This window comes from Salvelinus fontinalis, chromosome 33 (genome assembly GCF_029448725.1).
Source record: "Salvelinus fontinalis isolate EN_2023a chromosome 33, ASM2944872v1, whole genome shotgun sequence".
Lineage (NCBI taxonomy): Eukaryota > Metazoa > Chordata > Actinopteri > Salmoniformes > Salmonidae > Salvelinus > Salvelinus fontinalis.
Window position 1 is genome coordinate 46,127,148 of NC_074697.1, and position 72,089 is coordinate 46,199,236.

At 42.7% G+C, this 72,089-nt stretch overlaps 1 protein-coding gene across 1 annotated transcript; it reads right to left on the reverse strand.

Annotated features, from left to right (window-relative positions):
* Positions 1-12,579: 12,579 nt before the first annotated feature.
* On the reverse strand, positions 12,580-29,185 carry LOC129832387 (calmodulin-1). Its single transcript, XM_055896410.1, has 6 exons — positions 28,979-29,185; positions 18,452-18,482; positions 17,870-18,013; positions 16,450-16,556; positions 15,319-15,454; positions 12,580-14,759 (listed from the first exon to the last, which is right to left on the reverse strand). Exons 1-6 carry the CDS (start codon positions 28,979-28,981, stop codon positions 14,731-14,733), a joined length of 450 nt encoding a protein of 149 aa, XP_055752385.1. The 5' UTR covers positions 28,982-29,185; the 3' UTR covers positions 12,580-14,730.
* Positions 29,186-72,089: the final 42,904 nt, after the last annotated feature.

The window sequence follows — 72,089 nt, forward strand, 5'->3', positions numbered from 1 at the left end:
ATGTATCACAAAACTTTTGTTCATGACTAAATAAGTCAATGATTAATAATGTACAGTGCATTCGGAAAAAGTATTCAGACCCCTTTACTTTTTCCAGATTTTGTTACGTTACAGCCATATTCTAAAATGAAATAAATTGTTTTTTTCCCCTCATCAATCTACACATAATACCCCATAATGACAAAGCAAAAACAGGTAAACATTTTTTTTAAATAACTGAAATTTCACATTTACATAAGTATTCAGTATTCTTCTTGGGTATGACGCTACAAGCATGGCACACCTGTATTTGGGGAGTTTCTCTCAAGCTCTGTCTGGTTAGATGGGGAGCATCGCTGCACAGCTATTTTCAGGTCTCTCCAGAGATGTTCAATCCGGTTCAAGTCCGGGCTCTGGCTGGGCCACTCAAGGATATTCAGAGACTTGTCCCGAAGCCACTCCTCCATTGCCTTGGCTGTGTGCTTCGGGTTGTTGTCCTGTTGGAAGGTGAACCTTTGCCCCAGTCTGAGGTCCTGAGCGCTCTGGAGCAGGTTTCCATCAAGGATCTCTCTGTACTTTGCTCCGTTCATCTTTCCCTCGATCCTGACTAGTCGACCAGTCCCTGCCGCTAAAAAACATCCCCACAGCATGATGCTGCCACCACCGTGGCTCACTGTAAGGATGGTACCAGGTTTCCTCCAGATGTGACGCTTGGCATTCAGGCCAAAGAGTTCAATCTCAGTTTCATCAGACCAGAGAATCGTGTTTCTCTCCTTTAGGTTTCTATCGGAAAACTCCAAGCAGGCTGTCGTGTGCCTTTTACTGAGGAGTGGCTTCTGTCTGTCCACTCTACCATAAAGGCCTGATTGGTGGAGTGCTGCAGAGATGGTTGTCCTTCTGGAAGGTTCTCCAATCTCCACAGAGGTACTCTGGAGTTCTGTCAGTGACCATCAGATTCTTTGTCATCTCCCTGACCAAGGCCTTTTTAAATGTATTTGTATTTTTTATTTAACCTTTATTTAACTAGGCAAGTCAGTTAAGAACAAATTCTTATTTACAATGACGGCCTACCCTTCTCCCCTGATTGCTCAGTTTAGCCGGGCGTCCAGCTCTAGGAAGAATCTTGTTGGTTCCAAACTTCTTCCATTTAAGAATGATGGAGGCCACTGTGTTCTTGGGGACCTTCAATGCTGCACACATTTTTTTGTACCCTTCCTCAAATCGGTGCCTCGACACAATCCTGTCTCGGAGCTCTACGGACAAATACTTCGACCTCGTGGCTTGGTTTTTGCTCTGACATGCACTTTCAACTGTGGGACCTTATATAGACAGCTGTGTGCCTTTCCAAATCATGTCCAAACAATTTAATTTAACACCGGTGGACTCCAATCAAGTTGTAGAAACATCTCAAGGATGATCAATAGAAACAAGTCTTATGGGAAAGGTTCTGAATACTTACGTGAAAAAGGTATTTCTGTTTTTTATTTTTAATAAATTTGGAAAATGTTCTAAAAACCTGTTTTCCCTTTGTTTATATGGGGTATTGTGTGTGGATTGATGAGTTTTTTTTTATCAATACATTTTAGAATAAGGCTATAACTTAACAAAATGTGGAAAAACCACTGTATGCCATTTAGCAGACACGTTTATCCAAATCAACTTACATTATAGGTGGTCCCAGGAATTAAACCCACTGTCTTGGCATTGCAAGCACCATGCTTTACCAACTGGGCTACAGAGGATCAGAAGGACGGAATGATGGTTTGCTCTAGTTTTGGAACAGTAGCCTGGTCTGTTGTACAGACAGGAAGCCCATCACTCTGGTTATCTGTGATTCACCAGAGGTTTGACAGTGATGAATCTTTATCTGAAGCAGATCACTAATGAACAGCAGTCCTGGCCCTCACTGAGGTTGTAATTAAAAGTGGTCATTGATTAACCAGATGGAAATAGAATGGATGAACAGAACAGGGAATGATGAACTGAGATGAACCAGACTGATACGTACAGTTGAAGTCGGAAGTTTCCATACATCTTAGCCAAATACATTTATACTCAGTTTTTCACAATTCCTGATATTTAATCCCAGTAAAAATTCCCTGTCTTAGGTCAGTTAGGATCACCAGTTTATTTTAAGAATGTGAAATGTCAGAAAGAATGATTTATTTCAGCTTTTATTTCTTTCATCACATTCCCAGTGGGTCTGTCATGGCCTATGCTGGAAGAAGACCAAAGTGCAGCTTGGTGAGCGTACATTTTCCTTTTTTTAAATGACGCCAACAAAAACAACAAACGATGAAAACAACCGTGAAGCTTACAGGGCCAAGTGCCACTAACAAAAGTCAACTACCCACAGCTAAAGGAGGGAAAAGGGATACCTAAGTATGGTTCCCAATCAGAGACAACGATAGACAGCTGTCCCTGATTGAGAACCATACCTGGCCAAAACATAGAACCACAAAATCATAGAAAACAAAACATAGAATGCCCACCTCAAATCACACCCTGACCAAACCAAATAGAGACATAAAAAGGCTCTCTCCCCAAAGGTGCGGACTCCGGCCGCAAAACCTGAACCTATAGGGGAGGGTCTGGGTGGGCATCTATCCGCGGTGGCGGCTCAGGTGCGGGACGCAGACCCCGCTCCACCTCTGGCCCACCCCACTTTGGTGGCACCTCTGGTGCGGGGACCCTTGTAGCTGGCCCCGGACTGGGTTCCCTCGTTGCGGGCCCCGGACTGGGCACCCTCGCTGACATCATTTTCTGGATTTTTCCAAGCTGTTTAAAGGCACAGTCAACTTAGTGTATGTAAACTTCTGACCCACTGGAATTGTGATACAGTCAATTATAAGTTAAATAATCTGTCTGTAAACAATTGTTGGAAAAAATGACTTGTGTCATGCACAAAGTAGATGTCCTAACCAACTTGCCAAAACTATAGTTTGTTAACAAGAAATTTGTGGAGTGGTTGAAAAACGAGTTTTAATGACTTCAACCTAAGTGTATGTAAACTTCCGACTTCAACTGTAGCAGTATACATACACTTTGACATTAGTATCTTCTTGTTCTTTCATTGTCTTTCGGTCTTTCTTCATGAGAACTCACAGTATTTTTCACATTCTAATTATAGTGGCCAAGCTAATCTGTCTGTAACCCTGACCCTCACCTGACCCCCTCAGTCTACATCTTTCCCTTTCCTCCTGATAAATTATACTGATAAATTATATCAGCTTGGGGGTGTGTTGAGAGATACAAAGACTAAGGGCTTGATTCAATCCGTAGCACTGAAATTTAAAGACAATGTTTCCGCGTTCGCGGAGACTGCATTCATTGTGAACACCGCATATGTCGGGTCAATGGGAAATGACCTTTAAATTTCAAGCATGCTATAGCGCTGAACTTAAGCAATATGGATTGAATCGCGCCCTATTGCGTCATTGTGTGACATCGCAAAGTCTTTGAGAAGGGTCAATGTTAGATTCTATGGAGAATTCTCATCTGAAATCACTCCATTGACTTAATGACTAACAGGGAATTTATGTTGAAAGAACATTAACCAAAGTGTGATTTTCAAACAGCAGTTTTCTAAGTGTTGTTACATGGGGAGCCCCTTGTCTTTTATTGATCTAAAGGCCGTGATCCTCCGAGTATGAATCACTTTTCATCTGATTTCAAAACGATCCTCATTTTCAGAGTGATTGTTATACTTTATCACGGTGCCTATTTCCAGATTTATTTTCAAAACGACTGGCCATTTTTTTTACAGGAATGAGAATCACACTAGTTTTCTACTTTTACACATACAGTGGCAAGAAAAAGTATGTGAACCCTTTGGAATTTCCTGGATTTCTGTTTTGACATAAAACGGTATCTGATCTTCATCTAAGTCACAACAATAAACAAAGATGGTGTGCCTAAACTAATAACACACAAATTATTAGGTTTTTCTTGTCTATATTGAATACGTCATTAAACATTCACAGTGTAGGTTGGAAAAAGTATGTGAACCCCTAGGCTAATGACTTCTCCAAAAGCTAATTGGAGTCAGGAGTCAACTAACCTGGAGTCCAATCAATGAGACGAGATTGGTGATTTTGGTTAGAGCTGCCCTGCCTCGTAAAAAACACTCACAACATTTGAGTTTGCTATTCACAAGAAGCATTGCCTGATGTGAACCATGCCTCGAACAAAAGAGATCTCAGAAGACCTCAGATTAACAATTGTTGCCTTTCAAAAAGCTGGAAATGGTTACAAAAAGTATCTCTAAAAGTCAGTCCAAGGTAAGACAAATTGTCTATAAATTGAGAAATTTCAGCACTGTTGCTACTCTCCCTAGGAGTGGCCGTCCTGCAAAGATGACTTCAAGAGCACAGCGCAGAATGCTCAATGAGGTTAAGAAGAATTCTAAAATGTCAGCAAAATACTTACAGAAATCTCTGGAAGATGCTAACATCTCTGTTGACGAGTCAACAATACATAAAACACTAAACAAGAATGGTGTTCATGGGAGGAAACCATGGAAGAAGCCACTGCTGTCCCCCCAAAAAATTGCTGCACGTCTGAAGTTCACAAAAGAGCACCTGGATGTTCCACAGCGCTACTGGCAAAATATTCTGTGGACAGATGACTAAAGTTGTGTTGTTTGGAAGGAACACACAACACTATGTGTGGAGAAAAAAGGGCACAGCACACCAACATCAAAACCTCATCCCAACTGTAAACTATGGTGGAGGGAACATCATGGTTTGGGGCTGCTTTGCTGCCTCAGGGCCTGGACAGCTTGCTATCATCGATGGAAAAATGAATTCCCAAGTTTATCAAGACATTTTGCAGGAGAATCTGTCCGCCAATTGAAGCTCAACAGAAGTTAGGTGATGCAACAGGACAACAACCCAAAAGACACAAGTAAATTGACAACAGAATGGCTTGAACAGGGCTTGAACAGAAGAAAATATGCCTTCTGGAGTGGCCCAGTCAGTCCTGACCTCAACCCGATTGAGATGCTGTGGCATGACCTCAAGAGAGCGGTTCACACCAGACATCCCAAGAATATTGTCGAACTGAAACAGTTTTATAAAGAGGAATAGTCCAAAATTCCTCCTGACCGTTGTGCAGGTCTGATCCGCAACTACAGAAAACGTTTGGTTGATGTTATTGCTGCCAAAGGAGGGTTAACCTGTTATTAAATCCAAGGGTTCACAAACTTTTCCCAACCTGCACTGTGAATGTTTACACGGTGTGTTCAATAAATACATGACAAATCATAATTGTTGGTGTGTTATTAGTTTAAGCAGACTGTGTTTGTCTATTGTTGTGATTTAGATGAGGATCAGATAGAATTACATGACCAATTTATGCAGAAATCCAGGTCATTCTAAAAGGTTCACATACCTTTTCTTCCCACTGTAGATATCATACCTCATTGCTGAATGGACACTTTCGATCGAGAACACATAAAGACAAATCAAAGACTGATAACCTGACTTGAGGACAATACAGTCTTGCTCTCTGTGCAGCATACAACTTGTTACCTAGTTTACCAAAGGTGATGTGTTTAACAGAGATGGTGTTCCATTTCAGGACATTGCAGTTCCGGCAATGACTCCCCATGGAGTAATTATAATGACCATCAGCGATAATAAGTCAACCTCCAGTGAAAGGTAGGAATCTGTTTTCTGTGTGGTACAGCAGTAGGAGAGAGCATTGTGATACAGACATCACTCCTTTCGGTGCGTAGAGGCTAGACACATAGCTTTTTGCTTAAAGGGCAAGTGACTGTGCAGATGGATTGTGCCTTCATCTGACTACAGCTATCCCACTTTTCCAGAAGTGCATGTCTGTCCTGTTGGGGCTGTTCTTTACTGCAGGACAGAATCAAACGCCTTATTATAAAAGGTCATGACTTTTATGCCTTCTTTTAACCTTTAGATTTGTAATGGCAAACTCAGTGAGGGAGACAAAGTCACTGTTACAGCCCAAAGGGTCAATGGCCAATGACCCAAGAAGCTCTCTGGAATAGCTGGGGGAAATCATATCAGAATTGAGTCTCTTTGGCTGCCATTATGAAAGGAATTCCCCTGACAGGCTGCCAGAATGGCGTTTTGGGATGAACGCCGAAAATAAGATGCGAGATTAACACAGGCTTAGAAGATACATTTTGTTCTATGTGAGGTAATATCAGTCAGTTAACATGACCTTTATGAATTATGAAGCCTTTATGTGCTTTAGGTGTTTGTTTTGAGTACATAAATTCCTCAAAATTCACAAAAAAGTGATGTTAGCTGATGAACAAAATGTATAAGATCTCCTAAGCCTGTGTTTACCACAGACCTTATTTTCTGCCTTTATCCAATAACCCTAAAAAAAAAAACATTCATTTCCCTATAGGCTTTGACCAATGAGTTCAATGTAATGTCATTGAAATGATGTAGAAACAACGTTGATTCAACCTGTTTTTGCCCAGTGGGTCTCTATACTTTCCAGATTATAATAATAATAATAATAATAACATAAGTACACTGCTCAAAAAAATAAAGGGAACACTTAAACAACACAATGTAACTCCAAGTCAATCACACTTCTGTGAAATCAAACTGTCCACTTAGGAAGCAACACTGATTGAAAATAAATTTCACATGCTGTTGTGCAAATGGAATAGACAAAAGGTGGAAATTATAGGCAATTAGCAAGATACCCCCCAAAACAGGAGTGATTCTGCAGGTGGTGACCACAGACCACTTCTCAGTTCCTATGCTTCCTGGCTGATGTTTTGGTCACTTTTGAATGCTGGCGGTGCTCTCACTCTAGTGGTAGCATGAGACGGAGTCTACAACCCACACAAGTGGCTCAGGTAGTGCAGTTCATCCAGGATGGCACATCAATGCGAACTGTGGCAAAAAGGTTTGCTGTGTCTGTCAGCGTAGTGTCCAGAGCATGCAGGCGCTACCAGGAGACAGGCCAGTACATCAGGAGACGTGGAGGAGGCCGTAGGAGGGCAATAACCCAGCAGCAGGACCGCTACCTCCGCCTTTGTGCAAGGAGGTGCACTGCCAGAGCCCTGAAAAATGACCTCCAGCAGGCCACAAATGTGCATGTGTCAGCATATGGTCTCACAAGGGGTCTGAGGATCTCATCTCGGTACCTAATGGCAGTCAGGCTACCTCTGGCGAGCACATGGAGGGCTGTGCGGCCCCACAAAGAAATGCCACCCCACACCATGACTAACCCATCGCCAAACCGGTCATGCTGGAGGATGTTGCAGGCAGCAGAACGTTCTCCACGGCGTCTCCAGACTCTGTCACGTCTGTCACGTGCTCATGTGCTCAGTGTGAACCTGCTTTCATCTGTGAAGAGCACAGGGCGCCAGTGGCGAATTTGCCAATCTTGGTGTTCTCTTGCAAATGCCAAACGTCCTGCACGGTGTTGGGCTGTAAGCACAACCCCCACCTGTGGACGTCGGGCCCTCATACCACCCTCATGGAGTCTGTTTCTGACCGTTTGAGCAGACACATGCACATTTGTGGCCTGCTGGAGGTCATTTTGCAGGTACACCAAAGGCCCGCACTTACAGAACTCTCAACTTTGAGTTTTTTTTCTCCCAGTGGTGACCAGGTGTCTGTAAAAACAATGATGTTGGGTGGCAAACAATAACTGAGTTATGAAATGCGAGATAATTAGACAGGGTACATTGGTTGTTTTAGATTTCCCCACTAAGATGAATATCAGGGGATAATTATATTATCTTACCATTGAGACAGAGACAGACCAACAAAGCACCTAAATCAACAATAAGGCTTATGCTGGACCAATACCTTTAAGTCCTTGAAGGACTGGTCTGCTGAAACGATCACAAGCATAAGAACAGTTTCAGAATGATTTTCACCATAAAATGACTAAAGTGAATATTGTTCCTGTGTTGTGGCATATTATCCTTTATACAAACAATGAGTTTATAAAAACACCAGTCTCAACTTATTGAAATGTTAAAAGTTCAATCAAAAAACGTTTCACACTATGAGGTCGAAATAACACTGTGAAATTGTGAAAATTATGATAATTCCATTTTAGTGTAAGAGCGTGTTCAGCATGACATCACAATCTGATCTGATTATTCTGACCAATGACGAGTCATCATTTATTTGCATATTTATTTGTTTATTTATTTGCATAGGCTCTAGACTCTAGTAAATCCTGTCCACTAATCAGTGCTGTGTATGTAAATATATTTACATATGTATCAACACGGCCACACAATCAGTCTGAGCATTTCAATCGTGAAATAAATTATAACAAATATACAGTACCAGTCAAAAGTTTGGACACACCTACTCATTCAAGGGTTTTTCATTATTTCCACTATTTTTCTACATTGTAGAATAATAGTGAAGACATAAAAACTATGAAATAACACATATGGAATCATGTAGTAACCAAAAAAGTGTTAAGCAAATAAAAATATATTTTAGATTCTTCAAAGTAGCCACCCTTTGGCTTGATGACAGCTTTGCACACTCTTGGCATTCTCTCAACCAGCTTCACCTGGAATGCTTTTCCAACAGCCTTGAAGGAGTTCCCACATATGCTGAGCACATGTTGGCTGCTTTTCTTTCACTCCACGGTCCAACTCATCCCAAACCATCTCAATTGGGTTGATGTCGGGTGATTGTGGAGGCCAGGTCATCTGATGCAGCACTCCACCACTCTCCTTTCTGGTCAAATAGCATTTACACAGCCTAGAGGTGTGTTGGGTCAATGTCCTGTTGAAAAACAAATGATAGTCCCACTAAGCTTTAACCAGATGGGATGGTGTATCGTTGCAGATGCTGTGGTAGCCATGCTGGTTATGTGGGACTTAAATTCTAAATAAATCACTGACAGCGTCCCCAGCAAAGCACCCCCACACCATCACACCTCCTCCTCCATGCCTCACAGTGGGAACCATACATGCAGAATTAATCCGTTCACCTACTCCACGTCTCACAGACATTTGGAACCAAAAATCTCAAATTTGGACTCATCAGACCAAAAAACATATTACCACCAGTCTAATGTCCATTGGTCATGTTTCTTGGCTCAAGCAAGTCTCTTCTTATTATTGGTATCCTTTCATAGGGATTTCTTTGCAGCAATTCGACCATGAAGGCCTGATTCACGGTCTCATCTGAACAGTTGATTTTGAGACGTGTTTGTTACTTGAACTCTGTCAAGCATTCATTTGGGCTGCAATCTGAGGTGCAGTTAACTCTAATTAACTTATCTTCTGCAGCAGAGGTAACTCTGGGTCTTCCTTTACTCTGGCGGTCCTCATGAGAGCCAGTTTCATCACAGTGCTTGATGGTTTTTGCGACTGCACTTGAAGAAACTTTAAAATGTCTTGAAATTTTCCAGATTGACTGACCTTCATGTCTTAAAATAATGATGGACTGTCATTTCTCTTTGCTTATTTGAGCTGTTCTTGCCATAATATGGACTTGGTCTTTTACCAAATAGGACTATCTTCTGTATACCACTTCTACCTTGTCACAACACAACTGATTGGCTTAAACACATTAAGAAGGAACGAAATTCCACAAATGAACATTTAACAAGGCACACCTGTTAATTGAAATGCATTCCAGGTGACTACCTCATGAAGCTGGTTGAGAGATTTTTTTGGTTACTACATGATTCCAGATGTGTTATTTAATAGTTTTGATGTTTTCACTATTATTCGACAATGTAGAAGATAGTAAAAAATAAAGAAAAATCCTTGAATGAGTAGGTGTGTCCAGATTTTTAATTGGTACTTATTTTCATGCAATAAACATACAGTGATGATTACAAATATATTTTTTAAATTGCATGGGGGTCTTTAAATGTCTAAACATTCTATAACTAAACTCAGCAAAAAAAGAAACGTCCTCCCACTGTCAACTGCATTTATTTTCAGCAAACTTAACACGTGTAAATATTTGTATGAACATAAGATTCAACAACTGAGACATAAACTGAACAAGTTCCACAGACATGTGACTAACAGAAATGGAATAATGTGTCCCTGAACAAAGGTGGGGGTCAAAATCAAAAGTAACAGTCAGTCTCTGGTGTGGCCACTAGCTGCATTAAGTACTGCAGTGCATCTCCTCCTCATGGACTGCACCAGATTTGCCAGTTCTTGCTGTGACATGTTACCCCACTCTCCCACCAAGGCACCTGCAAGTTCCGGGACATTTCTGGGGGGATTGGCCCTAGCCCTCACCCTCTGATCCAACAGGTTCCAGACGCGCTTCATCGGATTGAGATCCGAGCTCTTCGCTGGCCATGGCAGAACACTGACATTCCTGTCTTGCAGGAAATCACGCACAGAACGAGCATTATGGCTGGTGGCATTGTATGCTGGAGGGTCATGTCAGGATGAGCCTGCAGGAAGGATACCACACGAGGGAGGGGGATGTCTTCCCTGTAACGCACAGCGTTGAGATTGCCTGTCATGACAACAAGCTCAGACCGATGATGCTGTGACACACTACCCCAGACCATGAAGGACCCTCCACCTCCAAATCGATCCCGCTCCAGAGTACAGGCCTTGGTGTAACACTCATTCCTTTGACAATAAACGCGAATCCGACCATCACCTCTGGTGAGAACAAAAACCGTGACTCATTAATGAAGAGCACTTTTTGCCAGTCCTGTCCGGTTCAGGGACGGTGGGTTTGTGCCCACAGGCGACGTTGTTGCCGGTGATGTCTGGTGAGGACCTGCCTTACAACAGGCCTACAAGCCCTCAGTCCAGCCTCTCTCAGCCTATTGAGGACAGTCTGAGCACTGATGGAGAGATTGTGCGTTCCTGGTGTAACTCGGGCAGTTGTTGTTGCCATCCTGTACCTGTCCGGCAGGTGTGATGTTCGGATGTACTGATTCTGTGCAGGTGTTGTTACACATGGTCTGCCACTGCGAGGACGATCTGCTGTCCGTCCTGTCTCCCTGTAGCGCTGTCTTAGGTGTCTCGAGGGTACGGACATTGCAATTCATTGCCCTGGCCACATCTGCAGTCCTCATGCCTCCTTGCAGCATGCCTAAGGCACGTTCACGCAGATGAGCAGGGACCCTGGGCATCTTTCTTTTGGTGTTTTTCAGTCAGTAGAAAGGCCTCTTTTAGTGTCTTAAGTTTTCATTACTGTGACCTTAATTGCCTACCGTCTGTAAGCTGTTAGTGTCTTAACGACCGTTCCACAGGTGCATGTTTATTAATTGTTTATGGTTCATTGAACAAGCATGGGAACCAGTGTTTAAACCCTTTACAATGAAGATCTGTTAAGTTATTTAGATTTTTACAAATTATCTTTGAAAGACAGGGTCCTGAAAAAGGGACTTTTCTTTTTTTGCTGAGTTTATCAGCTGACAAATACTTCTTAGCAGATTTCAAGACAACGATACAGCATCATCTAGTGAGGATATGTGAAACTACACCCACAGCATCACATAGGGCCATTTTGGCCTCCACACATCTATGAAAAGGTGAGAACAACACATAGTTAGAGGACTCTATTTGGATAAAACCTGCTTTGGCATTGACATTGCCATTGAAGGCTTTCACCATTTTAAAGTAGTCAACTGGGTGGGACTTCCTCTGGGTTAAGGAATAGATCACATGATTCTATCTGGGTCATCAGGAGGGATCATCCAATCAATTATACTTGTGCACAAACACTAGGTGGCAGTAAAAAAATGTTTTATTGTTTATTATTACATCTGGTTGGCTTGGGTGTTCGATCCAGGGACTTGTTGGTTATTTGGTTCCTTCCGATCTGCTGTAGTTGTAAGCATAACATATAACAGAGGCTATTCTCTTCTACTACCAGTAGGGGAGGCACTAATACAACAGACCATTACCTTGTACTCTGTAAATTCACTGAACAACTTTAAAGAACAAGTTTGCGCCTAAATATCAGCAAAGTTATTGTAGTACTAGTCCAGTAATGTAATATCTCTACATAAATTGTAGTTAACTGCTCTTACACAGGCGCCTTTCCCAGTCATGATCATGTGTTATAGACTATATTTAGACAATCAATCACAGGCAGTTGAAGTACAGTAGAGGGGGTTATAGCTTTCCAGCTGATTGGAGGTCCTCAGATTCCGAATTAATGTACCTGAGCTACTTACTGGACTATAACATAAGATAATATCACATCCTACAGGCTGCAGATATGATTTCATTGGCTGTCCCTGCCCGTCACCGCAGAAGCATGTGTGGGTCGGACTTGGGAGGCATTTGGAGTTACAGGGGTGAGATGTCATGAACCTGACTGACCCGGATTACCAGAGGCTCCTGTGGCAATCGCATGAGCCACCAAATATAGCCTGGTGCAGCCAGGGATAGCTCCTCTTACGGAGGCCCGGGTGACTTCCTCTGACAATCTCAAAGGGTGTCTTGTAAAGGATATTATGAAGACAGCAGAGAGACTGGCATCCAGGGATACACACACTAACTGAACTGAGTTCAAGTTCCATCCACACTCCAAATAAAAAAAGCTAACTTTAGCATGTAGTTAACACACAAAAAAAGTGAGAAATAAAAATTGCATACGAAGTATTACGCAGGACAAGGAGACACTCGGCGAAGTTCAGTAAATGTATTTATTCATGGCAAACATGAATATTTCACATCTTTAAATTTGTACACTACCTCCAGAAGTTTAACAGTCCTTAACCATGTGTCTTTTCCAACCTGTAGATCAAAGTTAACCAACCAGTAAAAGCTAGCCAGATAGTTTTAGTCCACAAGTTGTCTTTCACGCAACGATTCAGTACCTCTGCTATCATTCCTTTCACTCAACCCCCCCCCCAAAAAAAATGCAACCCCTAATTTATACCCGTCAAACTGATTTACTTTTTCAACTCACTGACAAAAATAAATATATTAGTGAATATATATACTCTGTTCAGCAGAACAGCAAGCGGAGCACGGATAAAAGATGTGAACACTTGACGACAACATGAGGATCTGTCAAATCCACAGCAGCAAGAGACAAATTAGTTGTTCTAGCAGCAGCAACATTGTCTTTTTTACAGAACATGTTCAAATATACGGTTTACACCAAAGTGCAAATAGGTATGTACTGTATATAGCTTATACTGTATATTCATAATATGTTCTAATTTACTAAGTGTTCTTGCAAGGTTGAGGCTTTAGAGTATTATGGCACATTTCACAGGTCATACTATATCAACAATAGGTCATGCAAAGTTTACGATACACATATATATTTGTGTGACCAAAATGTTTAATTAATTTATACGTTAAATGTTTGATAACATACATTTAAAAAGCATGACATTCATATTTGTATCAGGATATATGAAAGATAGAATATCTTCACAGCAATGCTCTCAAAGTGTGCTACCGTAATCAACATTCTGAAACTGTACATCTAAGTACTCCTATGCCATAGGTCAGTAGTGCTGGGAAATTAAAAGCCTTGTTTGAGAACGAAAGCCTGCCGAAACAATGGAAAATACAATTAAAACAAAACAACCAGTGCTTTTCTATCAGCTCCCCACAACCCCTTAGGGATGGGTGAATTCTCTCCTCAGCCTAGCACCAAAGCAACCTTTTCCACTGTAATTCTTGCACCAACTGTTAGCATTTTTACATACGTGTGTATATTACACACCGAGAGTACAAAACATTAGGGACACCTGCTCTTTCCATGATATAGACTGACCAGGTGAAAACTATGATCCCTTATTGATGTAACTTGTTAAAAGGGGAAGAGACAGGTTAAAAAATGATTTTTAAGCCTTGAGACACAGATTGTGTATGTGTGCCATTCAGAGGGTGAATGGGCAAGACAAAAGATGTAAGTGCCTTTGAAGGGGGTATGGTTGTAGGCAGGCACACCAGTTTGAGTGTCAAGAACTGCAATAGTGCTGAGATTTTCACACTCAACAGTTTCCTGTGTGCATCAACAATGGTCCAGCACACAAAGGCCAACTTGACAACTGTGGGAAGCATTGGAGTTACCATGGGCCAGCATCCCTGTGGAACGCTTTCGACACCTTGTAGAGTCCATGCCCGACGAATTGAAGCTGTTCTGAGGGCAAAAGGGCGGGCAACTAAATATTAAGAAGGTGTTCCTAATGTTCTGTACACTCAGTGTATATGTATATATATATTTATGTATATACCTAGAGTGTATAACTATATATTTATGTATATGACTCCAGTTTGTATACAATCCACAATCTCCGATGGGATCAAAACCACCTTGTGACATGAAACCATCTCAGAAGGAGTGCATGCAAGAATGCTGTTACCCAATTCAATGTTAGAAATCAGCACTGCGATTTGTGTAGGTGTGCCGTTAGCCTTAACTTGTTTTCAGGGTAGAAAAAGACTCTCGAAATAGTAAGCTTCTCTCAATGAGGAAAAGAGCCATCTCTGGCATGGGTTCCTATCCCTCGTCCGTGTTGCCCTTTCCTCAAATTTTTTTCAGCATCTGGGAGCCTCCCAAGGATCTTACTCTGGAGTAAGGGCCTCATGCCTCGTTAAAGCTTGGTCCATTAACTTCTGTTAGGGATTCATCTGCAGTTGCTCTTAAAACAGATACCCTAGAAGTACTTGGATTTTTCTTTTATTAAATTATTTTGTACAGAATCATTTTTTGAGTTTTACATTTTGGCTTGATTATTGTTTTGTTTTCTTAAAGACAGAGTGATCTTAGGAGGACAAGCAATGTACGAGAGAAATGTGTGAGAGCACAGTCTACTTCACTTGGCTGTCATCATCTGCACAAACTCTGCAAGGCAGAACAAAACAGGGAGAAAAAAATGAGAAGAAATCCACAAGAATAAAAGGGCATTCTGTTAACAATGATTATGGCACATTAATAAGACTATTGGAACAAGGTAACATGAGGAATCAAGGTCTTCAATACTATTTTAAATTCAATGAGCAGTGATTCATTAAGCATGTTATGTATAACTCCTTTTATTGCCTTTACTTTTAGCATCAAAGCAAAGAGACATAAGGCACAACTGACAGGGGCAACAGTGGAAAGATACTAACTGCAGTGAACTCACAGTAGATCTGAGAGGAAGAGCAGGAAGAGGGAGAGAAAGGAGGAAAAAGGAGGACCAGGAAGTGGAGGAGGGAAGAACGCCCGGTTTTAAGAGGATCTTTAGCCCTTACTTAGCCCTCTGGTTTTCGCAGATCGGAAGGTACCAGAGAAGTCTTGGAAATACGGTGATAGTTCGCGCCACCTTGGCTTGCAATGGGCTAAGGGGAGCTTCCACCTATCCGTTTCCTTTATATCTGCAAACACACAAAAGGGAGAGGGGGAAGGACGTTGAGCTCACCTTCATAGTTGACCTGTCCGTCTCCGTCAATGTCGGCCTCGCGGATCATCTCGTCCACCTCCTCGTCTGTGAGCTTCTCCCCGAGGTTGGTCATGACGTGCCGCAGCTCTGCCGCACTGATGTAGCCGTTCCCATCCTACAGGGAGAACAGGCTCATTCAATAGGCAACGAGAGAAGGTTCTACATACAGTACTTTGACCCGATCTCATTCTGACAGGGTTAAACAAGACTTTTCTATCGGAACGATCAGTGACATCTCCCTCTTCTGAATAGAGCCCGTGTTTATCTGGTCTGCTGGCACATGAACATGGTCCCTGGCTGCCCCATCTGTGTGACAGCTAGAGATATGCATGGCTCTGGTCCGTCTGCTCACCCAGCCCCAGCCTGGCGTGATCTCTGGATCTAGCTCTGCCAAGACTCAAGAGCCGCAAAGGGAGAGATAATAAACAGAGCAGTGGGATGCTGACACAGACTGGTGCCCTAGCAAACTGGCAATGCAGCAATTACCAAGGTCCTTCAGGACTGTTGCACAAATGTCCAACAAAAACAAGGCCTGACACAATCACACCACTCACATCCGATCCGCCAATGAGGGTGCAAAGAAACAACCGCAATACACACTAAATTTAAGTCCATACACACACACCACTCCCAAAATCACATGGCTCTGTTTAAAAGGGGTTGCATTGTTCCAGGCTGCACGAAGCAATATAAGCCCAGGCAATGAGCGCTCTCCATTAGCTTGTGACTCAGATTTCTGCACTGCAATAAGCCCCCATCCTGCATGCGGGTAACGTTATACTCCGCTCCCAACAGACAAAGCCCTCCTCTCAGCAACACAGTTAAGAAGACATAACCATGATGACAAACACTGGATTACATAACATCAGGATGGCAGAGGCACGAGCACTGGCACCGTAGTCCATCCCACTTTCAACGTCACATTCTCAGAACATGAAGTGTTAGTTTTTGTTCAATCACTTTGGTGCAATTTTCACACGTATGTGATACATTTTCACAATTCTAAGCACAAAAATCTAAAACAGATAATCAAAATGGCTCAAAACACTAAGCACATTTCCAATTGACTGAGTACAACAATCAAAAGGGGGCGGTGTGGAGCGTGCGTACCTTATCAAAGACTCTGAAGGCTTCTCTGATCTCCTCCTCGCTGTCTGTGTCCTTCATCTTCCTTGCCATCATTGTCAGGAACTCTGGGAAGTCGATTGTCCCGTTACCTAAGAACGAACAAGACAGTGTTTATTTTACGTTTGTGCACGTGCACACACACAGTTATTTTATTTCATAATAAGCCGTGTTGAAATCTTGTCGGTACATTCTGGAATGCGCCCAAAGACAGATATCATCTTTGCATCTGTGAGTACACGGGCAGCACCATTGAGGCAATCTCCATTTCTAAGTAGTCCATTTTCTTCTTCTTCCATTAAGTCTATGAGTTGGCAAACAAACAAAGGTTGCAAACTACCGCCTAGGTGTGTTGTTTGAACAGATATAAAGCCAAGGTGGCTGATTTACTGCCACCTACAGTTATGGAATGTTTGCTCATGAGTATAATTTAATTGGCTGATACCTCCTGATGGAATCATGTGATCCTTCCATAACCCATATGGAATTCCCACCCAGTTGACTACTTAAAAAATGGTGGAAGCCCTCAATGGCAAGAGAGCAATAGTAATGGCGTCTTTTTGTAGGCATTAACTCTGCCAATGGATCGATGGCTTTTTGGATAAACGCCATAAATAAGGTCTGTGGTAAACACATGCTTAGGGCTCCCGAGTGGCGCAACGGTCTAAGGCTCTGCATCTCAGTGCAAGAGGCATCACTACAGTCCCCGGTTCGAATCCAGGCTGAAATCAGATCCGGTCGTGATTGGGAGTGCCATAGGATTTGGCCGGAGCAGGCCGTCATTGTAAATAAGACATTGTTCTTACCGGACTTGTCTGGTAAAAAAAAAAAAAAAGGTTTACCTTTAATGCTTAGAAGATCTTATACGTTTTGTTCTATGAGAATCATCATCAGCTAACGTCACTTTTTGTGAATTTGGAAGCATTTATGTAATCAAAAACAAGCACATACAGGCTTCATAATTTTTACAGTCATGTTAACTGACTGATGAAAACGTATAAGATCCCCTAAGTTTGTATTAACCTCAGACCTTATTATCTGCATTTATCCCAAAACCCCATTCATTTCCACCATAAGAATGGCTGAACGAACCAAAAGGTAAGTCATTTCTAGTTTTTGGCTCTAGTCCGCCAACTCGATGGGTGAGCCGCTGTTGTGGTTGGAAACGATAGATATTTGAAATGTGATCCACCATGAAACCAGAGCCATGGTGCCATCCAGGTGGGGCAGCAGGTAGCCTAGCGGTTAAGGGCCAGTAATTATGCAGTGTGTATGTCACCATTCATCCACTATGTGAAAGGGGTCAGCCTCGTTAGGTTCTGACCATACTTGTGCGTGCGTGTCAGCACGTCAGTGTGTGTGTGTGTGTGTGTGTGTGTCATTGCATACATCTCTCGAATCTTACCATCGGCATCCACCTCGTTGATCATGTCCTGTAGCTCTGCCTCAGTAGGGTTCTGTCCCAGAGAGCGCATGACAGTGCCCAGCTCCTTGGTGGTGATGGTGCCATCGCCGTCTTTGTCGAACAGTGAGAAGGCCTCCTTGAACTCTGATTAAGCAAACAGGGAACAGTGTGTGATTGGTGGAAATGCCTACATTGGCTACGTCAACAGTCTACATGGTCTTCCTATCCTTGTCTCCTTTCCTTCATCTGCACTGATGTCAGAGAACTGGACAGCTAAGAGCAAATTCCCTGGATGCGTTCAACATACTGATTTCACCCAATTCTTTAGATCTGTGCAGATGAAGAAAACAAAAAAAAACTCTTACAACTACTAAGAATGGTTGGTACAAGATTAGCAGCAGCTGTATAAACTAACAGGCAGAGTAGCCTAAATGGTGGCCACTACCATGAGGATCCATGACTCTAAGCAGCCACACTATCTGCCAACCGACAGGAACTCAAATCACTTCTCCTAACTGGGATTGGATTGAAGAGCTTTGAACGGACAGAACCTCACTGTTCAGGGTTAGGGATAGTACTCACCAGCAATCTGCTCCTCGGTCAGTTGGTCAGCCTGTGAAGACGAGAGGAAGCATGAGTGAGAGTTGTCCACGGCCCCAAACATATTATAGCCCGAGGTCAAATTAAGCCACAATCACCTAATGGCTGCTCTTTTACTCCTGTGTGTAACCATACCTGCGCCACTGGATTCACATGAGACCAGATGAGATGAGTGATACTTTCACCCCTATAACCTCAGTGCTCACAGCAGTAGCATAACGTTGTTCCTACACACGTTTACATGCACACCGTTATCCCATTATTATTCGGGATACTCAAGTATTCTGTTTTTGAGTTGACGCATACAGTACCATTTAATAGTCTGGACACACCGACTCAATCAAGGGTTTTTCTTTATTTTTTACTATTTTCTGCACTAGAATAATAGTGAAAACATCAAAACTATGAAATAATACATATGGAATCAGCACTCCATCACTCTCCTTCTTGGTCAAATAGCCTTTACACAGCCTGGAGGTTGGGTCATTGTCCTGTTGAAAAACAAATGACAGTGGGACTAAGCGCAAACCAGATGGGATGGCGTATTGTTGCAGATGCTGTGGTAGCCATGCTGGTTAAGTGTGCCTTGAATTCTAAATAAATCCCAACAGTGTCACCAGCAAAGCACACCCACACCATCACACCTCCATGTTTCACAGTGGGCACCACACACCATCACACCTCCATGCTTCACGGTGGGCACCACACACTCGGAGATCATCCGTTCACCTACTCTGCATCTCAAAAGGACTCAACTTTGGATAGATTCCCACAGGTCAAAATGTCCATTGCTCGGGTTTCTAAGCCCAAGCAAGTCTCTTCTTATTGGTGTCCTTTAGTAGTGGTTTCTTTGCAGCAATTCACCCAGGCCTGATTCCCACAGTCTCCTCTGAACTGTTGAGATGTGTCTGTTACTTGAACTCTGACGCATTTTTTTGGTCTGCAATTTCTGAGGCTGGTAACTGTAATGAACTTATCCTCTGCAGCAGAGGTAACGCTGGGTATTCCTTTCGTGTGGCGGTCCCCATTGGAGCCAGTTTCATCATAGCGCTTGGTTTTTGTGACTGCTCTTGAAAAAAACGTTCAAAGTTCTTGAAATTTTCCAAATTGACTGACCTTCATGTCTAAGAGTAATGATGTACCGTTGTTTCTCTTTGCTTATTTGAGCTGTTCTTGCCATAATATGTACTTGTTTTTTACCAAATAGGGCTATATACCAGCAGATAGCCCTATACCTTGGTCACAACACAACTGATTGGCTCAAACACATTAACGAAAGGAATTCCACAAATTAACTTTTAACAAGGCACAGGTTAATTGAAATGCGTTCCAGGTGACTACCTCATGAAGCTGATTGAGAGAATGCCAAGAGTGTGCAAAGCTATCATCAAGGCGAAGGGTGGCTACTTTGAATAATCTCAAATATGTGTTGATTTGTTTAACACTTTTTGGGTTACTACATCATTCCATGAGTTTTTTGATAGTTTTGATGTCTTTACAATTTTTTTTTTTACATTGTAGAATAATAGTGAAAAGAGAAACCTCTGGAATGAGTAGGTGTGTCCAAACTTTTGGCTGGTACTGTATAAACATATGATTTACAATAACCGGAAAAAGCTTGTATCCTGGTTGAGAAATATGCTGATGTTAAGACAGGATCCTGTGCCATGTAAAACATCTTATCCCGTTTACTGTTGTTTTTCGCAGTTTGCGCATGCTCAGTTCCAAATATCATGGGTGTTGAGTGATGTTGTCATCTGTCTGTCAAACAAATCACTTCAAAAAAGTAAGCTCCCCACAGTTAGATCCACCATAATTAATTTTGCTGATATTCCGTACTTTCACCCCTAAGTTTCTGCTTATAATTTGACATTTGGCAGGCCATTTGTTTGTCAACTGTAGTTAGGCTGTGACAGAGAAGCTGCATGTATCTAGACTAAATACAGTAGTGCTTACCAGAATAATGTCTTACATAGATAGAATGAATGCATTAGTAATCTAGTAACACCAATAAAGTTGTCTGTTTTGGTTTAGGCACCGGGGGGGGGGGACGCAATAACTCCAAAACAGTGGAAAGATTGGTCCTGTGCAAAATGTAATCAGTTTGATCGATTCTAAGGAAATTAAACGTTGAGAAAACAATGAATGTCTTCAGTTGCATATTTTATGTGGTTGAAATACTGTGTGCTTGCATAACAGCGTCAAAGATAACACGTCTCAAGAGATGCTAAAAGAAAGAAATCCAATTTCTCCGGTCCTGTTCCCGAGTCAAAATTAACATTGTGTATACATTTTACTGCAAGAAATCGATAATTCTGCAGGAGTTAAGTTAAGGACTGGCCACTTTTTTTCAATTTTCACCTAAAATGACATACCCAAATCTAACTGCCTGTAACTCAGGCCCTGAAGCAAGGATATGCATATTATTGGTACCATTTGAAAGGAAACACTTTGAAGTTTGTCGAAATGTGAAAGGAATGTAGGAGTATAACACATTAGATCTGGTAAAAGATAATACAAAGAAAAATACCAACCGTTCTTTTTTATTTATTTGGAACAATCATCTTTGAAATGCAAGAGAAAGGTCATAATGTATTATTCCAGCCCAGGTGCAATTTAGATTTTAGCCACTAAAGGCAGTAGTATATGTGCAACGTTTTAAACTGATCCAATGAACCATTGCATTTCTGTTCAAAATGTTGTATCAAGACTGCCCAAATGTGCCTAATTTGTTTATTAATAACTTTGTTCAACTGTGCGCTCTCTTCAAACAATAAAATTTTATTATTTCACTGTAATAGCTACTGTAAATTGGACAGCGCAGTTAGATTAACAAGAATAAGCTTTTTGCCAAAATCAGAAATGTCTATATCCTGGGAAATGTTCTTGTTACTTACAACCTCATGCTAATCGCATTAGCCTACGTTAGCTCAACCGTCCCGCAGGGAACCCACCAATCCTGAAGTTAATACAGTGCCTTCAGAAAGTATTCAGACCCCTTGACTTTTTCCACATTTTGTTACAGCCTTATTCTCAAATGAATTAAATAGCTTAAATTGCCCCCTGCATCAACGTACACACAATACCCCATAATGACTAAGCAAAAACAGGTTAAGACATTTTCGAACATTAAAAATATTGGGGTGGCAGGTAGCCTAATTGTTAGAGCATTGGACTAGTAACCGAAAGGTTGCAAGATCGAATCCCCGAGCAGACAAGGTCAAAATCTATTGTTCTGCCCCTGAACAAGGCAGTTAACCCACTGTTCCTAGGCCGTCATTGAAAATAAGAATTTGTTCTTAACTTCACTAGGGTAGGGGGCAGCATTCAGAATTTTGGATGAAAAGCGTGCCCAAATTAAACTGCCTGCTACTCAGCCATAAAAGCTAGAATATGCATATTATTAGTAAATTTGGATAGAAAACACTGAAGTTTCTAAAACTGTTTGAATGATGTGAGTATAACAGAACTCATATGGCAGGCAAAAACCTGAGAAAAAAATCCAACCAGGAAGTGGGAAATCTGAGGTTTGTAGTTTTTCAAGTCATTGCCTATCAAATATACAGTGTCTATGGGGTCATATTGCACTTCCTAAGACTTCCACTAGATGTCAACAGTCTTTAGAACCTTGTTTGACGCTTCCACTGTGAAGGATGGGGGAATGGGAGCTGAATGAGTCAGAGGTCTGCCAGTGGCATGAGCTGACCACGCTCGTTCACGTGAGAGTTAGCTTGCACTCCATTGCATTTCTACAAACAAAGGAATTCTCCGGTTGGAATATTATTGAAGATTTATGATAAAAACATCCTAAAGATTGATTCTATACTTCGTTTGACATGTTTCTACGAACTGTAATATGACTGTCTGAACTTTCGCCTGGACTTGCCCGCGCCTCGTGAGTTTGGATTGTGTACTAAACGCGCAAACAAAAAGGAGGTATTTGGACATAAATGATGGACTTTATCGAACAAATCAAACATTTATTGTGGAACTGGGATTCCTGGGAGTGCATTCTGATGAAGATCAAAGTGAATATTTGTTATGCTATTTCTGACTTCTGTTGACTCCACAACATGGCGGATGTCTGTATGGCTTGGTTTTGTGTGAGCGCTGTACTCAGATTATTGCATGGTGTGCTTTTTCCGTAAAGCTTTTTTGAAATCTGACACAGCGGTTGCATTAAGGAGAAGTGGATCTATAATACCATGCATAACAGTCGTATCTTTTATCAATGTTTATTAATGAGTATTTCTGTAAATTGATGTGGCTCTCTGCAAAATAGCCGGATGTTTTGGAAGCAAAACATTACTGAACATAATGCGCCAATGTAAACAGATTTTTTAAACTTTATCGAACAAAAACATACATGTATTGTGTAACATGAAGTCCTATCCTATGAGTGTCATTGATGAAGATCATCAAAGGTTAGTGAATTTTATCTCCATTTCTGCTTTTTGTGACTCCTCTCTTTGGTTGGAAAAATTGCTGTGTTTTTCTGTGACTAGGTGTTGACCTAACATAATCGCATGGTATCGTCGTAAAGCCTTTTTGAAATCGGACACTGTGGTGGGATTAACAACAAGTTTCTTTAAAATGGTGTATAATACTTGTATGTTTGAGGAATTTTAATTATGAGATTTGTTTGAATTTGGCGCCCTGCACTTTCACTGGCTGTTGTCATATTGATCCCGTTAACGGGATTTCAGCCGTAAGAAGTTAATTATAATTATGACTAATTATGACAAATGTGGAGCAATGTAATAAAGGAATTACTTTTCAAATTAGTTACGTTATGTTGGCTGACAGTTTCTTAGCTACGCTAGTCTTACGAACCGCATAGCTTTACAGCAGTATGTACCGGTATGTTAGCTAGTTAACTAACGTTAGTTGGCTACTAATACATCAAACTTGCCAAGCAGTATATTAACTAACTACCCAACGTTTGACTTGATTATTCACATCATTCTTAGCTAAGTGAAATTGTCGTTGTGCGTTTCAATGGACATTGTTCATTCTAGCCATCTACTCCGATTTTAGAGCACTGCTGAATTTACGAACGCTCAACACCCGTTGAATATGGCCAGTGTCAATAAAAAAAATTTTTTTTTTTTTTTAATTGTTGCCAGCAGCACAGTTAGTCACTAACGCTCTGCTAGGGTGAGTAAAATAGTCAGAGTAAGGTGTTCTCTCATTTGTATCTGGAAGTAGATCGCTTGGGTGATTGACTGCCGCTGAACGCTCGCATCAACCCTACCCTTCGGCCAGAGCGTCCAGTGTGCGCTCTGAACGCTCCAAGAGCGAAACACGAACGGACAATCTGACAACGCTTTGGATTTATGAACACCCAGAGCGCACTCTGGCACTCCAGATTGAATTTACGAACACCCGAAATCTTAAAATGTTCAGCTAACAAACTAGCAAGATGTTGCATAGCAACAGCATCAACTTCCGGTAGACACACAGCTCTAGCACGCTCAACTGAAATGACACTGTTTGTTTACAGTATACTAAAATGAACTAATAGTATGTAGTATATGCTCATTAAGCATGTAGTATGGGTATTTGAACACAGCTTTCGTGGTTCCAATCTTCTTTCATATTTTGGTACCCTTTCCCAGATCTGTGCCTCGACACAATCCTGTCTCGGAGCTCTACGGACAATTCCTTTGACCCCATGGCTTGGTCTTTGCTCTTACATGCACCGTCTAATGTGTGGCCTTATATAGACAGGCGTGTGCCTTTCCAAATCATGTCCAATCAAATTTGCCACAGGTGGACTCCAATCAAGTTGTAGAAACATCACAAGGATGATCAATGGAAACAGGATGCACCGGAGCTCAATTTTGAGTCTCACAGCAAAAGGGTCTGAATACTTACACTACCGTTCAGTTTGGGGTCACTTAATGTCCTTGTTTTCCATGAAAACATACATGAAATTAGTTGCAAAATTAATATGAAATAGTCAAGACGTTGACAAGGTTAAAAATAATGATTTTTAATTGAAATAGTAATTGTGTCCTTCAAATGTAGCTTTCGTCAAAGAATCCTCCATGTGCAGCAACTACAGCCTTGCAGAACTTTGGCATTCTAGTTGTCAATTTGTTGAGGTAATCTGAAGAGATTTCACCCCATGCTTCCTGAAGCACCTCCCACAAGTTGGATTGGCTTGATGGGCACTTATTACGTACCATACAGTCAAGCTGCTCCCACAACAGCTCAATAGGGTTAGGATCCAGTGAATATGCTGGCCACTCCATTATGACCGAATACCAGCTGACTGCTTCCTCCCTAAATAGTTCTTGCATAGTTTGGCGCTGTGCTTTGGGTCATTGTCCTGTTGGAGGAAATTAGCTCCAATTAAGCGCTGTCCACAGGGTATGGCATGGCAATGCAAAATGGAGTGATAGGGATCTTGAAGGCTTTTACCCTGTACAAATCTCCCACTTTACCAACACCAAAGCACCCCCAGACCATCACATTGCCTCCACCATGGTTGACAGATGGCGTCAAGCACTCCTCCAGCATCTTTTCATTTTTTCTGCATCTCACAAATGTTCTTCTTTGTGATCCAAACACCTCAAACTTAGTAAAAAAGTTATGGACAGACAAATCTATCTTCCTCTGTCCAGTGTCTGTGTTTTTTTGCCCATCTTAATATTTTATTTTTATTGGCCGGTCTGAGATATGGCTTTTTCTTTGCAACTCTACCTAGAAGGCCAGCATCCCGGAGTCGCCTCGTCACTGTTGACATTGAGACTGGTGTTTTGCAGGTACTATTTAATGAAGCTGCCTGTTGAGGACTTGAGGCGTCGGTTTCTCAAACTAGACACGCAACTGTACTTGTCCTCTTGCTCAGTTGTGCACCGGGGCCTCCCACTTTTTTATTTTCTGGTTAGGGCCAGTTTGCGCTGTTCTGTGAAGGGAGTAGTACACAGCATTGTACGAGATCTTCAGTTTCTTGGCAATTTCTCACATGGAATATCCTTCATTTTTCAGAACAAGAATAGACTAACGAGTTTCAGAAGAAAGGTCTTTTGTTTCTGGCCATTTTGAGCCTGTAATTGAACCCACAAATGCTGATGCTCCAGATACTCAACTATTCTAAAGAAGGCCAGTTTCATTGCTTCTTTAAGTCAGAACAACAGTTTTCAGCTGTTTTAACAAAATTGCAAAAGGGTTTTCTAATGATCAATTAGCCTTTTAAATTGATAAACTTGGATTAGTTAACACAACATGCCATTGGAACACAGGAGTGATGGTTGCTGATAATGGGCCTCTGTACGCCTATGTAGATACTCCATTAAACAAAAAAAAGTAGCTGTCATTTCCAGCTACAAGTCATTTCCAACAATGTATACACTTTATTTCTGATCAATTTGGATGTTATTTTAACGAACTAAAAAAATTGGTTCTTTCAAAAAAAAGGACATTTCTAAGTGACCCCAAACCTTTGAACGGTAGTGTATGTAAATAAGCTAGTTCTGTTTTTATTTTCAATACATTTGCAAAAATGTCTAAAAACCTGTTTTCGCCTCGTCATTATGGGGTAGTATGTGTAGATTGAGGGGAAACAATTAATTCAATCCATTTCAGAATAAGGCAACAAAATGTGGAAAAAGTCAAGGGGGTCTGAATACTTTCCGAACACACTTTATTATATTAAGCTACATGTGAAAAGTTATAGGCCTACAATCAGTGTCCATATTTCTGTTAGTATTCCATTTAACCCATATGAATATTCTGTTAAGTCATGGATACAGGGATACTCGTGAGTGGGATATCAACAGGTGCATCTAAACAGCTTATCCCAAATAAGACCTTAAGCAGAATATGAGCTACTATCTGGAATTCTGTGCGCATGTAAACGTGGTCACTAATTTCATGCCAGTTAGCGGTTTCCCGCCAATTAGATCTGTATCTAGTACATGACATTTCAAATCTAATCCGGGTTTATTAGTCTCATACACAGATTTGCAGGTGCATGGAAATGCTTGTGTTTCTAGCTACAACGGTGCAGTAATACCTAGCAAAAAATAAATACACATAATCCATTAAAATAAAGAAATATCAGAACGAGCGACGTCAGAGACCATCAGTTGAGGACGAGGTCTTATCAGGCCTGTCTGAGTTAGTCAACCAGCACATTTCAGGCTGAGGCAGTGTGATGAGGGTTGGGTATAAATACACCTCAGTACGCCTGCTATAATTAGAGCGGCACGAACAGGGTGGCCAATGTAGCACACTGACTATTACCACCTCTGTTACTTTTTGTGGGTCTTCGTTATCATACATATATAATTAATTGCTTGAGAGTGAAAGTGTACATACCAGTCAAAGTGTGCGCGACCCCCCCCCCCCCAAAAAAAAACAAAGGAACACGTTAGTGTGCACGTAGCCGACAGAAAGGGGCGCACAGACTTATCAACACATGTTCATTACAAGTAAAGGAAAATTCCACCCCAAAACAATATTTTTGAACATTAGTACATTGTTCACAAAGTCTCAAAATGTCTTGCTTGTCAGCACACAAGTTAAGATATGCAACTTTCATCCCGAGTGACTCAGTCTAAGGCACTGCATCGCAGTGCTTGAGGCATCACTACAGGCCCGGGTTTGATCCCAGGCTGTGTCACAGCCGGCCATGACCAGGAGACCCATAAGGCGCACAATCGGCCCAGCATCGTCCGGGTTAAGGGAGGGTTTGGCCAGCCGGGATTTCCTTGTCCCATCACGCTCTAGTGCCTCCTTGTGCCGGGCGCCTTCAAGCTGACTTCGGTCGCCAGCAGGACGGTGTTTCCTCCGACACATTGGTGCTTCTGGCCTCCGGGTTAAGCGAGCAGTGTGTCAAGAAGCAGTGGGGCTTGGCAGGGACGCGTTTCAGAGAACACATGGCTTTCAACCGTCGCCTCTCCCGAGTCCGTAGGGGAGTTGCAGCAATAAGATTAGACTAACTGCCAATTGGATATCACGAAAAGGGGTAAAAGTAAAACAAAAAACATATGATTCTGCGTTTTGGACATGTTCATTACAGTTAAAGAATTTAGCCTAGGACATGTGCTTTGCTCTATCTCAGTGAGTCATCAGAATGGGAGGGGGAAGGAAAGGGCAGCAAGCAGACTGCAGCCCATTCTATCCACGCAGAGGGTGGAGGAATCAAGCAGTGGTTGAGGAGCATTTACAAGGCAGTGTCAAGCACCAAATGGTTCAGAAAAACAGTGTTGCATTTGAGCAGTATTGAGATCCCATGTACTATACTTTGCCATTACGTACAGTCCTGGTTAAAGGCTGTTCATTCCATATTCACTGTGGTGGTAAAGTGGTGCTGCCTCAATTTTTGGGGCAGATGGCAAGATATTCAGATTTGCAATTGTGTCTTATCCTTTGGTGCAAAACAAACCCACCATGAATAATAGACTTACTTTCGTCCCGCAAAATAGCACTTATGAGGGATAAAGCAGAGCATACGAGGACAAGCCTTCGTTTGTCACAAGGTCTTTCAGAGTCTCTTTCCCATTTTTGCAGAAGCATGCACTGCGGATCCCGTGCCAGCATACTGCACCAACCATGATGTGGTTCAATGCAGAAGGGAGGAATGCGTGTGGTAGAGGGGCGAGAAAGGAGGGGTGGCAACGAAGATCATTCACGAACAGCAGACTGCGGATCAACGTGGTGGTGCAATACGCAACACCATGACGAAAGACTCAAATATCGCGTCGCTATTGCCATCTCAATTTACGCAATAAAACGATGCACAACAAGTATTACTAGCTATATCATATTGCCAGCTAGCTATGTAATTGGAAACATGACACTACACAGGTTCGCTTGTTGCGCACAAGCTATCAGCTGCCTTGGGACAGTACAATCTTGGCATTGTTCATTGCAAAATACAAATGAACTGGCTCATGTCTATACAGCTGATGTTTCTAATGAAAACAATTATTTAGATGGCTAGCTAAACAGCCAACTAATACTATCGATTAAGTTAATTCAATTAGCAGTGTGTTTGGGTTTTATTACATCAAACAGCGCTTATGCTTCTGTCTTAACCACCACGCCCACTCACCATTAGTACCCCCCCCAACCCCGATAAGCGAAACCAATGACCTTAGTTAGGTACCAGTATGTAAAATTAGCCATGGCTAACGTTAATCAGATAGTCATGCCTCATACGTTTTGCCTTGGCAAGGAATACGTGACCACAATCACACATGTTCTTATTGTCTCCTCTGAGTCCGTATGAGCTTGTCCAGCTGCAAGTTATTGCATTCCAACGTCGAGCCAACAGCCCGGTCAGGTGGTAATATCAACAGTTGAGCTGCCAGCCCGACAAACTTTTTCAGTCACACCTTATTTAGCTAGCTAGTTTACGGATAGCAAGCTAGTTATAACTATAGGCGTTGCTCGAACCCAATACGAATTCCTGTTAGCGAGATAGCATACGCTTGGCTTTGTCTGTGGATTGAATGAGTGTAGGAAGCTAGCTAGCAAAACGGTGGCTATACTCACCATTTTATTATGTTAGGTCTTCGCACTTCGAAAATATGAATGACTAAATAGTCAATGTCCCCCTCGTGGCTGGCAAACCAACTGTAGCCAACGTATGTATCGTTGTTTAGTGCTGAAAAACAATTCGCTCGAGGTATACAGTCCCTTCACTGCGAAGTTGCCCGGAAACACTAGGGACCACGTCACTGCCGATGTGGCCTCATTTGCACTATATCGCTCCGCGGGAAAAAAAAGAAAAAAAAACTATATCGCTCCGCGAAGTGACATCTTTCACCCCCCTCCAACGAACCGGCCAATCTTAAAACTGCACACCACAAATGCGTCAGAATATAATAATGTATTCACCTTATATTGACCACTGCACCCACTGAAATTGCCTAGCAGGTCCCCTGTTACTCATCAAAAAATAAAGTAATTGTACTATTTGCACGAATCGCGCAGAGATACTGCAGGATTCTGTTTGATGAGAAGCAGACGCACCCATTATTTCAGTCTATCGAAGCGGTGAACAGACAATATTTGAAATGGATATATACATTGTCAATTTGATAGCTGTTATTTTTGATCAAGTATGACCACAGTGGTGTAATGACATGAGCTTCAACTTGGCCAATGTAAAGCAGATCCTAATTGGCCCAGAGAAACGGGTAGAAAAGTACCCGGTTTTGTAATTGGCTGGTTGTAAACTGCATTGCGCCAAATTGGATGTTGTGCATTGCAAGACTGATGAGTTTATAATTTTATGTTGTATAAATCGTTCGCTTTGCGCTTTTACAGGTTTTGAATATGCTGATTTCAGATATGACTAATTGGTCAAAATGTAAATCGTTGCAGTAGTATGACATCGTGTGTAGGCCTATATGACAAGGACAAAAAAAAAACACCCTGTAGATATTTATGATGTTTATCATATTTTTTACATCAATACTAATGGCATTTAAATGGAACCATGGCATGGTTCTATAATAACTGCTCCTGTGTGTACAAAAAGTAGAGATATATCAATAATTCTTAATTGCGTTTGTGTGCCAGATTGCAATATTCAGTCAGTGTTGTATCTTTTCTTCCTTTCATTTATTTGCACACAAAAAAGTCAGGACAACAGTTGGAAAAAGTTGGATCAGTAAAAAAATGCCAAAATAAAATCCACATGGCTTTATCCATGTGCTCCCTCTTGTGGAGACAAATTGCATCATGAAACCACATTGTAAACTACTGTACTACAACCATCATCACAGGCCTAATGGACTTTATGGGGAGAGTAAAACTGGTTTCACGATACATTGAGTACATTAAGTATACAGTACCCACAAAAAAATGCAGATGAAAAAAGTTTCAAAGTAACACAATTGTTGTATATATATATATATATGCAGGTAAACCCAGGGTCTTTCCAGTCTGGAGCTGTACCAGTCATGGTGGTCCGACATGTATGACTTCCTCTTGGGGAAGGCTGTATCCATGTTGCCCCATTTCTCTGGCTTTGGTGGTGCTCAAGTCCATGTTCCTGTGGCATAGGGTTTCCACTGTGGCACCAGCACACAAGCATTTACCCACCGGGTTTGGCAAGTACATGGGCATCGTAGAAATCTGCCTTGGCACAGGCAGCTGCGTAGATGGATCAGCTGACTCAGGATCCGGTTCAGCCTCTGTTTGATGATGACAGAGAGGGCACTGAATAGGGAGTAGGTACAGCATACCCACAGGAGCATGAGGATGCAGGTAGGTTCCACTGGGGTCTTCTCCGTAAGACTCTTCCTGGTTGCTCATCAGGTTCCCGAAGCCCACCGTATTGAAGGCCACGAAGCAGAAGTACAGGGACTTGAGCAGCTCCAGCCCTCCGTGGCTGAGTAGAGAGTGAAGCACCGCACTCCAACACCAGGGCAGTAGCAAACAGTATGAGAGTGACGGTATACACAAAGGACCTCGACCCCTCTTTCCCACCCTCCATGTCTCTTTCCTCTCCTCCCCCCTCGGGTTGGTTGCTCTTGCCCCCTAGCCTGATGTGTGTTCTCCTCCGGTGGCACCATCACATGAGAAAGCCCAACATGGTGACAACCCTCTCCAGGAAGAGTCTGAAGAAGAGGATGGTGGCAGTGCAACCCAGCAGGCCGTAGATTACCAGGAGGACTATCCCATCTGTGGTGGATTGGGTCGTCATCCTCCCAAAACCTGTCGGAGGGAAACAGAGAGAGAGTTTAATCTGTATGAGAAATCTAATTTCAGACAAGATCTCTTTTATTATGTCAGGTCATTTGGATAAGATTTTGAAACTTAATCTCAGAAATCACACTATTCCAATCAGCCGCGTAGAGGCAATTGTTAGAGTCAGAGGTCAAAGAATTTCAGGGTTGTGTGTGATTGTATTTCATCATCAAACATAAAAGTTAATGTGTAAAACTAGGTTGAACATGGTACTAAGGTCTTTGCCTACAAGCATCATCTGTCACACTACGAAATGAGCACATACCAGTAGTAAATATGCAGGCTGTTGAAAAGGGAAATTGATCCACAGTCGATTGTGTCAACCGCTCCCACCGTTTCTGTGTTTATAAAGTGGACACTGATAAGACAGTGGTAGAATGTGGCTGTAAAATGATGACTGCACCTCTGCAACATAGGTTGGTAAATAGTCTCTCCCCTTTCATATTTGTTTGTGGTTTCTACTGTATATGAAATGTTACCTATATTATTACCTGTTGGGTTTTTCCCATTTTTAGACCTCTTATGTCATGCACATTCCCCACAGAAGAGACCCTGTAGTTATTACAGTAGACATGGTAACACTGTTTGACAAATATCAAATCAGTGTAGATGAAGGGGAGGCAACAGGTTAAAGAAGGATGTTTAAGCCTCGAGACAATTGAGACATGGATTGTGTATATGTGCCATTCAGAGGGTGAATGGTCAAGACAAAATATTTAAGTGCCTTTGAACGGGGTATGGTAGCACTCTGCTCTGGATTGCTGAGCTCTGCCTACCCTTGACCTGTCATTTGCAATAACCTTTTGTTACTTTGAACTGTCTGCATCTGGGTCTTATCCTGAGGTCTGATAGAATGATAGTAAAATGTTTTGGAGCACCTTAAAATCAAGTTTTGGGCAAAAAGGCAAACACGGCTCCATCATTCATCACAATACCCACTGATATTGGCAAGTATTTTAATGATTTTTTTCATTCGCAAATTTAGGCAGGACATGGCAACAACCAATTCTGAACCTACACATGCATGCATAACTGACCAAATTATGGAAGACAAGGATTGTAATTTGGAATTACGTAGAGTGAGGGTGGAAGAGGTGATTTTTTTTTGTTCTCTTACAACATTGACAAGCCACCTGGGTCTGTCAACTTGGATGTAAAATTACTGAGGATGATAGCGGACAATATTGCCACTCCTATTTGCCCTATTTTCAATCTAAGCGTACACGAAAGTGTGCCCTCAGGCCTGGCAGGAAGCAAAAGTCATTCAGCTACACAAGAACAGCAGGGCACCCTTAATTGGCATAAACAGCCAAACAATCAGCCTGTTACCAACCCTTAGTACATTTTTGGAAAAATGGTGTTTGACCAGATACAATGCTTTTTCACAGTAAGCAAATTAACAACACATTTTCAGCATGTTTATACAGAAGGGCATTCAACATTTACAGCACTTACAAATGACTGATTGACTGAGATAAATAAGTTCTGAGGTACCGGAATGCAGAGCCCACCTCCATCTGCTCTGGCCACGGTGCAGGTGTAGCCATACCTCGGCGTAGCGAGCGAGGTACAGGTTGCATTGCAGAAGGAATCCCTTGCATCTCGCTGGCTCGCTGTCAAAACGCTCCGGGAGGGACAGGGGTATTCCACAGACCGGCTCAGATGGGATGGAGGCAGGTAGTAGTGTGGGGGCTGGTGCTGGAACTGGTGCTGGAGATTGGAGGGACTGCACATTCCCTCCAAATGCAGGATGGTTGCCAGCATGCTGTCCATGGTGCTGCCGAGTCTGGAGAGAGAGTCCTCTTGATGCTGGACTGTCTCTGCGATGTTCGACAGCTCAGTCCTTCCTGCTGTCTCCATATAGTGGGTGGGTTATTCTGTCACGTTGTCTAATGATTGGAGACAGGCGCAGGAATACATAATAGGGGTTTTTATTTACTCCACCCAAACAGAAGAGTGAGGTGTAAACCTCTAAATAATACACGGACGAGACCCGTAAAACAAGTGCACAATAACACGTAGCATGGAAGCCGATACAACAGCACAGGTACTCACAGGACCCACAGACATGGTAACAATAACCGACAAGGACAATGGGGAACAGAGGCCACATATATACACATACTAATTGGGGGAATGGGAACCAGGTGTGTGTAAAGAGACAAGACAGTCCAGGGTTGGTGGTAAATTAATCCAGTTCAATGACACCTAGAAGGCCAGTGACGTAGACCTTCAGAGCTGGTGAACGGACTATTCTTTCAAATAGTTTGCTTCATTTCGGATTTAATATGTTGCTGTCTTGGAGCAAGCAACATTGGAATGGAGAATTCTCCCCATGTCAAGTCCATTTAACTCCTGACAGTCAATTTCTTGCCCAAAACCGTGAGTGGGTCTGTGGTGTTTAGCCTCATTGTAAGCGGTTTGGAAGACTCTGGCTGTAATGTCTGTTTTTATTGAGTGTTAAGGTGTCCTCTTTAGCCTCGTCTACAATGCTTGCTGCCGCTAAATCGGCCTTGTTTTCTGAGGGCCTTTTTTTACGTCGGGGGCAGCGGATGTTACTGTAAATTCCACCCACTCGTTTCATCCCTCCAGTCTTTTCCGGGCCCAAACTCCCTACTTTCTTTCAGGTTATATAGCCCAGCTTTGAATTTTGCTTGACAAGCCAGGTGTTATAAGTTTGCTTGGCTTTGTCCAAATTGCACCTGCTCCAGGCACTTTGTCGGTGGATGCATTGCCCTCGCTCCCCGTCCGCCTCTCCCGCCGATTCTGACTTGCTAGTAGGCCTACTAGCTAGTGGATAGGCAGCACTGCTAACTAAGGCATCGCCATCAGGAGCACTTTGCTTCTCACTCCTCTCATCTGGCAGTGACAGTTCTCTGGCTCGTTTAGGGTTCAATTCATCATATTTGTCAGGATTTTTGGACTTCAAACTTCCAAGTTGATTGCCTTTTCTTATTCATTTTTGATTGGGCTTTCCCTCAGTTTCAAAGTCAGACGACCAACCAAGGCTACGAGATGTGATTACGTAGGGACCTCTTCATTAGCACTGCCAAGACCTGTTTCAAGATCAGTTACTTACCTCTAAAATCAGTGATGAACTATTAGGATGATTGCACAGAAGGACCACCACTCTTTTACATGATGGCTTTTCTGGGAGGCGGGAGAAATAACTCAGAGGCAACTTTGATCTCTTTTTTTTTTTAAATACAGTGCAAACAGTGAACAAACTGTGTAAATAATGCGTGAGTTACCGAAGTCGGGGTCAAATCGAGGTCAAATCTGAGAGGGCTCAAATTAAGCACAGCAGCGTTCCTATCGTAGCAAGTGCCTTATTTTGTTATTATAATCTGTATATCATGTTGTGATTTCAACTGTAGGACACCGTATGGAGCACAATGTATTTACTGTTTATTCACATTTTCAGGTGCCGGTGACAAATCATGCATTGTGATTCTTGGGTAGATTGTAATGGACGCATACACTACATAACCAAAAGTATGTGGACACCTGGCCGAACATCTCATTCCAAAATCATGGGTAGTAATAAGGAGTTGGACCCCCCTTTGCTGCTATAAACAGCCTCCACTCTTCTGGGAAGGCATTCCACTAGATGTTGGAACATTTCTGCGGGGACTGATGTTGGGCGATTAGGCCTGGCTCGCAGTCAGCTTTCGAATTAATTCCAAACGTATTGAGGTTGAGGTCAGGGCGGCCAGTCAAGTTCTTCCACACCGATCTCGACAAACCATTTCTGTATAGACCTCGCTTTGTGCACGGGGCATTGAAAAGGGCCTTCCCCAAACTGTAGCCACAAAGTTAGAAGCACAGAATCGTCTATAATGTCATTGTCATTGCTGTAGCGTTAAGATTTCCCTTCACTGGAACTAATGGGCCGAGCCCGAACAATGAAAAACAGCCCCAGACCATTATGCCATCTCCACCAAACTTTAGTTGGCACTATGCATTGCGGCAGGTAGTGTTTTCCTGGCATCGGCCAAACCCAGATTAGTCCGTCGGACTGACAGATAGTGAAGCGTGATTCATCAATCCAGACAAAGCGTTTTCACTGCTCCAGAGTCCATTGGTGGCAAGCTTTACACCACTCCAGCCGAAGGTTGGCATTGCACATGGTAATCTTAGGCTTGTGTGCGGCTGCTCAGCCATGGAAACCCATTTCATGAAGCCCCCGACAAACAGTTATTGTGCTTACCTTGCTTCCAGAGGCAGTTTGGAACTCGGTAGTGAGTGTTGCAATCGAGGACCGATTTTTATGCGCTACGTTCCTCAGCACTCAGCATTCCAGTTCTGTGAGATTGTGTGGCCTACCACTTTGCGGCTGAGCCGTTGGTGCTCCTAGACGTTTCCACTTCACAATAACAGGACTTACAGTTGACTGGGGAAGCTCTAGTAGAGCAGAAATTTGATTGACTTGTTGGAAAGGTGGTATCCTATGACGGTGCCACGTTGAAAGTAACTGAGCTGCAGGCCCAGACGGTATCCCCAGCCGCGTCCTCAGAGCATACGCAGACCAGCTGGCTGGTGTGTTTACGGACATATTCAATCAATCCTTATCCCAGTCTGCTGTTCCCACATGCTTCAAGAGGGCCACCATTGTTCCTGTTCCCAAGAAAGTTAAGGTAACAGAGCTAAACAACTACCGCCCCGTAGCACTCACTTCCATTGTCATGAAGTGCTTTGAGAGACTAGTCAAGGACCATATCACCTCCACCCTACCTGACACCCTAGACCCACTCCAATTTGCTTACCGCCCAAATAGGTCCACAGACGACGCAATCGCAACCACACTGCCCTAACCCATCTGGACAAGAGGAATACCCGAGGAAGGAAAACCCGCCCTGTGCAACTGGGTACTGCACTTCCTGACGGGCCGCCCCCAGGTGGTGAGGGTAGGTAACAACATCTCCACCCCACTGATCCTCAACACTGGGGCCCCACAAGGGTTCGTTCTGAGCCCTCTCCTGTACTCCCTGTTCACCTACGACTGCGTGGCCATGCACGCTCCAACTCAATCATCAAGTTTGCAGACGACACTACAGTGGTAGGCTTGATTACCAACAACGACGAGACGGCCTACAGGGAGAAGGTGAGGGCCCTTGGAGTGTGGTGTCAGGAAAATAACCTCACACTCAATGTCAACAAAACAAAGGAGATGATCATGGACTTCAGGAAACAGCAGAGGGATCACCCCCCTATCATCATCGACGGGACAGTAGTGGAGAGGGTAGTACATTTTTAATTCCTCGGCGTACACATCACGGAAAAACTGAATTGGTCCACCCACACAGACAGCGTGGTGAAGAAGGCGCAGCAGCGCAAAAGGGCTAGGTAGACAAAAACAACTACCCACCCCCCAAACAGGTCTGGCCTCCTCCTAGAGATCCCGAAGCAGACATACCACCTCTCTTATGAGATGTCTGGCAGTCTAACTGTCTGAATGCCTCTGACTGGAAAAAGAGAAGTGATGTACAGAATGGGAGGAGATCCTTGGCAGCGAGGAGACCCTTGGCTGGGAGGAGACCGTTGGATGCAGCGGTAGACGCCCTGTTGAAATATGTCTGGGAGTCTGTGGCTGCCCACAGAATTCTCCAACATCTGGCATTCACACATTGCACACACACTTTGTATCAGCATCCATCCATGTCTCAGACAAACATAAAAAGATGCACACCCAGTCTCAGACAGTGGGAAACCACTTTCCACAGTTATAATACAATACACACACACACACACACACACACACACACACATTGGAGGCTGGATACATTCTGTTGAACATGAAGTGATCTAATCGTTAGCCTGTAGGCACTCTGAACTGTGCCACTCTGAACTGTGCCACTCTGAACTGTGCCACTCTGAACTGTGCCACTCTGAACTGTGCCACTCTGAACTGTGCCACTCTGAACTGTGCTTGCAGACAGTGATAACCTCACGTCTTTGGGATAAACTGCCTGGCTAGGTTTCATCTACGTACAGTTTCACCCTACAGAGCAACTCACTTGTGTCTGCTGCAGCAGATTTCATCCTGAGGGTTGTATGTCTCTTCTCCACAGCAGTGTTTGCCTGGATCGTTGAGATGAACACGTGACTCACACACCACGTCACGGGACGGCAGATACAAGTGGCCACCTGGGGAGCACTGGTGCCCAGCCTCCACCCCACGGTGCAACGTCTGGTTACAGCACAGCACCCCTCGGTCCACTACACCATATGGAGTTGTACCACAGCACTGGGAGAGAGACAAAATAGTCAGCAGGGTATCAAAACACATACAACATGAATAACAGACACATACACAGACATGAATACAGACAGCTTCATGCCAACACACTGTAGCATGCACATACCCAAAGTTCACATGCTAGAGAAGAGTGTAACTTTCTTACCAGGTGACCTGTGCCCATACTCCACTGACAGTGCTGTGATAGAAGAGAGCCTGAAAGAGAGCTCGTTATCCGTCGTCTGACACACTCACAACAGAGCTGCTTTACCGCTTGGGGCTTACGGAACTAACTGTGCAGACAAACCTGACATAATACAGCATATATTTTTTTATTTAACATTTATTTAACTGGGTAAGTCAGTTAAGAACAAATTCTTATTTACAATGATGCCTACCAGGGAACAGTGGGTTTACTGCCTTATTCAACGCCAGAACAGATTTTTTACCTTGGCTCAGGGATTCAAACCAGCAACCTTTTGGTTACTGGCCCAACGCTCTAACCACTAGGCTACCTGCCACCCAAAGTAAAGCAATCACCACTATGAAGTGTCATTCATACTGGCAAATCATGGGGCATATTTTCTCCCTGATAGACAGGTAGCACTCTAGGACATTGACAATGAATATAGGACACTCACTTCCCACTGGGGACAATGGGTCTGTGGACAACATGTCATTTCAGCCTTGTCTTATGTCACTTTAAGTTATTTTGACCATTTAAAAAAATGCAGATACATCCCTGTAGTATACAGCATTGTCTTCATGCCTTGACCAACAGCAAATCAAAAGACAGATGGATTATTTAGCTGTTTGACTTGACTTTGAGATCAGAATTAAACCTAACGTAGTGGAGGATGTTTAATGAACTAGGCTTTAGCTGTAGGCCTTAGGTCTGTGGGTTAACGGACAGGTTGTCTCCAAGCACCCTATTGGACAGCTTCCCGGCACAGCAGATCTTGATGTCTGGATTGTAAACCTGAGACAAAGCTAGCACCATGGTAGTGATTAGATCAAGATTGGATAATGATTTGTCTAACCTGGCAGCATATACTGTACATACAGTAAAAACAGCATCCATACAATAGTGTGATGACTGCTGAACAAAACTGGTCATCTGTTAGAAAATGGACTTCTCTTTCAACCAACATATTTTGTACATTACAGCCTTGTAGAGAAATGTTCAAAGAAAAAACTAATTTATTTTTGGAGTTACCCAACGCCTACATAATTTCCAGCAGCTGCCAAGACGTTGCGAAACCATGTAGTGTTAGGTGTACGATAACATCTGCTAACCGCTTTGATGCTCAAAAGGGCTACATTAAAGAGGTTCTGGTTGTTGTGGGGCTGTTGCGGTGACTGACGTAGTCAATTACATTATCGCCACACCAGATCCAGTCATGACTACATCCCCTTGACCGTTGAGTCACGGTAATCTCCTATTAACTCTGTACGTGAATGGCGCTGACGGGTTGGTAGTACCCATCTCGCTAACGTCACAAACCGGCTCTCAGATGGTGACAAACAATGGAGCCCACACGTTAGCAGTTGAGTAACAAAAATATTTATTAAAAACTAAATGTATCAAACTACAAAGGAAAACTAACCTATGTAGTGTGAAAGTTGGCATGCGTGGGGTGTAATGGAGAAGGTAAAATGTGTGTAAGTGTTGAAGGGTGCACCTAATCAAAAAAAAAATAATAATAAATTAACCAGATCACAAAATGGTGCTTGAGGAAAGAGAGCGAGGACTGGGCACCAGGAACTTTTATCTCCTAGTTGATCCCAAACCCAGGTGCAACTTGTCACCTTAACAATCCAATCAGCCCCTCCTGTCCCGATTCTGCAAATAAAAGCACAAACACAGAAAGAAACAGCTAGGCGCAACACTAACAACCATTATTTGATTATGTATTTTTTCTATTTATTCAGTAGTGTCTCATTGCAATGGTGCCCTGAGGACAAAAATTCCATCAACAACAAAATATAAAAACTACAAGACAGCTATAAATACATTACATCAGGTCAATACAACAAGTTATACTTGTTACATTACAACCGTTTTAAACTGCCCTATCTGGCACCAGGGAATCCAGGTGTAAATTATTTTGTATGGTATTCCAGAACTGCAGCGGGTTGAAACTAAAGATGGATTTACCAGACTTTGTGGAGACAAGCAGGACCTCAAGAATGAACCAACCCTGTGAATGGGTTTGGTATCTCATATTTCACCAGGGAAGTGAGCTATGTTGGGAGCTTGTGGAGCAGAGCTTTGAAAACACGAAGGGAGTAATGAAGTGATCTAGGGGACTTTAATCCAGCCGACCTTCTGATACAGGATGCAGTGATGAGTATTAAAACTGTCACCTGTAATAAAGTGAAGGGCAATATGGTAGACAGCATCCAATGGTATCAGAGAAGTGGCTGCTGCATTCTGGTAAATGGTGTCACCATAGTCAAGAACTGGCAGGAAAGTTGACTGTACAATTTGCTTCTTGCTGTTCATGGAGAGGCAAGATCTATTTCTAAAAAAGAAGCCAACTTTAATTCTTAGCGTTTTAACTAACTCATCCGTAAGTTTTTTTAAACGTTAGATCTTTATCAATCCAAATGCAAGGATATTTACATTCAATGAGTGAATATGTAGCCCATCAGACATTTTTTTGTGAATTAGAGAACATAAGTTTAGTTTTTCCCGCATTAAGTACAAGTTATAAATCAACTAGGCTTTCTGTAATACAACAAGATCAGGTTGCAGTTCTAACGTAGAGTACAAGTCAAAAGTTTGGACACTGTCATGTGTGCTCCCTCTCCGGCCTCTAGGTCACCAAGCTGCTCGTTATGGCGCACACCTTTCACCATCGGTACGAGCGTCATTAGACTCACCTGCACTCCATCACTTCCTTGATTACATTCCCTATATATGTCACTCCCTTTGGGTCTGTCCCCAGGCGTCATTGTTTCTGTTTCTTGTCTGTGCGCTGTTCTTATTATGGATTATGTTTTCATTTATTAAACGATTCACTCTGAACTTTCTTCCTGACTCCCTGCGCACACATTACAGACACACCTACACATTCAAGGGTTTTTATTTTTTACTATTGTATACATTGCAGAATAATAGTGAAGACCTCAAAACTATTAAATAACACATATGGAATCATGTAGTAACCAAAAAAGTGTTAACATCAACTGTTCAGAGGAGACTGTGTGAATCAGGCCTTCATGGTCGAATTGCTACAAACAAACCACCACTAAGAACACCAATAAGAAGAAGATACTTGCTTGGGCCAAGAAACACGAGCAATGGACATTAGACCTGTGGAAATTTGTCCTTTGGTCTGGAGTCCAAATTGGAGAGTTTTGGTTCCAACCGCCATGTCTTTGTGAGATACGGTGTGGGGGAACGGATGATCTCTGCATGTGTGGTTCCCGCCATGAAGCATGGAGGAGGAGGTGTTATGGCACACTTAACCAGCATGGCTACCACAGCATTCTGCAGCAATACGTCATCCCATGTGGTTTGGGCTTAATGGGACTATCATTTGTTTTTCAACAGGACAATGACCCAACACACCTCCAGGCTGTGTAAGGGCTATTTTACCAAGAAGGAGAGTCACGGAGTGCTGCATCAGATGACCTGGCCTCCACAATCCCCAGACCTCAACCTAATGGTTGAGATGGTTTGGGATGAGTCGGACCGCAGAGTGAAGGAAAAGCGGTCAACAAGTGCTCAGCATATGTGTGAACTCTTCAAGACTGTTGGAAAAGCATTCCATGTGAAGCTGGTTGAGAGAATGCCAAGAGTGTGCAAAGCTGTCATCAAGGCAAAGGGTGGCTATTTGAAGAATTTCAAATATAAAATATATTTTGATTTGTTTAACATTTTTTGCTTACTGCATGATACCATATGTGTTATTTCATAGTTTTGATGTCTTCACTATTATTCTACAATGTAGAAAAATGCTAATAAAGAAAAACCCTTGAATGAGTAGGTGTTCTAAAACTTTTTACATGTAGTGTAAATGCTTTGATTTCTAAGACATTCTAAGGTTTGTATCAGCCACAACTGAAGTTGTGAGATAACTACATTAAGAGTTTAGGACCCTTTCTTAAATTACTACTTTTATGCTCAACATTGCGCACTCGGGAATGGGAATAATATCCTTGTTATTTTATTCAGTTCAATTATTTTCATCTTACTATAAAATCATGTGATGTAAAATAATGGCACTGGATTTATAAGCATGTCTTGTGTGCTAAATGACCTAGCCTACAGCCTAGGCTGCCATTGGAATGGCACATAGCCAGATAACATACAGTAGGCCAACTCAGAATATGCTATTCTGTTCTTCTGAAATACACTTTCTTCATATCATGTCTAGACCTGCCTAAAAGAAATAATGGATTTATTGTGATGGTGTATATTAATAATTGTTTTTTAAAATGTAGATGTTCCACAGGGGCACATTAGCGGTTTGTATAAACAGGCAGGTCACCTGTGATACAAGTCAGTATTCGACGTCCATCCATGTCTGAGGACGTCAGGAGATGACATGGAAACCGGCCACTAGGGGCAAAAGTTAGTGCTGTTAGCTTCTAGTAGGTTTCAGTTTTGCTAGAGTGTTGTGGACAGGGATGGCGAATGGGTGCAAGCATCTGCTTCTGGTTCCAAAGGTTGCATGTTTTTGATGTTTTTGTTTTAAGCCTATCCCAAACCTTAACCCTTACCTTAACCATTTGGAGTTAATGCCTAACCTTAAAAATTCTGAGTTAATGCCTAAACTGAACCATAAACAGTTTGAAATGTGCCATTTTGAACAACTACGTCATTTGAAGTTTGAGAAACATGTATGAACGCCTAATTCAATCAAATGTATTTATAAAGCCCTTCTTACATCAGCTGATGTCACAAAGTGCTTTACAAAACCCCAAACAGCAAGCAAAGCAGGTATAGAAGCATGGTGGCTAGGAAAAACTCCCTAGAAAGGCCAGAACCTAGGAAGAAACCTCGAGAGGAACCAGGCTATAAGGGTGGCCAGTCCTCTTCTGGCTCTGTCGGGTGGAGATTATAACAGAACATGGCCAAGATGTTCAAATGTTCATAGATGACCAGCAGGGTCAAATAATAATAATCACAGTGGTTGTCGAGGGTGCAATAGGTCAGCACCTCAGGAGTAAATGTCAGTTGGCTTTTCATAGCCGATCATTCAGAGTATCTTTACTGCTCCTGCTGTCTCTAGAGAGTTGAAAACAGCAGGTCTGGGACAGGTAGCACATCCGGTGAACAGGTCAGGGTTCCATAGCTGCAGACAGAACAGTTGAAACTGGAGCAGCAACACAGCCAGGTGGACTGGCGACAGCAAGAAATCATCAGGCCAGGTAGTCCTGAGGCATGGTCCTAGGGCTCAGGTGCTCAAAAAAGAAAGAAAGAGAAAAAGAGAAAAAGAGAGAAAGAGAAAGAATTAGAGAGCGCATACTGAAATTCACACAGGACACCGGATAAGACAGGAGAAATACTCCAGATATCACAGACTGACCCTAGCCTCCCGACACTGCCTTTAAACTGCCTTTTACTCAGGCCCACAAGCTAGGATATGCATATAATTGGTAGATGTAGATTGAAAACTCTAAAGTTTCCAAAACTGTTAAAATAATGTCTGTGAGTATAACAGAACTGATTTGGCAGGCGAAACCCCGAGGACAAACCATCCAGGGGAGAAAAAAATTCACCTGACAGGTAGCATGTCCGGTGAACAGGTCAGGGTTCCATAGCCGCAGGCAGAACAGTTGAAACTAGAGCAGCAGCACGGCCAGGTGGACTGGGGACAACAAGGAGTCAAGGCGCAACTTCACGTTCTTTTACTTTTCCTATTATTTCACTTTGTACCATCTCAGCTAAGCCCTCAAGAACTTCGTTCTGGATTTGGTGGCTTGTGTACTTAGCATTGCCACAAGCATTCATCATTTTCTCTATGAGAGGGTCAAAATTACCCTTGTTGTGAGAGTCAAACTCTCGATGACCTCTCTGCGCTATGTTTTGAGTGGAAGTTAATAGGAGCACATATGCAATTGTTTTAATTCAAGTACAGTTTTCCTCCACTTTCTTTCTCCGGTACTCATTTATGATATCTAACATTGATGAGTTGCTGTCAATAGCCCTTTTATGCTGATTCCAAGCATACATAGCATTGATATGATGCTCTGCCTTCGAATGGAGCTTAAACCCAGAATCTTTAAACAGCGCCTTTTTCCAGTTACAAAAACCTGACTGTGATGTGAAGGCAGATTCAGGTGTACTGAGCAGAGAAAAATGCCTACAGCTGAAACAATAAGTCGAATCTTGACTTACAGAATATTTAAGCCATGAATTGTCCTTATACCAGGAGCTGTTGAAAGCCCTTTTGAAAGCCCTTTTCCTAGTACCATGAGTTCTGGAAAATGTTTTCAAACACGGTTGTACAGGTCCAGCTTCTCTGGATCTTGAAATGTCTGAATTACATGTTAAATAATGTGTCATAGCTCTATGGAAATGTATAATTTAGGGATCCACAAAATTAGATTCTGACAGCAGCTAACTAAAATGTGTAGTTTAAAGTATAGACCTGGCCTACCATTGGGTCCTTTTGGAACAGCATATCTGGTGTTTGATGCAGTTGGGAGGGGCTCAATGACATCTCCTGGCAGCTCTGACTCATTGTCTTGCTCAGAGCCAGACGTCTGTGTCATCCCTTGATACATCTATTACATTAAAAGAACAGAAGAACCATTAGCGTATAATCACAATAAAAATGCCACAGCCAAACAAAACAAGAACACATGAATCAACAACCAACATTTTAAAGTGAGGCTAAATCTGACAAAATCATCTGTTACAAGCTGAAGCTAAACTTACATTTTGAACTGGGCATCTGACTGCATAGTAGATGCTCTGACCTGGTGGTGGTAGACTGGGTCCTTGTGAAGTCTGCCCACACTGACTGACTACTTTGACTCTGGGGTCCGGTGGTGATGCAAGGCCTTGGGTCTGTCTGCACCTGATCTGCCTGTTTGTGCTTCTTTAAAAATAAGTCTGAAATCTTTCCCTTTCTTTTCATTGACCCTGTGCAAAAATATGAGTCTATGGTTACATCTAAGCATCCAATTACCCACATTTTAGACCAATTTCAATTACAAATCCCCATTATCATAACTGTACCTTAAAATCAACTACCAGCCTAGTATATCTAGTTATATCATGGCTGGCCCAACTCTGCAGTAAGTAACTTAAATAGCTATAATTTCTTACACCTTTACGATAGCAAACAGGCTATCTGCAAATTGTGATCATTGATAATAACAATTGTTCATTTTTAGTTCAAGTACGAAAATCCAACTGAGTTAATGGATTTCCAATTGCTGAATGTTAACTTGTTGAACACTGACAGCTGTAGCCTACTAGTCACCCCACATTAGCTAAACATTCGTATACTGTAACTTAAAACACTGCACATGCTTGTATTACTAGCACAGATGTAAACATAATGTTAGGCTGAATTGGGAACCGCTCACCTGATTAACTGTCTGTTAATGGAGCCAAAGGTCTACCATTAACTTACACAGCGACTCAACTTTCATAAAATTTGTTCAGGAAACCTAAACCCGATGCTAAACCTTAAAACTTACTTCAAAAATTATGCTTTTGCCAATCGCGAAAAGAGCTCGTAGAGCTGTGGAAATATTCTCTCTTCTTCTGTATCTCACAACCAACGTTTTATTCTTTCTTCCTCGTCTTGAAAAATGCGCCACCGAACGTCAAAATAAATGCTTCTTTCAGCAAGAGGTGAAATGAGATGTCAAGCAGCATCAAACTGCCAGTAGCGAATTACAAGACACCCCTCTGGCTCCGCCCCTGTGTGGTGACCCATAATTCACGGCAGGTGGGGTAGAGCCTGTCTTGCATGTTATTTTTGCATTAATACATGTCACATATCAGTTAGCAAACAATGTAAAAAAATATAATTGAGTTAAAGCCGCATACAAACATGGTCTCTTTTTTGTTTTCATGAGTAAGGCAGCGCCATAATACTGGTGTTTCAGCCTAGCTCAGTGCTTTCTGTGGTGGTGGGGCAAGGCAGCAGAAAATACAGAGTGTTACGCTATGATTGGCTCAGTGTTCTGTCACTCATGGGGACACTACGTCCCTGCCAAGTCTGAGAGTAGAGCTACAAAAATTTTGCCCCATGGGTGCTGCCATAGAGTTACATTAGAAGTTCCAATCCAAGAAGGCTCAAGGTCATTGGCCACAGATAAAATTACTTCAAATCACATTATATGTACAGTAGCTTTGATTGGACTGATCATGTCAACATCATACTCTCTCAAAATCTTAGCTAGCAGTCCTCATCATGAATCAAGTCGACAATCTACAGGCAAATCCTTTTTTTAAATATATTTATTTTACCAAGTTGGGACTAAACGAGCTCCGACTGGGGGAAAACGTTTTGAACGGTCATCCAACTCGGAAATGTAAATAGGCCTCTTTCTAGAGCTACACCCTTAAGATCAACGACTTCATCATTATTTGACTTGTTTCCCCCCCAGAGTTCCCAGTTGTTTTGAAAGCACCATAAATGCAGAGAAGGACTGATGACAAAATTTGGCCACAAAGGACCGCCGCGCCACCTTCCTGTTCAGTTGAGCACAGCACAACAAGGTGAGTCCAAAAATGTATTGTATGTTGCTGCATAAATGATATAATATGCCAGGGAGATATGTATACTGTAGCTAAGAAAGTAGTACTAAATGTATGTGGTGTAGTAAGATGTTAGCGCATGTGCCACGCCCTAATAATTTGGTCTATTTACTCCACTTAATTTCCCTACTGTTCTGACCTGTTTTAGAGAAATGTAATCAAATATTGGAAGAGCTTTCATTATCTGCTTATATTCCCCCTTAACTTATCCTACAGTTCTGACTTGGTGTACAGTGAGAACACTAAGAATGGCCCATGTTCTGAATTATGTCACTGTACATTCCAAAAGGGCTAAGCAAATACAGTTGAAGTCAGAAGTTTTTACACCTTAGCCAAATACATTTAAACTCAGTTTTTCACAATTCCCTGTTTTAGGTCAGTTAGGATAACCACTGTATTTTAATAATGTGAAATGTCAATAATAGTGGAGAGAATGATTTATTTCAGCTTATATTTCTTTCATCACATTCCCAGTGGATCAGAAGTTTAAATACACTCAATTATTATTTGGTAGCATTGCCTTTAAATTGTTTATCTTGGGTCAAACTGTTGGGGTCGCCTTCCACAAGCTTACCATAATAAGTTAATAAGTTGGGTGAATTTTGGCCCATTCTTCCTGACAAAGCTGGTGTAACTGAGTCAGGTTGGTAGGCCTCCTTGCTCGCACACGCCTTTTCAGTTCTGCCCACAAATTTTCTATGGGATTGAGGTCAGGGCTTTGTGGTGGCCACTCCAATACCTTGACTTTGTTGTCCTTAAGCCATTTTGCCACAACTTTGGAAGTATGCTTGGGGTCATTGTCCATTTGGAAGACCGATTTGCGACCAAGCTTTAAACTTCCAGACTGATGTCTTGAGATGTTGCTTCAATATATCCACATAATTTTCCTGCCTCATGATACCATCTATTTTGTGAAGTGCACCAGTCCATCCTGCAGCAAAGCATCCCCATAACATGATGCTGCCACCCCCGTGCTTCAGTTGAGATGGTGTTCTTTGGCTTGCAAGCCTCCCCCTTTTTCCTCCAAACATAACGATGGTCATTCTGACCAAACAGTTCTATTTTTGTTTCATCAGACCAGAGGACATTTCCAAATAGTACGATCTTTGTCCCCATGTGCAGTTGCAAACAGTAGTCTGGCTTTTTTTTATGGCGGTTTTGGAGCAGTGGCTTCTTCCTTGCTGAGAGGCCTTTCAGTTTTTTTATTTTTTATTTCACCAGGTAGGCTAGTTGATGACAAGTTCTCATTTACAGGTGCGACCTGGCCAAGATATAGGTTATGTCGATATAGGACTCGTTTTACTGTGGATATAGATACATTTGTACCTCTTTCCTCCAGCAGCTTCACAAGGTCCTTTGCTGTTGTTCTGGGATTGATTTGCACCTTTTGCACCAAAGTACGTCCATCTCTAGAAGAAGGAATGCGTTTCCTTCCTGAGCGATATGGCGGCTGCGTAGTCCCATGGTGTATATAGTTGCGTACTATTGTTTGTACAGATGAACATGGTACTTTTAGGCATTTGGAAATTGCTCCCAAGGATGAACCAGATTTTTGGAGGTCTACAATTTTTTTTCTGAGGTTTTGGCTGATTTCTTTTTATTTCCCCATGATATCTAGCAAAGAGGCACTGAGTTTGAATGGACAGGTGGGAGACTCAGGCGGCGCTGGACAGGTGGGAGACTCAGGCGGCGCTGGACAGGTGGGAGACTCAGGCGGCGCTGGACAGGAGGGAGACTCAGGCGGCGCTGGACAGGAGGGAGACTCAGGCGGCGCTGGACAGGAGGGAGACTCAGGCGGCGCTGGACAGGAGGGAGACTCAGGCGGCGCTGGACAGGAGGGAGACTCAGGCGGCGCTGGACAGGAGGGAGACTCAGGCGGCGCTGGACAGGAGGGAGACTCAGGCCTGCCGAGGTGCACTGTAGGCCTGGTGCGTGGTGCCGGAACTGGTGGTACCGAACTTGGGACACGCACCTCAGGGCGAGTGCGGGGTGCTGGACCTGGAGGCCTGGTACGTGGTACCGGCACCGGAGGGCTGGTGCGTGGGGCTGCCACAGGAATGCTGGTGCGTGGAGAAGGCACCGGATAGACCGGACCGTGGAGGCGCACTACAGGTCTCGAGCACCGAGCCTGGCCAACCCTACCTGGCTGAATGCTCCCCGTAGCCAGGCCAGTGCGGCGAGGTGGAATAGCCCGCACTGGGCTGTGCTGGCGAACCTGGGACACCATGCGTAGGGCTGGTGCCATGTACCCCGTCCCGAGGAGACGCACTGGAGACCAGATGCGCTGAGCCGGCTTCATGTCACCTGGCTCGATGCCCACTATTGCCCGGCCGATACGAGGTGCTGCTATGTACCGCACCGGGCTATGCCTGCTCACCGGGGACACCGTGCGCCTCACGGCATAACACGGTGCCTGCCCGGTCCCTCTCTCTCCACGGTAAGCACGGGGAGTTGGCTCAGGTCTCCTACCTGGCTTAGCCATACTCCCCGTGTGCCCCAATAAATTCCCCAGCCTGTGCTCAGGGTCCCTTGCCATCTAATATCTCCTAAGTCCAGTTCTCCAGGTATCGCTGCCTCTCGTCACCACGCTGCTTGGTCCTTTCTTGGTGGGTGGTTCTGTAACGGCTGTCCTCCTCCTCATCTGAGGAGGAGTAGTAGAAATGTGTGGAGTGGTTGAAAAACTAGTTATAATGACTCCAACCTAATTGTATGTAAACTTCCGACTTCAACTGTAGTTATATTGACTACGTCCATCCTAGCTTGCTCATTAATGTCTTAATCGAAATTACGGATCGCCTCTTATCTTCGTCGTACAACTATGATATAAGGGGACATCTCAATTGTCATTAGAAACCACAATTGTTAAAGCAAGTCAGCCATATCAGCTATGTTTTTCAAAAGGGCAGTAAATGAGGCTGGATGAACTGTCTCGCTGCCAGACAAGGCTCTGCTGATGTGAATGTATTATGAATGACAGTCATCCAATATGCTGTAATAGAAATAAGGCTAAACTCATAAAAATAGTGCACCACAATCTTATATAGCACCGACCGCCACTTTATTTAGAGTCAAATTGATAGCAAATTCCAGTGCGACACTCACAACTGCACTATTCTCACAGACGTCCCGCTTATTTCATGGCCTCAGTATTGAGTAATTACATCTGTATAAATTCAGACTGGCATGGAACTTCCCGTGAACCGTACTATGGGTCGCGACCCACAGTTTGATTGACAGATTTAGAGACTAACATTGGAGCATTGTTTGTTAATGTTGTGTTCGACCACGTTTCTACAGACTTTAGATCTATGTGTGAATCCAATTTACAGAGTCAAAACATGAGTAGATTCAAGTGTTGTTCAGAAAGTCCTTCCCGTCTGTGTCAGGTGTGCTCTGACATGGTACATTTTTCTGTATTCCCAATGAACCGACTTCAGTCAATAATTAACATTTACATGGAACATACATTAGTGACATTCCTCAAATAGCAAACAAGAATGAACCCGCTTCCTCCTAGTGTCAGACACCGAGGTCAAGCACATTTTACACAACAGGGCTAGGTAGACAAAAACAACTACCCACCCCCCAAAAAGGTGTCTGGCCTCCTCATAGAGACCCCGAAGCAGACATACCACCTCTCTTAGGAGATGTCTGGCAGTCTAACTGGCTGAACGACTCTGACTGGAAAAAGGGAAGTGAAGTACAGAATGGAAGGAGACCTTTAGACCTTTGGCTGCAGCGGTAGACACCCTGTTGAAACATGTCTGGGAGTCGGTATTTTGCTTAACTTAAGCAGTGGCAGCCCACACAATTCTCCAACATCTGGCATTCACATATTGCACACTTTGTATCAGCATTCATCCATGTCTAAGACAAAGATAAAAAGATGCACACCCAGTCTCAGACAGTGGGAAAATTACTTTCCACAGTCACAGTACAAACACGTACATGCACACACACACACATTGGAGGCTGGATACAGTCTGCTGAAGATGAAGTGATCTAATCGTTAGCCTTTAGGCACTCTGAACTGTGCCACTCTGAACTGTGCCACTCTGAACTGTGCCACTCTGAACTGTGCCACTCTGAACTGTGCCACTCTGAACTGTGCCACTCTGAACTGTGCTTGCAGACAGTGATAACCTCACGTCTTTGGGATAAACTGCCTGGCTAGGTTTCATCTACGTACAGTTTCACCCTACAGAGCAACTCACTTGTATTCGCTGCAGCAGATCTCATTCTGAGGCTAGTAGGTCTCTTCTCCACAGCAGTGTTTGCCTGGATCGTTGAGATGAACGCGTGACTCACACACCATGTCACGGGATGGCAGATACAAGTGGCCACCTGGGGAGCACTGGTGCCCAGCCTCCACCCCACGGTGCAACGTCTGGTTACAGCACAGCACCCCTCGGTCCACTACACCATATGGAGTTGTACCGCAGCACTGGGAGAGAGACAAAATAGTCAGCAGGGTATCAAAACACATACATGAATAACAGACACATACACAGACATGAATACAGACAGCTTCATGCACACACACCATAGCATGCACATACCCAAAGTTCACATGCTAGAGAAGAGTGTAACTTTCTTACCAGGTGACCTGTGCCCGTACTCCACTGACAGTGCTGTGATAGAAGAGAGCCTGAAAGAGAGCTCGTTATCCGTCGTCTGACACACTCACAACAGAGCTGCTTTACCGCTTGGGGCTTACGGAACTAACTGTGCAGACAAAACTGACATAATACAGCATATATTTTTTAAATTTAACATTTATTTAACTGGGTAAGTCAGTTAAGAACAAATTCTTATTTACAATGATGCCTACCAGGGAACAGTGGGTTTACTGCCTTATTCAGGGGCAGAACAGATTTTTTACCTTGGCTCAGGGATTCAAACCAGCAACCTTTTGGTTACTGGCCCAACGCTCTAACCACTAGGCTACCTGCCACCCAAAGTAAAGCAAACACCACTATGAAGAGTCATTCATACTGGCAAATCATGGGGCATATTTTCTCCCTGATAGACAGGTAGCACTCTAGGACATTGGCAATGAATATAGTACACCTACTTCCCACTGGGGACAACATGTCATTTCAGCCTCGTCTTACGCCACTTTTAGTTATTTTGACCATTTAAATGTCTGGATTGACCATTTGATGTCTGGATTGTAAACCTGAGACAAAGCTAGCACCATGGTAGTGATTAGATCAAGATTGGATAATGATTTGTCTAACCTGGCAGCATATACTGTACATACAGTAAAAGCAGCATCCATACAATAGTGTGATGACTGCTGAACAAAACTGGTCATCTGTTAGAAAATGGACTTCTCTTTTAACCAACATATTTTGTAGATTACAGCCTTGTAGAGAAATGTTCAAAGAAAAAACGAATTCATTTTTGGAGTTACCCAACGCCTACATAATTTCCAGCAGCTGCCAAGACGTTGCGAAACCATGTAGTGTTAGGTGTACGATAACATCTGCTAACCGCTTTGATGCTCAAGAGGGCTACATTAAAGAGGTTCTGGTTGTTGTGGGGCTGTTGCGGTGACTGACGTAGTCGATTACATTATCGCCACACCAGATCCAGTCATGACTACATCCCCTTGACCGTTGAGTCACGGTAATCTCCTATTAACTCTGCACGTGAATGGCGCTGATGGGTTGGTAGTACCCATCTCACTAACTTCACAAACCGGCTCTCAGATGGTGACAAACAATGGAGTCCACACATTGGCAGCTGAGTAACAAAAATATCCATTAAATAACTAAGACTATAACACTACAAAGGAAAACAATCCTATGCAGTGTGAATGTAGGCATGCGATGGGTGTAATTGAAAATGTAAAATGTGTTGAAGGGTGCACATAACAAAAATGTAAAAAATCTACCAGATCACAAAATGGTGCTTGAGGAAAGAGAGCGGGACTGGGCACCAGGAACATTTATCTCCTAGTTGATCCCAAACCCAGGTGCAACTTGTCACCTTAACAATCCAATCAGCCCCACCTGTCCCCATTCTGCAAATAAAAGCACAAACACAGAGAGAAACAGCTAGGCGTAACACTAACAACCATTATTTGATTATGTATTTTGAATTATTCAGTAGTGTCTCATTGCAATGGTGCCCTGAGGACAAAAATTCCATCAACAACAAAATATAAAAACTACAAGACAGCTATAAATACATTACATCAGGTCAATACAACAAGTTATACTAGTCTTTGAAACAATTGCACACTTCAGTAAACAAATTCAACAACAACCGTTTTAAACTGCCCTATCGGCACCAGGGAATCCAGGTGTAAATTGTTTTGTATGGTATTCCAGAACTGCAGCGGGTTGAAACTAAAGATGGATTTACCAGACTTTGTGGAGACAAGCAGGACCTCAAGAATGAACCAACCCTGTGAATGGGTTTGGTATCTCATATTTCACCAGGGAAGTGAGCTATGTTGGGAGCTTGTGGAGCAGAGCTTTGAAAACACGAAGAGAGTAATGAAGTGATCTAGGGGACTTTAATCCAGCCGACCTTCTGATACAGGATGCAGTGATGAGTATTAAAACTGTCACCTGTAATAAAGTGAAGGGCAATATGGTAGACAGCATCCAATGGTATCAGAGAAGTGGCTGCTGCATTCTGGTAAATGGTGTCCCCATAGTCAAGAACTGGCAGGAAAGTTGACTACACAATTTGCTTCTTGCTGTTCATGGAGAGGCAAGATCTATTTCTAAAAAAGAAGGCAACTTTAATTCTTAGCGTTTTAACTAACTCATCCGTAAGTTTTTTTAAACGTTAGATCTTTATCAATCCAAATACAAAGATATTTTTGGCGGAAACCCGCTCGATGAAAGAACCATCCAATGAGTGAATATGTAGCCTATCAGACATTTTTCTGTGAATTAGAGAACATATGTTTAGTTTTTCCCGCATTTAGTACAAGTTATAAATCAATTAGGCTTTCTGTAATACAACAAAATCAGGTTGCAGTTCTAACGTAGAGTACAAGCGAAAAGTTTGGACACTGTCATGTGTGCTCCCTCTCCAGCCTCTAGGTCACCAGGCTGCTCGTTATGGCGCACACCTTTCACCATCGGTACGAGCGTCATTAGACTCACCTGCACTCCATCACTTCCTTGATTACCTTCCCTATATATGTCACTCCCTTTGGGTCCTTCCCCAGGCGTCATTGTTTCTGTTTCTTGTCTGTGCGCGGTTCTTGTTACGGATTATGTTTTCATTTATTTATTAAACGCTTCCTGACTCCCAGCGCACACATTACAGACACACCTACTCATTCAAGGGTTTTTATTTTTACTATTTTATACATTGCAGAATAATAGTGAAGACCTCAAAACTATGAAATAACACATATGGAATCATGTAAAAACCAAGAAAGTGTTAAACAAATATAATAAATATATTTTACATTTGCGATTCTTCAAATAGCCAACCTTTGCCTTGATGACAGCTTTGCACACTTGGCATTATCTCAACCAGCTTCATGAGGTAGTCACCTGGAATGCATTTCAATTAACAGGTGTGCCTTCTTAAAAGTTTATTTGTGGAATTTCTTTCCTTCTTAATGCGTTTGATCCAATCAGTTGTTATAAGGTGGGGAACATAGAAGATAGCCCTGTTTAGTAAAAGACCAAGTTATGATATTATTTCAAGAACTTTGAAAGTTTCTTCAAGTTCAGTCGCTAAAACCATCAAGCGCTACGTTGAAACTGGCTCTCATGAGGACCGCTACAATAATGGAAGACCCAGAGTTACCTCTGCTGCAGAGGATAAGTTCATTAGAGTTACCAGCCTTAGAAATTGCAGACCAAATAAATGCTTCACAGAGTTCAAGTAACAAACACATCTCAACATCAACTGTTCAGAGGAGACTGTGTGAATCAGGCCTTAATGGTTGAATTGCTGCAACAAAACCACTACTAAAGGACACCAATAAGAAGAAGAGACTTGCTTGGGCCAAGAAACACGAGCAATGGACATTAGACCGGTGGAAATTTGGCCTTTGGTCTGGAGTCCAAATTGGAGAGTTTTGGTTCCAACCGCCATGTCTTTGTGAGATGCGGCTATGGAACCCTGACCTGTCCACCGGACGTGCTACCTTTCCCAGACCTGCTGTTTTTAACGCTCTAGAGACCGCAGGAGCGGTAGAGATACTCTTATTGATCGGCTATGAAAAGCCAACTGACATTTACTCTTGATTATTATTTGTGAACATTTATGAACATTTGAACATCTTGGCCATGTTCTGTTATAATCTCCACCCGGCTCAGCCAGAAGAGGACTGGCCACCCCTCATAGCCTGGTTCCTCTCTAGGTTTCTTCCTAGGTTTTGGCCTTTCTAGGGAGGTTTTCCTAGCCGCCGTGCTTCTACACCTGCATTGCTTGCTGTTTGGGGTTTTAGGCTGGGTTTCTGTACAGCACTTCGAGATATTAGCTGATGTACGAAGGGCTAAATAAAATAAACTTGATTTGATCTCCGCATGTGTGGTTCCCACCATGAAGCATGGAGGAGGAGGTGTTATGGTACACTTAACCAGCATGGCTACCACAGCATTCTGCAGCAATACGCCATCCCATGTGGTTTGGGCTTAATGGGACTATCATTTGTTTTTCAACAGGACAATGACCCAACACACCTCCAGGCTGTGTAAGGGCTATTTTACCAAGAAGGAGAGTGACGGAGTGCTGCATCAGATGACCTGGCCTCCACAATCCCCCGACCTCAACCAAATGGTTGAGATGGTTTGGGATGAGTCGGACCGCAGAGTGAAGGAAAAGCGGTCAACAAGTGCTCAGCATATGTGTGAACTCCTTCAAGACTGTTGGAAAAGCATTCCATGTGAAGCTGGTTGAGAGAATGCCAAGATTGTGCAAAGCTGTCATCAAGGCAAAGGGTGGCTATTTGAAGAATTTCAAATATAAAATATATTTTGATTTGTTTAACATTTTTTGCTTACTGCATGATACCATATGTGTTATTTCATAGTTTTGATGTCTTCACTATTATTCTACAATGTAGAAAAATGCAAATAAAGAAAAACCCTTGAATGAGTAGGTGTTCTAAAACTTTTTACATGTAGTGTAAATGCTTTGATTTCTAAGACATTCTAAGGTTTGTATCAGCCACAACTGAAGTTGCGAAATAACTACATTAAGAGTTTAGGACCCTTTCTTAAATTACTACTTTTATGCTTAACATTTCTGCTCAACACAAACTCAACATTGCGCACTCGGGAATGGGAATAATATCCTTGTTATTTTATTCAGTTCAATTATTTTCATCTTACTATAAAATCATGTAATGTAAAATAATGGCACTGGATTTATAAGCATGTCTTGTGTGCTAAATGACCTAGCCTACAGCCTAGGCTGCCATTGGAATGGCACATAGCCAGATAACATACAGTAGGCCAACTCAGAATATGCTATTCTGTTCTTTTGAAATACATTTTCTTCATATTTGCATACCACCCTGCATACCACTACTGGCTTGCTTCTGAAGCTAAGCAGGGTTGGTCCTGGTCAGTCCCTGGATGGGAGACCAGATGCTGCTGGAAGTGGTGTTGGAGGGCCAGTAGGAGGCACTCTTTCCTCTGGTCTAAAAAATATCCCAATGCCCCAGGGCAGTGATTGGGGACACTGCCCTGTGTAGGGTGCCGTCTTTCTGATGGGACGTTGAACGGGTGTCCTGACTCTCTGAGGTCATTAAAGATCCCATGGCACTTATCGTAAGAGTAGGGGTGTTAACCCCGGTGTCCTGGCTAAATTCCCAATCTGGCCCTCAAACCATCATGGTCACCTAATAATCCCCAGTTTACAATTGGCTCATTCATTCCCCTCCTCTCCCCTGTAACTATTCCCCAGGTCGTTGCTGCAAATGAGAACGTGTTCTCAGTCAACTTACCTGGTAAAATAAATAAATAAATAAATATCATAATGTTTAGACCTGCCTAAAAGAAATAATGGATTTATTGTGATGGTGTATATTAAATTGATTAATAATTGTTTTTTTAAATGTAGATGTTCCACAGGGGCACATTAGCGGTTTGTATAAACAGGCAGGTCACCTGTGATACAAGTCAGTATTCGAAGTCCATCCATGTCTGAGGACGTCAGGAGATGACATGGAAACCGGCCACAAGGGGCAACAGTTAGCGCTGTTAGCTTCTAGTAGGTTTCAGTTTTGCTAGAGTGTTGTGGACAGGGATGGCGGATGGGTGCAAGCATCTGCTTCTGGTTCCAAAGGTTGCATGTTTTTGATGTTTTTGTTTTAAGCCTAGCCCAAACCTTAACCCTTACCTTAACCATTTGGAGTTAATACCTAACCTTAAGAATTCTGAGTTAATGCCTAATCCTGACCCTAACCTTAAAATTCTGAGTTAATGCCTAAACTGAACCATAAACAGTTTGAAATGTGCCATTTTGAACAACTACGTCATTTGAAGTTTGAGAAACATGTAGGAAAGCCTAATTCAATCAAATGTATTTATAAAGCCCTTCTTACATCAGCTGATGTCATAAAGTGCTGTACAGAAACCCTGCCTATAACCCCAAACAGCAAGCAAAGCAGGTATAGAAGCATGGTGGCTAGGAAAAACTCCCTAGACAGGCCAGAACCTAGGAAGAAACCTCGAGAGGAACCAGGCTATGATGGGTGGCCAGTCCTCTTCTGGCTGTGCCAGGTGGAGATTATAACAGAACATGGCCAAGATGTTCAAATGTTCATAGATGACCAGCAGGGTCAAATAATAATAATCACAGTGGTTGTCGAGTGTGCAACAAGTCAGCACCTCAGGAGTAAATGTCAGTTGGCTTTTCATAGCCGATCATTCAGAGTATCTTTACTGCTCCTGTTGTCTCTAGAGAGTTGAAAACAGCAGGTCTGGGACAGGTAGCACATCCGGTGAACAGGTCAGGGTTCCATAGCCGCAGGCAGAACAGTTGAAACTGGAGCAGCAACACAGCCAGGTGGACTGGGGACAGCAAGAGATCATCAGGCCAGGTAGTCCTGAGGCATGGTCCTAGGGCTCAGGTGCTCAAAAAAGAAAGAAAGAGAGAAAGAGAGAGAAAGAGAAAGAATTAGAGAGCGCATACTTAAATTCACACAGGACACCGGATAAGACAGGAGAAATACTCCAGATATAACAGACTGACCCTAGCCCCCCGACACAAACTATTGCAGCATAATTCTGAGTGAGATTGTGAGAGCTTGTAGTATATGCATGGATGCCAGTAGATGCTAAACGAGTACAATGTTCTTGACTGATATTGACCACACATCGTGTTTGATATCAAACAGCTGTTTAAACTTCTTCGGGCTAGGGGGCAGTATTTTCACGCACGGATGAAAACCGTGCCCAAAGTAAACTGCCTTTTACTCAGGCCCACAAGCTAGGATATGCATATAATTGGTAGATTTAGATAGAAAACACTCTAAATTTTCCAAAACTGTTACAATAATGTCTGTGAGTATAACATAACTGATTTGGCAGGCGAAACCCCAAGGACAAACCATCCAGGGGAGAAAAAAATTGAAGTCATAGGATTTCCCAATAGATTTCTATGGGAAGCCCTATTTAATAGGAACCGGTTGCAGTTCCTATGGCCTCCACTAGATGTCAACAGTCTTTAAAAATTGGTTGATGTTTTTCTTTTGAGAAATTAAGAAGTAGGGCTGTTCTTTGTAAGTGTCACTCCTGGTGGACTGTACTGTTTTGGTGCGCGTGAACTGGAACCCGCTTCACGTTGTTTTTATCCGGGATTAGAAACAGTTTATCCCGTCTTAAATTTGATTGATTATTTTCGTTTTACGATACCTGAGGTTGTATTAGGAACGTTGTTTGAAATGTTTGGACCAAGTTTACAGGTAACTTATTAGATACTTTGTAGTCATGTTGGGCAAGTTGGAACCGGTGTATTTCTGAATCAAACGCGCCAAATAAATTGACATTTTGGGGATATGAAGAGGGAATTTAAAGGACCATTTGTGATGTTTCTGGGACATTTTGGAGTGCCAACAGAAGATCTTCAAAGGTAAGGCATTAATTATATCGCTATTTCGTACTTTTGTGGTGCACCTGCCTGGTTGAAATATGATTTTCATGTGATTGTATGCGGGGCGCTGTCCTCAGATAATCGCATGGTTTGCTTTTGCCGTAAAGCCTTTATGAAATCTGACACTGCGCCTGGATTAACAAGAAGTTAAGCTTATTTTGATGTATTACACTTATATTTTCGTAAATGTTGAATATTGATATTTCTGTAGTTTGAATTTGGCACTCTGCAATTTCACTAGATGTTGTCAAATCAATCCCGCTAAAGAGTTTGGCGCGGGAAGAGATCACTAAGAGGTTTTAATGCTGATTCCTCCCATGTGTGGTATGTGTAGAGGTGGTTGGTGATGGTTAGACAATCATTACATTCTAAATTCCTCAGCACGTGATTTCCCATCGAAACAGCTCTTTTCATTATATTCAGGATGGTGACCACCTCTCGTACTTTAAAATGTTTATAATCATGATATATCTCTTTTTATTTTGTTACCGTTACACCATAGCCTACCCTACCAGTAATACAATTTCATATTTATTTTTTGCCAACTATTCTTAACATTTTAGCCTGTAACCTAGAGTTGCACAGTATAAGTACACATGGCTAGAGATTTTAAGTGGTTCGAGAAACAGTTCAAGAGTGACCAAGTAAAATATATATTTTGAATTGCTTATCATTATTTCAATATCTTATTTGGTGGTAGAGGACCTAATCTTCAAATGGATATCCTATGGGGGCAGCCAAAGAACCCCTTTGGAACCCTTTTTTCTATGAGTTACTTGACAGGCACAGAGTCAGAATGCGTGCGCGCACTTGTAAAGAGTAGCTGACAGAGGAGTATGGGGGGTGATAAAAGACATAATAAAGCCTAGGCAACCGTACCACCGTGTAGCTGTCGCCTACCGTTGAACGTCTGACTGACATGACGTGATACCAACGCCTTACTAACATCTGTGTGACGCCTGCGTGTTAATGAAAGTCATAAGGTGCATAGTTAATATTTATATTAATTAAATGTTAGAAATGTACCGTTTTCCCCTTGCAAGCCGACATTCCGAAGTAGCCACCTTGAGCTATAGTGTAGCCTCAGGCTTGTGTATTTCCTGTTATCGCTAATGTCCTAGAAAAGATTATGTCCAATCTATACGTAATCCATCTTTCCTTCAACACCTCATGGCAAGGTATGTTATCTTATCTCACTGTATACAGATCTATGTTGTTAGCCAATCACAGACGGTGTTGTTACCAGTTCCCACTAGCCTACACCAGACAACCAATAAGAGTTGTGTCCATGGTTTTCATTCGAATATAGGAGTTCATAGGCTTTCCCATTTCCCAAGGAATGCGAATAGCAGTGACCGTTCATAGAGTGAGAGACGGGCACGGTATTTGAGAGCTTGGCGGCGACACAGATATTTTTATTTTTATTTTTTTTTACAAGCGGGCAGATGCAATTTTCGAGAGTGTCTGCCTCAGATAGTTTCCTTAGAGATGAAAAGAATACCAAGATTTCCTTGATGTGAGTAGGCTATATTTAAGTTGTGATATCGTTGGGGGAATATTTCAGCCTACTGTGTCGATAATGCTAATTTGATTTATTTGAAAATAATAACATTTTGTCGATAACGTATTGTGGAAAGCACATAGGCAATATTATTTACTGTGTCGATAAGGGAGTAGGCGATAAGGGAGTACAATAACGTCACTTGATGTAGGGTTTTTTTATGTGATTTTTCCACTGTCACTAGGCCTACACATTCACACTCGACCTGAATTGAATGGGGAATGCATAACTACTTTTCACTGAAGAAGGGAAACGAGGTACAACATACAACTTTCGATCGAAGACCGAAAATCATGCCTGACAAAATCACAACGATATGCTAATAGAGTGTGAATACAGTAGAGCCTATTCTACACCAATGTAACTGTATGTGCTAGTATTATTTATCTAACGGATGCATTAAATTGTAAATGCATCTGTCTTCCTCCTCCCTGGGCCTGCTGTTTAAACATAGGCAGTGAAACAGATCTTGGGGCTATCTGCCTGTCTCCTGCTTTTCTCGCACTCTTTACCCTTTGTAGTGTGACACTACACAATGTCTTGCGGGAATTACAATACAATATTTCGATACATTGTAAAAAACTCTGATTCTTCTATAGAGATGGCTCGACAGGGTAGATTGAGTAGTTCTTACTTACGGCTGAGATCCCGTTAACGGGATCGATATGACAACAGCCAGTGAAAGTGCAGGGCGCCAAATTCAAAACAACAGAAATCTCATAATTAAAATTCCTCAAACGTACAAGTATTTTACACCATTTTAAAGATAAACTAGTTGTTAATCCCACCACACTGTCCGATTTCAAAAGACTTTACGACGAAAGCACACCAAACGATTATGTTACGTCTGCACCAAGTCACAGAAAAACCCAGCCATTTTTCCAGCCAAAGATAGGAGTCACAAAAAGCAGAAATAGAGATAAAATGAATCACTAACCTTTGATGATCTTCATCAGATGACACTGATAGGACTTCATGTTACACAGTACATGTATGTTTTGTTCGATAAAGTTCATATTTATATCCAAAAATCTTAGTTTACATTGGCGCGTTATGTTCAGTAATGTTTTGCTTCCAAAATATCCGGTGATTTTGCAGAGAGCCAAATCAATTTACAGAAATACTCATAATAAACATTGATAAAAGATACAAGTATTAAACATGGAACTTTAGATAAACTTCTCCTTATTAATGCAACCGCTGTGTCAGATTTCAAAAGAACTTTGCTAAAAAAGCACACCATGCTATAATTTGAGTACAGCGCTCAGAGCCCAAATAAGCCATACAGATATCCGCCATGTTTTGGAGTCAACAGAAGTCAGAAATAGCATTATAAATATTCACTTACCTTTGATGATCTTCATCAGAATGTACTCCCAGGAATCCCAGTTCCACAATAAATGTTTGTTTTGTTCAATATAGTCCATCATTTATGTCCAAATACCTTCATTTTGTGCGCGTTCAGTCCAGTAATCCAAATTCATGACGGCAGGTCAGACGAAAAGTCAAACAATTCCATTACAGTTCGTAGAAACATGTCAAACGGTGTATAGAATCAATCTTTAGGATGTTTTTAACATAAATCTTCAATAATGTTTCAACCGGAGAATTCCTTTGTCTTCCTTTGTCAGCTCATGCCAGACACCTGACTCAAAGAGCTCTCCTTCCTTCATTCTTCACAGTAGGAGCATCAAACAAGGTTCTAAAGACTGTTGACATCTAGTGGAAGCCTTAGGAAGTGCAATATGACCAAGAGCTCACTGTATATTGGATAGGCAAACCAACAAACCTCAGATTTCCAACTTCCTGGTTGGATTTTTTCTCAGGTTTTTGCCTGCCATGTGAGTTATGTTATACTCACAGACATCATTCAAACAGTTTTAGTAACTTCGGAGTGTTTTCTATCCAAATATACTAATAATATGCATATCTTAGCTTCTGGGACTGAGTAACAGGCAGTTTACTCTGGGCACCTTATTCATCCAAGCTACTCAATACTGCCCCCAGCCATAAGAAGTTTTATAACAGACGGGAGACCATGACAGCAGTTCCGCTTGTCGCCAGGAGATGGCAGAGTCGTGAAGGCTTAGCCAGGGGTGACAGAGGATGAGGAGTTCTTTAGGCGAAGACAACACCATTAAATTAATGACCGTGAAGGAGGCCAATCTGAAGCTGATACTTTCGGTCATGTGAGTCACCAGTTCCAAGAGGACCAGTTCCGGGATTAACAGGGATTAGTTTGACTCTTAACTGTTGTGCCAATTGTCCATCAATGGAAATACCTGTGGCACCCGAGTCTACTAGTCCCTCCACAAACTGAGTGTCCCCATTAGCAGAAAGAAGAGCCGGGATCCCAAACTGCTCTTTGGTAATGTTTAATAACATTGAGATGCCTACCCGGGAGGAAGTGGAGGGGTTGTGGTCATCCCTTCGTGGGGGGCGAATCGGACAGCTATTGAGTAGGGGGTACTCTCTCCACAATAGAGGCACAGGTTTTCACCTCCGATGTCTCTTGGCAGGTGTGAGAGGGGCGCAGCCGAGGTGCATGGATTCAGGGTTATTAGACCGTGGTGGACGAGAGAAGGGCATGGAAGACTCACAGGCCATGGGCGACTGTATAGGTCTGTGGTCCACCAGTAGGTTGCCAATGAATATGGACATCCGGATGTATTGGTTTAGGTCAGTTAAATCTCCTCTGCAGGCCAGTTCGGTCTGTAACTCCCAATTAAGACCCCTCCGGTAGACTGTAAGGAGAGCTGGTTCACTCCATACGCTGCCGGCAGCCATGGTGCGGAACTCAAGTGCATACTCAGTGGTGGAGCGAAGGCCCTGTCACAACTGTGGTCCCCGGTGTGACGACCTGAAGCCAATTGGTCGAACACCTCCTTGAAGAGGGCATGGAAACGGGATTAGTGTTTTTGGAGAGAGATAGAAGGAGATGGACCAAACTCATTTACATGCATACTTTGGGGTTATTATTCTTGCTGGTGTTTTCAGATCCAATGGGGAATCCACAGAATCCCTGTGGGATGCAGAAACTGTCTGGTGGTGAATTTCTTTACTATCAAATGAGGAGAGACAAACTTATCACACAAGTCAGAGTTATACTTAAACTAAATCTTTATTCACTTATTAATAAGGGAGCAGGTCAATACAACACTGACATATAAAATGTATCGATTGAGTGCTCTGCGATAATGATTGCTGGTGGACGAATCACTCTCAGATGATTCGTTGAGAGCCCCAAGACAAAGGTACAAAGGTCTTGTATAGCCAAGATGCACCCCCTTCAGTCTACATGACAAACAACAGATGTATGGAATGGGTCACAAGGTTAAGATTTGTATGAAAGATACTTATAATTCACAGCAGACAGTATCTGCTGTAAAAACTGTTCTCATTGTGTAGAGACCAGGGTCTGGCCCGATCCATCTCTCCATGGTACCTTATAGAACAGAAACACCAACTCATGCTATGGAATGTGGTCTTGTTAGGTTTATCACCCAAAGCATTGTAAATCTTCTGTCAGCATTAAGCCCCCCAGAGGCCCACTTTCAGTTCAACAATAGAGTTATAAGAACCCTCTATTCTGTTGCATAAAACAACCATTTGATGCAATAACAGTATTATAACATAATCTTGTAATTTCTCTCTGGCAGAGAACTTTTCTGTGCAACAATGTCTCTGGAAAACTTCCACATTATTTTCAGGATTATCCGCTTCGATAACCGAGAAACAAGACCTGCAAAATATGGAATCAAGATCTGGGCTGCCTGTGATGCTGCTTCATCATATACGTGGAACTTGCAAGTGTATACAGCAAAGCCAGATGGAGGAGCCCCTGAGAAGAACCAAGGGATGCGGGTTGTCCTGGACATGACACAGGGACTCCGTGGCCACAACATCACATGCTATAACTTTTTTACTTCGCACAATCTGGGACAGGAGCTCCTCAAGAGGAAGCTGACAATGGTAGGAACAGTAAGGAAAAACAAGCCAGAGCTTCAACCTCAGCTGTAAAATACACGGAACAGGCCTATTAATTCCTCTAAGTTTGTGTTCATGGCCGACACGTCCCTCGTGTCCGACGTGCCAAAGAATGGCAAAAATTTGGTTTTCAGTAACGCTCCATAGGGATGGGAGAATCTGTGGCCAGGAATGTCAAAAACCAGAAATCATAATGGATTACAATGCCACAAAAAGAAGGTTGGACAATTTAGACAAGCTGGTGACTGGCTACAGCTGCAAAAGAAGAACCCTACACTGGCCACTTGTGATATTCTTCAACATCTTGGACATCTCGGCGTACAACGCGTTTGTCATCTGGATGGCGTTGAACTCAGATTGGAACAGAGGGAAGCTCCAAACGAGACGGCTCTTTCTCGAGGAGCTGGGCAAGGCATTGGTAAGACCTCAGATCCAGAGGAGGCAACATTACCCCAGGGCCCCAGCTTCTGCAGCCATCATGAGGAGAATTCAGGAGGAGGATGCTGGTGCCCCATCCGCCCGACCCACAGAACCAACAACTCCAATACAGGAAGTAAGTGTGAGAGATGTTATTGCATGTGTGTGTGTCTGACTCTCCTACCTTGGCCTGCTGTAACTATATGTGAGTGAGATGTTAGTAAAGTTCCTGAACTAAGTGTTTTCATCATTCTAGATTGCAGCCGGTAGCAACAATTAGAAGTGTTTCGATGTGTGTGGACCCAAGAAGAACAGGAAGACACAGTACACATACATCAAGTGCAAGAAATACACTTGCAACACACACACAGTAAAACTCATGTGGTGTGTAGACCGGACTTAATTGAATCATTTCCATAATATCCTGTATGTAAAATTTGTTCTTCCAATTTGTTCAGTTCAAAGCAATAAACATCAATAGTGATGAAAACCTTATTTAATTTATATTTGTTCAAGATAAACATGATTTATTCCACCCATGTCTTGATTATTTAAAAAGAATTGCACTTTTATTGATTACATGTAATCTAACAGAGGTAAATGGCAAATATTAAACATGTCTGCTGTCTATATTACTTGTAACTGATAGTCAAGTCAACATCTAAGTATTAAGCATTTTTACGTAAATTGTTATGGCTGTATTGTTTTAAAAACCCAACAAAAACATGAACACCACACAAGGGTTAAATAGACAATAATAAGGTAGGAAGAATTTGATTCCGATTGTTGTAATCTCACTTTCTCGTCTGAACTGTCTTTGCTTAGTAATTAGTAGTAAAACATTACAGAGCTCTATAAATCACACAGCCAGTATGATGTCCAAGAAGGCTGTACTGTTTACAGTAATGATGACTCAACTCATTTCACCAACTTATCATCGACATTGCACAGATATCCAGACACAGAAACCCGAAACCTGTTTGAGATTCTAAACCAAAATCCACTGCTTTCCTGGTTGAGATTTGGTTTCAGTAGGCATATCAGGAAGATAACTCAGAAATCACTACTCCACAGAGATCAATGAAAGGAGAAAAAAAACTTGATCCCATCATTAAAGAAAAGCCTTGTCTGAACCAATGAGTCTCCTTGGTGATGGATAAACTTCACATCAATTGGCAACTGTATCAGGACTCTAGAGTAACTCCTTGGCTATTTGAATACATTGTTCAAATCTGAGTTTGTGTGTTGTAGTGTATCATGACAACTTCAACTATAATGAATACATGCTCTATTGATCTCCACTTGATAAGGAAAGGGCTGCATATGGCTCAGGTTAATGTATGTAGCCTTCCTAACAAAATACATGAGGTTTTTATGTTGGTCAACATAAATAATATTCATGTTTTAGCTTTAACCTAAACTCATTTGGATGCATCTGTAAATGATGGGCAAATGAACGTTCATGTATATAGTCTACTTAGAAGAGACAGGAATAGAAATGGTGGGGGTGTAGCACTGTATATGCAGAATCGTATACCTTTTAAGAGGAGGGATGACCTTAATGTACAGTTGAAGTCGGAAGTTTACATACACCTCAGCCAACTACATTTAAACTCAGTTTTTCACAATTCCTGACATTTAATCCTAGTGAAAATTCCCTGTCTTAGGTCAGTTAGGATCACCACTTTATTTTAATAACGTGAAATGTCAGAATAATAGTAGAGAGAATGATATTCTTCAGCTTTTATTTATTTCATCACATTCCCAGTGGGTCAGAAGTTTACATACACTCAATTAGTATTTGGTAGCATTGCCTTTAAATTGTTTAACTTGGGTCAAACTTTTCGGGTAGCCTTCCACATGCTTCCCACAATAAGTTGGGTGAATTAATTCCTCCTGACAGAGTTGGTGTAACTGAGTCAGGTTTGTACTGTAGGATCCTTGCTCGCACACGCTTTTTCAGTTCTGCCCACACATTTTTTGGGGGATTGAGGTCAGGGCTTTGTGATGGCCACTCCAATACCTTGACTTTGTTGTCCTTAAGCCATTTTGCCACAACTTTGGAAGTTTGCTTGGGGTCATTTTCCATCTGGAATAGCCATTTGCAAACAAGCTTTAACTTCCTGACTGATGTCTTGAGATGTTGCTTCAAAATATCCTCATAATTTTCTCTCTTCATGATGCCATCTATTTTGTGATGTGCACCAGTCCCTCCTGCAGCAAAGCACCCCCACAACATTTATTTATTTATTTTTTATTTCACCTTTATTTAACCAGGTAGGCAAATTGAGAACACGTTCTCATTTACAATTGCGACCTGGCCAAGATAAAGCAAAGCAGTTCGATACATACAACAACACATAGTTACACATGGAGTAGAACAAACATACAGTCAATAATACAGTGAAAAATAAGTATATACAATGTGAGCAAGTGAGGTGAGATAAGGGAGGTGAAGGCAAACAAAAAATATATAAAAAATAAATAAAAATATAAAAAGGCCATGGTGGCGAAGTAAATACAATATAGCAGGTAAAAAAAAGAAGAAAAAAAACACTGGAATGGTTGGTTTGCAGTGGAAGAAAGTGCAAAGTAGAGATAGAAATAATGGGGTGCAAAGGAGCAAAAATAAATAAATGAATACAGTAGGTAAAGAGGTAGTTGTTTGGGCTAAATTATAGATGGGCTATGTACAGGTGCAGTAATCTGTGAGCTGCTCTGACAGCTGGTGCTTAAAGCTAGTGAGGGAGATAAGTGTTTCCAGTTTCAGAGATTTTTCTGTAGTTCGTTCCAGTCATTGGCAGCAGAGAACTGGAAGGAGAGGCGGCCAAAGGAAGAATTGGTTTTGGGGGTGACCAGAGAGATATACCTGCTGGAGCGCGTGCTACAGGTAGGTGCTGCTATGGTGACCAGCGAGCTGAGATTGTCAGGTTTTGGCCAGGACTGTTCTGGTTTTGGTCAGTAGATGTCCCCATTGCACCTGTTTTGAACCTTTTGTTTTTTTTCTTGCTCTAATTATTGTTTGCACCTGTATGTCGTTCCCTTAGTTAGTATTTAAACCCTGTGTGTTCCTCAGTTCTTTGCTCAGTGTTTGTATGTTAGCACCCAGCCCCAGCCTTGTTTTGAACATATATTTTCTCTTGTTGGAATTTCCAGAGGTTCTCTGGTTTTGTTCTTGTGTTTTTTGGATTAGTCTTTTGAGGTTTGTTTTTTTCCCTTGCTGTTCTTACCACTTTGTGGATTTTCATTGTATTTTTGAAGATATCCAATTTTGCCTCCTGGCTTTATTTTGGACATTGTGTATTTATATTCTTTGCCTGAAGACCTTGTTCTTTTATTAAACCACCATCTTTAGTACTGCTGTGTCTGCCTCATCTTCTGGGTTCTGCCGATTATTAGTGACTGTTTCTCGCTCCGGGTCCTGACAGAGATAAGGGGGAACTTTACCTAGCAGGGTCTTGTAGATGACCTGGAGCCAGTGGGTTTGGCGACGAGTATGAAGCGAGGGCCAGCCAACGAGAATGTACAGGTCGCAGTGGTGGGTAGTGTAAGGGGCTTTGGTGACAAAACGGATGGCACTGTGATAGACTGCATCCAATTTATTGAGTAGGGTATTGGAGGCTATTTTGTAAATGACATCACCGAACTCGAGGATTGGTAGGATGGTCAGTTTTATAAGGGTATGTTTGGCAGCATGAGTGAAGGATGCTTTGTTGCGGAATAGGAAGCCAATTCTAGATTTAACTTTGGATTGGAGATGTTTGATGTGAGTCTGGAAGGAGAGTTTACAGTCTAACCAGACACCTAGGTATTTGTAGTTGTCCACATATTCTAAGTCAAAGCCGTCTAGAGTAGTGATGTTGGACAGGCGGGCAGGTGCAGGCAGCGATCGGTTGAAGAGCATGCATTTAGTTTTACTTGTATTTAAGAGCAATTGGAGGCCACGGAAGGAGAGTTGTATGGCATTGAAGCTCGCCTGGAGGGTTGTTAACACAGTGTCAAAAGAAGGTTCCAGAAGTATACAGAATAGTGCCGTCTGCGTAGAGGTGGATCAGAGACTCACCAGCAGCAAGAGCGACATCATTGATGTATACAGAGAAGAGAGTCGGTCCAAGAATTGAACCCTGTGGCACCCCCATAGAGACTGCCAGAGGCCCGGACAACAGACCCTCTGATTTGACACACTGAACTCGATCAGAGAAGTAGTTGGTGAACCAGGCGAGGCAATCATTAGAGAAACCAAGGCTGTCTAGTCTGCCGATGAGGATGTGGTGCTTGACAGAGTCAAAAGCCTTGGCCAGGTCAATGAATACGGCTGCACAGTATTGTTTCCTATCGATGGCGGTTAAGATATCGTTTATGACCTTGAGCGTGGCTGAGGTGCACCCATGACCAGCTCTGAAACCAGATTGCATAGCGGAGAAGGTATGGTGGGATTCGAAATGGTCGGTAATCTGTTTGTTAGCTTGGCTTTCGAAGACCTTAGAAAGGCAGGGTAGGATAGATATGGGTCTGTAGCTGTTTGGGTCAAGAGTGTCCCCCCCTTTGAAGAGGGGGATAACCGCAGCTGCTTTCCAATCTTTGGGAATCTCAGACGACACGAAAGAGAGGTTGAAAAGGCTAGTAATAGGGGTGGCAACAATTTCAGCAGATAATTTTAGAAAGAAAGGGTCCAGATTATCTAGCCCGGCTGATTTGTAGGGGTCCAGATTTTGCAGCTCTTTCAGAACATCAGCTGACTGTATTTGGGAGAAAGAGAAATGGGGAAGGCTTGGGCGAATTGCTGTGGGGGGTGCAGTGCTGTTGACCGGGGTAGGGGTAGCCAGGTGGAAAGCATGGCCAGCCGTAGAAAAATGCTTGTTGAAATTCTCAATTACAGTGGATTTGTCGGTGGTGACAGTGTTTCCTATCTTCAGTGCAGTTGGAAGCTGGGAGGAGGTGTTCTTATTCTCCATGGACTTTACAGTGTCCCAGAACTTTTTTGAGTTTGCGTTGCAGGAAGCAAATTTCTGCTTGAAAAAGCTAGCCTTGGCTTTTCTTGCTGCCTGTGTATATTGGTTCCTAGCTTCCCTGAAAAGTTGCATATCACGGGGGCTGTTCGATGCTAATGCAGAACGCCATAGGATGTTTTTCTGTTGGTTAAGGGCAGTCAGGTCAGGAGAGAACCAAGGGCTATATCTGTTCCTGGTTCTAAATTTCTTGAATGGGGCATGCTTATTCAAGATGGTGAGGAAAGCATTTAAAAAAAATATCCAGGCATCCTGTACTGACGGGATGAGATCAATATCCTTCCAGGATACCCCGGCCAGGTCGATTAGAAAGGCCTGCTCGCTGAAGTGTTTCAGGGAGCGTTTGACAGTGATGAGTGGAGGTCGTTTGACCGCTGACCCATTACGGATGCAGGCAATGAGGCAGTGATCGCTGAGATCTTGGTTGAAAACAGCAGAGGTGTATTTGGAGGGCAAGTTGGTTAGGATGATATCTATGAGGGTACCCGTGTTTATGGAATTGGGGTGGTACCTGGTAGGTTCATTGATAATTTGTGTGAGATTGAGGGCATCAAGCTTAGATTGTAGGATGGCTGGGGTGTTAAGCATGTTCCAATTTAGGTCGCCTAGCAGCACGAGCTCTGAAGATAGATGGGGGGCAATCAGTTCACATATGGTGTCCAGAGCACAGCTGGGGGCAGAGGGTGGTCTATAGCAGGCGGCAGCGGTGAGAGACTTGTTTTTGGAGAGGTGGATTTTTAAAAGTAGAAGTTCAAATTGTTTGGGAACAGACCTGGATAGTAAAACAGAACTCTGCAGGCAATCTTTGCAGTAGATTGCAACGCCGCCCCCTTTGGCCATTCTATCTTGTCTGAAAATGTTGTAATTAGGGATGAAAATGTCAGAATGTTAGGTGGTCTTCCTAAGCCAGGATTCAGACACGGCTAAAACATCCGGGTTGGCAGAGTGTGCTAAAGCAGTGAACAAAACAAACTTAGGGAGGAGGCTTCTAATGTTAACATGCATGAAACCAAGGCTATTACGGTTACAGAAGTCATCAAAAGAGAGCGCCTGGGGAATAGGAGTGGATCTAGGTACTGCAGGGCCTGGGTTCACCTCTACATCACCAGAGGAACAGAGGAGGAGTAGGATAAGGGTACGGCTAAAAGCTATGAGAATTGGTCGTCTAGAACGTCTAGAACAGAGAGTAAAAGGAAGTTTCTGGGGGCGATAAAATAGCTTCAAGGAATAATGTACAGACAAAGGTATGGCAGGATGTGAATACAGTGGAGGTAAACCTAGGTATTGAGTGATGATGAGAGAGATATTGTCTCTAGAAACATCATTGAAACCAGGTGATGTCATCGCATATGTGGGTGGTGGAACTGAGAGGTTGGATATGGTATAGTGAACAGGGCTAGAGGCTCTACAATGAAATAAGCCAATAAACACTAACCAGAACAGCAATGGACAAGGCATATTTACATTAAGGAGAGGCATGCTTAGCCGAGTGATCATAAGGGTCCAGTGAGTAGAGGTTGGTTGGGGTCACGGCGATCCAGACAGCTGGCCGGGTAGATGGCTATCGGTAGCAAGATAGCATAGGATGGAAGTCTATTTTTAGACACCTCGTGCGTTTCCGTCGATCAATCCAATTGGCAAAATAGATATAGTGACCCAAGAAAAAATTGTGCGATAAACTTATTCAGATAGCAGCTGATAAGGCAGCTAACGATTAGCGGGCCCCAGATGAGCGTTCAGGTAACGTTGCGACGGAGGTGCCAGTTGGATAACTCCCTCGGGCAGATAATGTCGGCAGTCAGTCGTGAAGGCCCGATGGGGCTCCGCATCTGCAGCAACAACAACAACAACAACAAAAAACGGGTCCGGATAGGTGACTGTAGCCCAGGAATGGCTGATGGAACTCCTCAGCTGGCTAGCTCCGGAATAATTTAAGTTTGCTCCGGGATCGACGTAAGCCAATAGTCACACGGTTTGCAGCTAGCTAGCTGCGAAATCAAGGTGCAAACGTCCAGAGCCTGCGGCTGAAACACTGAGGGACACTGAGAAAAATAGGCCCGGTATGCTCCGGTCCGAGTCACGTTGCACAAAAGTGCCGATAGATTATAGAGCTAAAGGAATAGCTGAAGACCACAAAACGTGGGCAGCTGAAACACCAACGCTAGCCAGCAAACCGGCTAACTTCTGGGCAGCTTCAGATCAGCTACTGGCTAGCTTCTAGTTAGCTTCTGGGTAGCTTCCGGCTAGCTTCTGGCTAGTTTCGGCCGACTTCTGGTTAGCCTCTGGCTAGCTTCCACTGTGGATTTTCAGATTTGAGGTAAATAATGCTTTTTTTTTGTAATTGGTGAGGCGGGTTGCAGGAAAGCTTTTGTAGTTGAGTTCTTGGATAATAAAATATATAAAGATATGCGAAGAAAGGTGTAAATATATATGTATACAGGACACGACAATACGAGGACAAAAAAGACGTCTGAACTGCTATGCCATCTTGGATATTCAACATGATGCTGCCATCCCCGTGCTTCACGGTTGGGATGGTGTTCTTCAGCTTGCAAGCATCCCCCTTTTTCCTCCAAACATAACGATGGCCATAATGGCCAAACAATTCTATTTTTGTTTCATCGGACCAGAGGACATTTCTACAAAAAGTACGATCTTTGTCCTCATGTGCAGTTGCAAACCGTAGGCTGGCTTTTTTATATTGGTTTTAGAGCAGTGGCTTCTTCCTTGCTGAGCGGCCTTTCAGGTTATGTCGATATAGGACTCATTTTACTGTGGATCTACTGTATATAGTTTTGTACCTGTTTCCTCCAGCATCTTCACAAGGTCCTTTGCTGTTGTACTGGGATTGATTTGCACTTTTCGCACCAAAGCAC

Coding starts and splice junctions, on each gene's coding strand:
- LOC129832387 (XM_055896410.1), bottom strand. Junction 18,014..18,451: donor GACCGAGGAGCAGATTGCTG/GTGAGTACTATC, acceptor TTGCTTAATCAG/AGTTCAAGGAGGCCTTCTCA. Junction 14,760..15,318: donor CGGACAGGTCAACTATGAAG/GTGAGCTCAACG, acceptor TCTGCCTTGCAG/AGTTTGTGCAGATGATGACA.